Source organism: Melanerpes formicivorus, unplaced genomic scaffold (genome assembly GCF_026170545.1).
Source record: "Melanerpes formicivorus ecotype bairdi unplaced genomic scaffold, bMelFor1.0.p_v2 SCAF_1257, whole genome shotgun sequence".
Taxonomy (NCBI): Eukaryota; Metazoa; Chordata; class Aves; order Piciformes; family Picidae; genus Melanerpes; species Melanerpes formicivorus.
Window position 1 is genome coordinate 1 of NW_027143609.1, and position 53,391 is coordinate 53,391.

The following is a 53,391-nucleotide window of genomic DNA, read 5'->3' on the forward strand; positions in this document are numbered from 1 at the left end:
ACTGGCCTTGATGAACCTCATCTGCTGAACCTTATCCTATTGGCCTTGATGAATGTCATCTGCTGAACCTTATCCTATTGGCCTTGCTGAATCTCATCTGCTGAACCTTATCCTATTGGCCTTGATGAACCTCATCTGCTGAACCTCATCCTATTGGCTTTGCTGAATCTCATCTGCTGAACCTCATCTGCTGAACCTCATCTGCTGAACCTTGTCCTATTGGCCTTGATGAACCTCATCTGCTGACCCTCATCTGCTGATCCTCATCTGCTGAACCTATTGGCCTTGCTGAACCTCATCTGCTGATCCTTATCCCATTGGCCTTGCTGAACCTCATCTGCTGATCCTCATCCCATTGGCTTTGCTGAACCTCATCTGCTGAACCTCATCTGCTGATCCTCATCCCATTGGCTTTGCTGAACCTCATCTGCTGAACCTCATCTGCTGATCCTCATCCCATTGGCCTTGCTGAACCTCATCTGCTGAACCTCATCTGCTGAACCTCATCTGCTGATCCTCATCCCATTGGCCTTGCTGAACCTCATCTGCTGATCCTCATCCCATTGGCTTTGCTGAACCTCATCTGCTGAACCTCATCTGCTGATCCTCATCCCATTGGCTTTGCTGAACCTCATCTGCTGAACCTCATCTGCTGATCCTCATCCCATTGGCCTTGCTGAACCTCATCTGCTGAACCTCATCTGCTGATCCTCATCCCATTGGCTTTGCTGAACCTCATCTGCTGAACCTCATCCCATTGGCCTTGCTGAACCTCATCTGCTGAACTTCATCTGCTGAACCTCATCTGCTGAACCTCATCCCATTGGCCTTGCTGAACCTCATCTGCTGGACCTCATCCCATTGGCCTTGCTGAACCTCATCTGCTGAACCTTATCTGCTGAACCTCATCTGCTGAACCTTATCCCATTGGCTTTGCTGAACCTTATCTGCTGAACCTCATCTGCTGATCCTTATCCCATTGGCTTTGCTGAACCTCATCCCATTGGCCTTGCTGAACCTCATCCCATTGGCTTTGCTGAACCTCATCTGCTGATCCTCATCCCATTGGCCTTGCTGAACCTCATCCCATTGGCCTCAGCCCATGGAGCCTCACCTGTGGATTCTCCATCATCCCAGAACAACTCCCCAGCTGCTTCCTTCTTGTCATCCAGCGCCACGATGAGGCCCATGGGGTTCGTACGGCTGAGGAAAGAAAACCAAACCACCACAACAGAGCTTTTTTTGGGGTGCTCCTGGGCAGCCTGGAACCACCACCAAGGTCTCAAAACCTTGAGGATTTGTCTTGCATTCAGTCCCTGGTTGAAGAAGGGTTTTGGTCATCAAAGCTTTCAGCACGGTCCTGTACCACATCCTGGGCTCCAAGCTGGTGCAGGATGGGTCCCATGGATGGACCACTCAGTGGGTAAAGAGCTGGCTTGATGGCAGCACCCAAAGGTGGCTGAGTATGGGTCCATGGCCAGGTGGAGGCCAGTGACAAGTGGAGTCCCTGAGGGATCAGGACTGGGGCCAGGCTTGTTCAACATCTTTGTTGGAGACAGGGACAGGGGCATTGAATGCACCCTCAGCAGGTTTGCTGATGACACCAAGCTGTGTGGTGAGGCTGACAGGCTGGAGGGAAGGGATCCATCCAGAGGGACCTGGACAGACTGCAGAGCTGGGCCCATGACAATCCCTTCCCCCCAACTCCCTTTCCCCCTAACCCCCTTCCCCCCAACCCCTTTCCCCCGAGTGTGCTGCAGGCCAGGCTGAGGCTGCTGAAGGTTTCACCTGGCCACGGTGGTGGTGGCTGGCTGCTGGGTAGGGAGGATGTAGCCTCCTCGCAGGTGCACTCCCATCTTGTCTGCAGGAAGGTGCAGTGCCACCCACTGCTTCCTCTGGCCCAGGCTTGCTCCCTGATTCACAGGGGGAAGAAGGAGGAAGGAGGAAGGAGGAGGAAGGAGGAAGGGGGAGGAAGGAGGAAGGGGGGAGGAAGGAGGAAGGGGGGAGGAAGGAGGAAGGAGGAGGAAGGAGGAAGGAGGAGGAAGGAGGAGGATTAGGAGGAAGGAAGAGAAGGAAGGAGGAGGAGGTGGTTACATTACTGGCTCCTGAGATTTTCTCTCAGTCCTTCCTCTTGCCTTCTTTCCACAGGACCCCAGCATCCCAGCATGGTGCAGCTGGGAAGGGACCTCTGGAGCTCACTCAGTCCAAGCCCCCCTGCTCCAGCAGGGCCAACCCCAGCAGCTTGCCCAGAAGCACTGCTCTGGAGGTGGGGGGGAGGTGGACTGAATGATCTTTGGAGGTCCCTTCCAAACTCTAACATCCTCTGCTCCTGTGACCAAAAAGCCCCCCCCAGCCCCTCCCCTCCCCCCTCTCCCCCCGAAGTTGATTTCTTTACTCACTGAATCATAGTCGTACCAGACAGCATCAGGGATATAGGCCTGGATGACCTCCACCCCCTGCAAGGTAACACAGAATCAATTAACCATTCACCACCCCCTGGCCACCATTCATCACCCCTCCCTGGGCACCATTCATTCACCACCCTTTGGCACCATTCATTCACCACCCTCTGGCACCATTCATTCACCATCCTCTGGCACCATTCATTCACCACCCCCTGGACACCATTCATTCACCACCCCTCCCTGGGCAGGGAACCACCCAGGAGTCACTCCAGCTCCCTAGGTAATCTCTTCCAGCATTCCATGAGGTTATACAATGAACAGAGGCTCACAGGATGTTAAGGCTTGGAAGAGACCTCTGAAGATCTTCAAGTCCACCCCCACCCTGCCAGAGCAGGACCCTGGGAGGAGCAGGGTTCATCACAGAGTACATCAGGCTGGAAGGGAGCCTCCAAGATCATCTTGTCCAGCCCCCACCCCTGCAGGCAGCAGGGACATCTCCAACCAGAGCAGGCTGCCCAGGGACATTGCAAGGCAGATCTTGAATATCTCCAGGGGGTGGAGCCTCAACCACAGCCCTGGGCAACCTCTTCCAGCATCTCACCACCCTCAATGTGCAGAACTTCCTCCTTGATGTCCAACCTAAACCTCCTCTGCTCCAGTTTCAGACCATTGCTCTTCGTCCTGTCACCACAGGTCCTCCTGAGCAGTCCCTCCTCAGCCTTCCTCTAGGTCCTCCTCAGAGGACCTAGACTGGGGGAGGCTGTTCTAAGGTCTCCCTGGAGCCTTCTCCTCTCTGCAGGCCAAACAGCCCCAATTGCCCTCAACTGTCTCCCACAGAAGAGCTTCCCCAGCCCTTTGATCATCTTGGTGGCCTCCACTGGGCCCACTCCAGCAGGTCCACATCCCCCCAGGAGGCAGTTTGAAGCCAAGGGAATAAAAGGAAGTGGCCTCAAGCTCACAAAATTCAGCTCCTTGGGGGTCTTTTTTCCTGCAGAAAAAGTGAGTCTGGGGTCTCCAGGAGGCCTCATTAGAAGGCATCAGGAAAGAGATTAGACCTACTGGATCGAGGACAGGGCTGATGAGGAGCCCAGGACCCCACAGGAACTGCCTGTCCACGCTCCAGGTGGTGTTTTCAGTGTAGAACCTAAGGGAGAAGGGAACCAAAGGCATTAATTGTGCTGGCTAATTAATGAGCTACTCATTAACACCATGGGAAGCAACCCTAATGGCCCAAGGGCTATTAATTAATATCATCACAATCAACCCTAATGGCCCAAGGGCCTTGCTTGTCTAGGATCAACTCCTGGAGAGCATCAGGTGGTGATCACCATGGGGAGGGTCTGGAGCTCACCCAGTCCAATACCCACCCTGCTCCAGCAGGGCTCCCACAGCAGCTTGTCCAGTTGCACCATGCCCAGGGGGGGTTGGAAGCTGTGCAGAGAAGGAGACTCCACAGCCTCTGTGGGCAGCCTGCTCCAGGCCTCCAGCAGCCTCACACCAAAGAAGTTTCTCCTCCTCTTCAAATGGAACCTCCTGGGTGCCAGTTTGTGCCCCTGGCCCCTTGGCCTGGCCCTGGGCACCACTGAGCAGAGCCTGGCCCCAGCCTCTTGCCCCCCACAGCTCCTTTAGCTCCTGCTGAGCATTGCTCAGATCCCCTCTGGGGCTGCTCTGCTCCAGGCTCTCAGCCTCAGGGACTCCCCACAGAGCTGCTCCAAACTAAACCAATCCAAACCTAAACTAAACCTAAACTAAACCCAAACCAAACCAAACCAAACTAAGCTAAACTAAACCAAACCACACCTAAACCAAAGTAAACATAAACCAGACCTAAACTCAAACCAGACCTAAACTCAAACCAAACCAAAACTAAACCCAAACCAAAACCAAACCAAAGCAAACTAAACCAAACCACACCTAAACCAGACTAAAGTAAACATAAACCCGAACTAAATGCAAACCAAACACAAACTAAACCCAAACCAAACCCAAACTAAACCCAAGCAAACTAAACCAAACTAAGCTAAACTAAACCAAACCAAGCTAAACTAAACCAAACCACACCTAAACCACACTAAAGAAAACATAAACCAGACCTAAACCAAACCTAATCCAGACCAAACCCAAACCAAACCCAAACTAAACCCAAACCAAAACCAAACTAAACTAAAGCAAACTAAACCAGACCTAAACCAACGCAAAACCTAAACTAAACCCAAACCAAACTAAACCAAACTAAGCTAAGCTAAACTAAACCAAACTGAATCAAACTAAACCAAACCAAACCCTAAACTAAAACCAATCCAAACCCAAACTAAACCAAACTAAACTAAACCAAACTAAATCAAACTAAACCAGACCTAAACCAAACCACACCTAAACCACACTAAAGAAAACATAAACCAGACCTCAATCAAACCTAATCCAGACCAAACCCAAACCAAACCCAAACTAAACCCAAACCAAAACCAAACCAAACTAAAGCAAATTAAACCAGACCTAAACCAAAGCAAAACCTAAACTAAACCCAAACCAAACTAAACCAAACTAAGCTAAGCTAAACTAAACCAAACCTAAACCAAACCAAAATCCAAACTAAATGCAAATTAAACCTAAACAAAACCCAAACTAAATCCAAACCAAATCAAACTAAACCAAACCTAATCCAGACCTAAACCAAACCAAAACCTAAACTAAACCCAAACCAAAATCCAAACAAAACCACACTAAAACCAAACTAAACCAACCAAACCAAGCTAAGCTAAACTAAACCAAACTAAATCAAACTAAACCAGACCTAAACCGAACCAAAACCAAACTAAACCAAACTAAATTCAAACCAAATCCAAACTAAGCTAAACTAAACCAAACCAAATCAAACTAAACCAAACCTAAACCAAACCAAACCAAAATCCAAACTAAACCCAAACTAAACCTAAACTAAACCCAAACCAAATCCAAACAAAACCATGCTAAATCCAAACTAAACCAAGCTAAGCTAAGGTCAACTAAACCAAACTAAACCAAGCCAAACCGAAGCAAACCGAAGCAGACTAACTAAAGCAAAGCCAACTTAAAGCATGCTCGATGCAAACCAAAGCCAAGCAACTGCTTTGGAGCAGGAAGCCCTGGGGAGGGTGCACTCACTCGTGGAGGAGAGGCCTCAGCACCGTGTCCCCCCGCGTGTGAGCTCGGTAGAAGAGTGTGTAGAGGTAGGGCAGCAGGGTGTAGCGGATGTTCAGGTAGTGCCTGGAGCTGTTCACCAAGAGGGAGTTGGCTCCAAAGACAGCGGGGTCCTGGGGCTGGGAAGAAATCATTCAGGCTTCTTGGTGGTGGTGTTAGGAGTATTAGTACTCAGCATCATTGTTACCCAGCAGTAGCAGTAGCAGGATTTAGTGTTAGTATTCAGTGTGAGCGTTAGTACCCAGTAGTGTTATTCAGTAGTAGTAGCATTTGTCATAGTGTCATAGTGTCAGTCAGGGTTGGAAGGGACCACAAAGATCAGCTAGTTCCAACCCCCCTGCCATGGGCAGGGACACCCCACACTAGATCAGGCTGCCCAGAGCCTCATCCAGCCTGGGCTTAAACACCTCCAGGGACAGGGCCCCAACCACCTCCCTGGACAACCCATTCCAGGGCTTCACCACTCTCATGGGGAAGAACTTCCTCCTCACCTCCAGCCTGAATCTCCCCACCTCCAGCTTCATTCCATTCCCCCTAATCCTATCACTACCTGAGATCCTGAGCAGTCCCTCCCCAGCCTTCCTGTAGCCCCCTTCAGATACTGGAAGGCCACAATGAGGTCACCTGGGAGCCTTCTCTTCTCCAGACTGAACAGCCCCAACTCCTTCAGTCTGTCCTCACAGGAGAGGTGCTCCAGCCCTCTGCTCACCCTCCTGGCCCTTCTCTGGACACCTTCCAGCACCTCCACATCCCTCTTGTAATAGGGGCTCCAGAACTGGACGCAGTACTCCAGGTGGGGTCTCACCACGGCTGAGCAGAGGGGGAGGATCACCTCCCTTGCCCTCCTGGCCACACTTCTCCTGATGCAGCCCAGGATCTGATTGGCTTTGCAGGCTGCAAGTGCACACTGAGAGCTCCTGTTGAGCTTTTTGTCCACCAGCCCCCCCAAGGCTCTCTCCTCAGGGCTGCTTTCCAGCCAGTCACTGCCCAGCCTGTATTTGTGCCTGGGATTGCCTCGACCCAGCTGCAGGACCCTGCTCTTGGTCTTGTTGAACCTCATAAGGTTGGCTTGTGCCCACCTGTCCAGCCTGTCCAGGTCCCTCTGGATGGATCCCTTCCCTCCAGCGTGTCTGCTGCACCACACAGCTTGGTGTCATCAGCAAACCTGCTGAGGGTGCACTCAGTGCCACTGTCCATGTCCCCCACAAAGATGTTGAACAAGACAGGTCCCAGGACTGATCCCTGAGGGACTCTGCTTGTCCCTGGCCTCCACTGGGACATGGACCCTTGGACAGCCACATTTAGTATTAGTAGTCAGTAGTATTATTCAGTAGTAGTAGCAGCAGCATTTAGTATTAGTACTCAGCATTAGCATTAGTGTTCAGTATTATTATTCAGTTGTAGTAGTAATGGTATTTAGTATTAGTATTATTAATTGTTGTACTGTTACTACTACTACTATTACTGTTACTATCACTATTACTGCTGCTATTGATTTGTTGGTGTCAGTGTGTTGGTACTGATTTAGTGGTAGTAGTATTGATGTAGTTGTATTAGTGTTAGTAGTAGCAGTAGTAGTATTTAATATTAGTGTTCAGTATTATTATTAGTAGTAGGAGTATTTAGTATTGGTGTATATATATATATGTATTGGCCACAACAACCCCAAGCAGAGCTACAGGCTGGGGTCAGAGTGGCTGAGAGCTGCCAAACTCCTGAGGGTGCTGATTGACAGCTGCCGAAACATGAGCCTGCAGTGTGCCCAGGGGGCCAAGAAGGCCAATGGCATCCTGGCCTGCATTAGGAATAGTGTGGCCAGCAGGAGCAGGGAAGTCATTGTGCCCCTGGACTCTGCTTTGGTTAGGCCACACCTTGAGTCCTGTGTCCAGTTCTGGGCCCTCAGTTTAAGAAGGACATCGAAACACTTGAAGGTGTCCAGAGAAGGGCAACAAGGCTGGGGAGAGGCCTTGAGCACAGCCCTGGGAGGAGAGGCTGAGGGAGCTGGGATTGTTTAGCCTGGAGAAGAGGAGGCTCAGGGGTGACCTTATTGCTCTCCACAACTCCCTGAAGGGAGGTTGTAGCCAGGAGGGAGTTGGTCTCTTCTCCCAGGCAACCAGCACCAGAACAAGAGGACACAGTCTCAAGCTGTGCTAGGGAAAGTTTAGGCTGGAGGTGAGGAGAAAGTTCTTCCCAGAGAGAGTTGTTAGCCATTGGGATGTGCTGCCCAGGATGGTGGTGGAGTCACCATCCCTGGAGGTGTTCAAGAGGGGACTGGATGTGGCACTTGGTGCTGCGGTCTGGTCATGAGTTCTATGGTGACAGGTTGGCCTCGATGATCCTCGAGGTCTCTTCCAACCTTGGTGATACTGTGATATTAATTGTTGCTACTGTTACTATTCCTGCTACTATTGATTTGTTGGTGTTAGTGTGTTAGCACTGATTTAGTGGTAGTAGTATTGATGTAGTTGTATTAGTGTTAGTAGTACCAGTAGTAGTATTTAGCATTAGTATCACAGTATAGCTAAGGCAGAGACCTCGAGGATCATTGAAGGCCAAGCTGTCACCACAGACCTCATGACTAGACCACGGCACCAAGTGCCACATCCAATCCCCTCTTGAACACCTCCAGGGATGGTGACTCCACCACCTCCCTGGGCAGCACATTCCAATGATGAATGACTTTGTGAAGAACTTGCTCCTCACCTCCAGCCTAAACTTCCCCTGGAGCAGCTTGAGACTGTGTCCTCTTGTTCTGCTGCTGGTTGCCTGGGAGAAGAGACCAACTCCTTCCTGGTTACACACACCCTTCAGGTAGTCGTAGAGGGCAATGAGGTCACCCCTGAGCCTCCAGGCTAAGCAACCCCAGCTCCCTCAGCCTCTCCTCACAGGGCTGTGCTCAAGGCCTCTCCCCAGCCTTGTTGCCCTTCTCTGGACACGTTCAAGTGTTTCAATTTCCTTCTTAAACTGAGGGGCCCAGAACTGGACACAGTACTCAAGGTGTGGCCTAACCAAAGCAGAGTACAGGGGCACAATGACTTCCCTGCTCCTGCTGGCCACACTATTCCTAATGCAGGCCAGGATGCCATTGGCCTTCTTGGCCCCCTGGGCACACTGCTGGCTCATGTTTCAGCAGCTGTCAATCAGCACCCCTAGGTCCCTCTCTGGCTGCTCTCAGCCACTCTGACCCCAGCCTGTAGCTCTGCATGGGGTTGTTGTGGCCAAAGTGCAGCACCTGGCACTTGGACTTGTTGAATGCCATCCCATTGGACTCTGCCCATCTGTCTAGTTGGTCAAGGTCCCTCTGCAGAGCCCTTCTGCCCTCTAACTGTCCAACATCTGCCCCTAACTTGGTGTCATCTGCAAATTTACTGATGACTGACTCAATCCCTTCATCCAGATCATCAATGAAGATGTTAAAGAGGATGGAGCCCAGCACTGATCCCTGGGGCACACCACTGGTGACTGGCTGCCAGCTGGCTGTAGCACCATTCACCACCACTCTCTGGGCTCGGCCCTCCAGCCAGGTCCTAACCCAGCACAGAGTGCTGCTGTCCAATCCACGGGCGGACAGCTTAGCCAGCAGTTTGCTGTGGGGGACGGTGTCAAAGGCCTTGCTGAAGTCCAGGTAGACCACATCCACAGGCCTCCCCACGCCCACCAGACGGGTCACCTGATCATAGAAGGAGATCAGGTTGGTCAGGCAGGACCTGCCCTTCCTAACTCCATGCTGGCTGGACCTGAGCCCTTGGCCATCCTTCAGGTGCAGTTATTGCCCCCAGGATAATCTGCTCCATCACTTTCCCTGGCACTGAGGTCAGGCTGACCGGCCTGGAGTTTCCAGGTTCCTCCATCCAACCCTTCTTGTGGATGGGGACCACGTTGGCCAGTTTCCAGTCACCTGGGACCTCTCCAGTGAGCCAGGACTGGAAGTATTACTGTTCAGCATTATTAGTAGTACTAGGAGGAGCAGTATTTAGTATTGGTATATTAATTGTTGCTACTGTTACTATTCCTGCTACTATTGATTTGTTGGTGTTAGTGTCTTAGCACTGATTTAGAGGTGGTAGTAGTATTGGTGTAGTAGTAGTAATAGAATTGATTTGTTAGTGTTAGGTATTCATTATCATTAGTAGTAGTAGTAGCAGCATTTAATGTGAGTATTAATTGTTGCTGCTGGGACTATTAGTGCTACTATTGATTTGTTGGTGTTGGTGTGTTGGCATTGATTTAGGGGTAGTAGTATTGATGATGTAGTATTGATATTGATGATTGTTATTGTTATTGTTCTCTGATTCATCCAACCTGGCCTTGAACACCTCCAGGCAGGAGGCAGCCACAGCCTCCCTGGGCAGCCTCTTCCTGTGTCTCATCCTGAAGAACTTCTTCCTCAGCCCCATTCTCATCCTCCTCTCCCTCAGCTTCAAACCATTCCCTCCCCCTGGTCCTGTCCTCTCATGGGAAGTCCTTCTGCAGCCTTCCTAGAGGATGCCTTCAGCTATTGGAGGGCAGCTCTGAGGTCCTCCTGGGGGCCTTCTCTTCTCCAGGCTGGACAACCCCCCAGCTCCCTCAGCCTGGCCTCACAGCAGAGCTGCTCCAGCCCTTGGATCACCTTTGTGGCCTCCTCAGAGGTTCATCAGTGGAGCCCTGAGCCAGCACTTACAGCGCACTCCTCTGAGTTGTGGTTCCTGGAGAAAGGGTAGAAGGCTCCAACCTGCATCCAGCGCCGGCAGAGCTCCTCCGTGGTGTCCACAAAGAAGCCACAGATGTCTGCTCCAATCTTCAAACAAAAGGAGAGGAGGAGAAGGAGGAAGAGGAGAAGGAGGGGGAGGAAGAGAGAGAGAGAGGGGGAAGGGGAGTGGGCTTTGAAACAACTCCAGGTCGCAGACTCCAACCATCAACCCGATCCCACCATGGCCTCCAAACCCTGTTCCCAAGTGCCATGGCCACAGGTTCTTTGAATCCCTCCCGGGATGGGGACTCCACCACCTCCTTGGCCAGCCTGTGACAGCCTTTGAGAAACCTTTTGGTCAGGAAGTTTCTTCTCGTCTTCAACCTAAACCTCCCCTGGCACAACTTGAGGTCATTTCTTCATTGCCTGTGGAGTACAAACCAACCCCAACCTGTCTCCGACCTCCTCTCAGGGACTTGTAGAGCTCCTCTCAGCCTCCTCTTCTCCAGGCTGAACGCCCCCAGCTCCCTCAGCTGCTTCTCCCCAGCCCTCTTCTCCAGACCCTTCCCCATCTTTGTTGCCCTTCTCTGGACCTTTTGCACCCCCTCAATGTCATTCTTGGGGGTGAGGAGCCCAAAATTCAGCCCAGGACTCAAGCTGTGGCCTCACCAGTGCCCAGTCCAGGGACACCATCACTTCCCTGTGACAGCTGGACTGGTTTTGATCCAGGCCAGGCTGCCCTTTCCTTCTTGGCCACCTGGGCACACCTCGGCTACCCTCCAGCTGCTGTCACCCAGGACCCCCAGGTCCTTTCTCTGCTGGGCAGTTTCCAGCCACTGTGCTCCCAGCCTGGAGCCTTCCAGGGGATGTTGTGACCCAAAGAGCAGGATCCAGCACTTGGCCTTGTTGAGCCTCATCCCATTGACCTCAACTCATGGATCCAACCTGTCCAGGTCCTTCTGCAGAGCCTCCAACCAGCACCCCCAGATCCTTTTTCCACCAGGCTGCTTCCCAGGCACTCTGTCCCCAGCCTGGAGCCTTCATGGGGTGGTTGAGAACCAAGTGTAGGAACCAGGACTTGGCCTCTCTGACCCTCATCCCACTGACCTCAACCCATGGATCCAACTTGTCCAGGTCCCTCTGCAGAGCCCTCCCCCTGCTCTCCTGTCCATATGGACCCCCTGCTCCCACCCCATGCTGGGAAGGTTCCAAACCAGCTGGTTTCATACATAGGGGATTCCAAAGAGGCCAAATTCCATCATTCCAGGTATGGCCCACTTGAGGTCGTCCCAGGAGGCGGTGTTGTCCCCCAGCCAGTGTCCTGTGAACTTCCCTGAGCCTGCAAAAGTGGACCTGGAGAGGAGGAAGCTGCGCTTGCCCGGGAACAAAACTTCGATGGCTCTGGAAGTGGAAAGAGGAAAAAAAAGAGAGAAGGGAAAAAAAGCTTGGAATTGGGCAAAAAAAGAGTGAAAAATCTGTGAGCAGGGAAGGTCCTGAGGAGGCTCAGAGCCTGATCACAGCCTGGCGGTGCTCAGAGCTGATAACGGCCTGGCAGTGCTTAGAGGGTGATCATGACCTGGCACTGCTCAGAGGGTGAACACAACCTGGCACTGCTCAGAGCTGATAACGGCCTGGCGCTGCTCAGAGCTGATCACAACCCGGCGCTGCTCAGAGGGTGATCACAACCTGGCGCTGCTCAGAGCTGATCACAGCCTGGCGCTGCTCAGAGGGTGATCACAACCTGGCACTGCTGAGAGGGTGATCACAACCTGGTGGTGCTCACAGAGTGATCACAACCCGGCGGTGCTCACAGCTGATCACAACCCGGCGGTGCTCAGAGGCTGATCACAACCCGGCGGTGCTCAGAGGCTGATCACAACCTGGCGCTGCTCAGAGGCTGATCACAACCCGGCGCTGCTCAGAGGCTGATCACAACCCGGCGCTGCTCAGAGGCTGATCACAACCCGGCGCTGCTCAGAGGCTGATCACAACCTGGCGGTGCTCAGAGGCTGATCACATACTGGCAGTGCTCAGAGCTGATCACTACCCGGCGCTGCTCAGAGCTGATCACAACCTGGCACTGCTCAGAGCTGATCACAACCTGGCACTGCTCAGAGGGGGATCACAGCCTGGCACTGCTCAGAGCGTGATCACAACCTGGTGCTGCTCAGAGGGGGATCACAACCTGGCACTGCTCAGAGGCTGATCACAACCTGGCACTGCTCAGAGGCTGATCACAACCTGGCACTGCTCAGAGGCTGATCACAGCCTGGCACTGCTCAGAGGCTGATCACAGCCTGGCACTGCTCAGAGGCTGATCACAACCCGGCACTGCTCAGAGCTGATCGCAACCTGGCGGTGCTCAGAGGCTGATCACAACCTGGCGGTGCTCAGAGGCTGATCACAACCTGGTGGTGCTCAGAGGGTGATCACAACCTGGCGGTGCTCAGAGAGTGATCACAACCTGGCGGTGCTCACAGAGTGATCACAACCTGGTGGTGCTCAGAGCTGATCACAACCTGGCACTGCTCAGAGCTGATCACAACCTGGCGGTGCTCAGAGAGTGATCACAACCTGGTGGTGCTGAGGCTGATCACAGCCTGTCGGTGCTCAGAGCTGATCACAACCTGGCGGTGCTCAGAGAGTGATCACAACCTGGCGGTGCTCAGAGAGTGATCACTGCCTGGCGGTGCTCAGAGAGTGATCACTGCCTGGCGGTGCTCAGAGCTGATCACAACCTGGCGCTGCTCAGAGCTGATCACAACCTGGCGCTGCTCAGAGAGTGATCACAACCTGGCGGTGCTCAGAGGCTGATCACAACCTGGCGGTGCTCAGAGGCTGATCACAACCTGGCACTGCTCAGAGCTGATCACAACCTGGCACTGCTCAGAGCGTGATCACAACCTGGCGCTGCTCAGAGAGTGATCACAACCTGGTGGTGCTCAGAGGGTGATCACAACCTGTCGGTGCTCAGAGCGTGATCACAGCCTGGCGCTGCTCAGAGCTGATCACAACCCGGCGGTGCTCAGAGAGTGATCACAACCTGGCGGTGCTCAGAGGGTGATCACAGCCTGGCGCTGCTCAGAGGGTGATCACAGCCTGGCGCTGCTCAGAGGGTGATCACAGCCTGGCGCTGCTCAGAGGGTGATCACAACCTGGCGATGCTCAGAGGCTGATCTCAGCCTGGCGATGCTCAGAAGTCCATCACAAGCATCAAGCAGCTCCATCATTGTGAGGAATAAATGATCAGCCATGGATCAGGATCAACCACCAATCCTCATCAACCATGGATCCTGATCAATCATGGAATCTCATCAACCCCCAGGATGCTCTCTTGGCCACCAGGGCACATTGCTGGCCCATGGGGAACTTGCTGCCCACCAGCACTCCAAGGTCCTTCCCTATGGAGCTGCTTTCCAGCAGGACCACCCCTGGTGGTCTGTCCTGGTGCCTGGGGTTGTCCTCCCCAGATGCAGAACTCTACTCTTGTCCTTCTTGGACTTCCTGAGGTTCCTCTCCCAGCTCTCCAACCCCTGCCCAGGGATAGGACAAGGAGCAGTGGGCACAAGCTGGAACCCAGGAGGTTCCACCTCAACAGGAGGAACTTCTTCACTCTGAGGGTGCAGGAGGCCTGCAGCAGGCTGCCCAGAGGGGTTGTGGAGTATCATAGCATCATAGTATCATTCAGGGTTGGAAGGGACCACAAGGATCATCTAGTTCCAACCCCCCTGCCATGGGCAGGGACATCCCACACTAGATAAGCCTGGCCAGAGCCTCATCCAGCCTGGGCTTAAACACCTCCAGGGACGGGGCCTCGACGACCTCCCTGGACAACCCATTCCAGGGTTTCACCACTCTCATCCTTCTCTGGAGAAGGCTTTACAGCCCCATCTGGATGTGGCAGGGGTAGGGTTGGACTGGATGACCTCTGAAGGCTTTCCAAACCCCACCTGGATGACCTGTGCTGGATTCTGGGGTCCTGCTCTGGCAGAGGGTGGGGGGTTGGACTGCTCTGGAAGATCTCCAGAGGTCCCTTCTCTAGAGAAGACTTTCCAGCCCCACCTGGATGTGTTCCTGGGTGAGCTGGCTGGGCAGCAGAGCCCAATGAGGCTTCCAGCCACCACCTCCACCCCTTTGGTGCCATCAGCAAACCTGCTGAGGGTCCACCCCAAACCTCCTCCTTTCCCCCCAGGGCCACCTGATGACGATCTTGTGGCCCCCAGGCCCAGCCCTCACCTCCGTGTGGAGATGGCCATGGAGTAGCCGTAGAGGTTGTGGACATCATAGCGAATGCCAAGGTACTGCCTGGCATCCATGCAGGTGGTCATGGAGTAGAGCAGCCTGTTGACGACATCTGGAAGGGAGACAAAAGGAAGCTGAGGAAGAAGATGGAGGTGGGGAGATTCAGGCTAGATGTGAGGAGGAGGTTCTTCACTATGAGAGTGGTGAAGCCCTGGAATGGATTGTCCAGGGAGGTGGTTGAGGCCCTGTCCCTGGAGGTGTTTAAGCCCAGGCTGGATGAGGCTCTGGCCAGCCTGATCTAGTGTGGGCTGTCCCTGCCCATGGCAGGGGGGTTGGAACTAGATGATCTACGTGGTCCCTTCCAACCCTGACTGACACTATGATAAGATTGGAAACAAAGGCCAGGATGCCATTGGCCTTCTTGGCCACCTGGGCACACTGCTGGCTCATGTTTAGGCAGCTGTCAATCAGCACCCCCAGGTCCCTCTCTGTTTGGCTGCTCTCAGCCACTCTGACCCCAGCCTGTAGCTCTGCCTGGGGTTGCTGTGGCCAAAGTGCAGCCCCTGGCACTTGGACTTGTTGAATGCCATCCTGTTGGCCTCTGCCCACCTGTCCAGTCGGTCGAGGTCCCTCTGCAGACCCCTTCTGCCCTCTCACTGACCAACATCTGCTCCTAACTTGGTGTCATCTGCAAATGTGCTGATGACTGACTCGACCCCCTCATCCAGATCACCAATGAAGATGTTAAAGAGGGTGGGGCCCAGCACTTGTCTGAATTTCATTTAAAATGTAATTTTTTTCCATTTATTGTTTCTTTTTTTAATTTCATTTTCAATTTGATTTTGGAAATGTCCTTTTCAAATTTACTTTGAAAACTTTCATTTTCAATTTCATTTTTTTGAGGGTCTTTTTTTGTTTTTTACATTCCCTCGTTTGAATTTTCCTTGCTCATTTATTTTCTATCTTATTTTTCACGGGGCAGTGGTTTGAGCCTTAATGTATTTTAATGTATTTTTAAATCTACTTTTTCCCTTTCATTTTCAATTTCATTGTTTTGATGTATTCTGACTGTTTGAGGCTGTCCCTTTAAGAAAGGGGACATTCAGAGAAGGGCCACGAGGATGAGCAGAGGGCTGGAGCACCTCTCCTGTGAGGACAGACTGAAGGAGTTGGGGCTGTTCAGTCTGCAGAAGAGAAGGCTCCCAGGTGACCTCATTGTGGCCTTCCAGTATCTGAAGGGGGCTACAGGAAGGCTGGGGAGGGACTGCTCAGGATCTCAGGTAGTGATAGGATTAGGGGGAATGGAATGAAGCTGGAGGTGGGGAGATTCAGGCTAGATGTGAGGAGGAGGTTGTTGAGGGTTGGAAGGGTAAGGCCCAAAAGCCTCCTCCCTCCCCCCTGTAAAGTAAAGGGAAAGAAAATTGAAGGGAAGGGGAAAAAAAAACTCACAGCTGAATTAGCAAAGCAGTGGAGCTGTATATTTACAAAGCAATGTAGGGGATGCAGGGGAATATATACAAATTTACAATATTTACAATATATACAAAGATATACAATAAAGTAACACAGAAATGAGAGTTCCCCCCCTCCTGCTGAGGGGGTTCCCCACCTCCGCTCTCCCCCTCTCTCCCCCCTCTTCCCCAGAGCAGGTTAGAAAAGAGAGAGAAAGGGAAAAAAAGGTTAGAAGCAGTTTGTGTTAATTGGAAAGGAGTTAGTACAGGCCTTTATCAGTTTTTCAAGGCCAAAGCCTTGGCCGAAAGCCCAGGAGCTGCAAGCTGCTGCCCAAAGGAGAAGCGGAAGCAAGACTGCAGAAAAGTGCTGGAAAGCCCAGTATACCTTCCTGCACTCCCAGTTCAGAAGGTGCTTCCTCCCACTTCACCAATGAAATTAGTTTAGATAATTCTTTTCATTTACCAACTTCCGTCCACCATATTCCCTTTCTTAAGGGGACAGCCCCAACCGGTGACAGAGGTTCTTCACCATGAGAGTGGTGAAGCCCTGGTATGAGTTGTCCAGGGAGGTGGTCGAGGCCCCATTCCTGGAGGTGTTTAAACCCAGGCTGGATGAGGCTCTGGGCAGCCTGATCTAGTGTGGGGTGTCCCTGCCCATGGCAGGGGGGTTGGAACTGGATGATCCTTGTGGTCCCTTCCAACCCTGACTGATACTATGATACTATGCTACATTGTGGCTGAATGTTTATAAACCAAAGACAGATCTAAACTCATTTCATTGGTAGATTGGAGAGTGCTGGAAGTTACATTCCTGTATCTCACTGGCCCAAGGAAATCCACGCCTTTTCCATACCATAGTCTAACTCTATACATAAACCACAAACAAACTGTCCGCACCAAATATTTACCCAAGTAATCCAGAATCAAACCCAAACATGTACTTTTTCATTCACTTGTTTGAATTTCCTTTTTAATTTCTTTTCTAACTTATTTTTTATTTCCTATTTAATTTTAAAATGTATTTTTCATTTCCTTTTCCATTTCATTTGTTTAATGTATTTTTAAATTGCCTTTTTCCATTTCCTTCTCCATTTCATTTTTTGGATGTATTTTTTTCATTCACCTGTTTAAATTTCCTCTTCAAATTTCTTTTCTAGTTGATTTTTTAATTGCATTTTTAATTTAACTTTCAAATGGATTTTTCATTTAAATTTTTTATTTCATTTTTAAGGTAATTTTTTAATGTATTTTTTACATTTACTTGCTTAAATTTCATTTTTTATGCCTTTTTAAGATATATTTTTAAATTTACTGTTTGACTTTCCTTTTCAATCCCATTTTTAATGTATTCTTTCAATTTACTTGTTTTAACGTTTAAATGTCCTCTTTAATTTCACATTTAAATTTCCTCTTTAATTTCACTTTTAAATTTCCTTTTAAAATTCCTTTTAAATTTCCTTTTAAATTTCCTTTAAAATTCCTTTTCAATTTCCTTTTTAATTTTCTTTTTAATTTCCTTTTTAATTTCATTTTTAATTTAATTTTTAAATTTACTTGTTTAAATTTCACATTTAAATTTCCTCTTTAATTTCACGTTTAAATTTCCTCTTTAATTTCACTTTTAAATTTCCTCTTTAATTTCACTTTTAAATTTCCTTTTAAATTTCATTTTTTATTTCATTTTTAATTTAATTTTTAATTTCATTTTTAATTTACTTGTTTAAATTTAATTTTTAAATTTACTTGTTTAAATTTCCTCTTTAATTTCACTTTTAAATTTCCTCTTTAATTTCACTTTTAAATTTCTTTTTTAATTTCACTTTTAAATTTCCTTTAAAATTTCCTTTTAAATTTCGTTTTTAATTTACTTGTTTAAATTTAATTTTTAAATTTACTTGTTTAAATTTCACTTTTAAATTTCCTCTTTAATTTCACTTTTAAATTTCCTCTTTAATTTCACTTTTAAATTTCTTCTTTAATTTAATTTTTAATTTGATTTTTATTTACTTTTTAATTTAATTTTTAATTTCATTTTTAATTTCATTTTAATGTATTTTAAATTTACTTGCTTAAAATTATTTTTTTAATTTTTAAATGCATTTTAAAATTTACTTTTTAAATTTCATTTTCTATTTAATTTTTAATGTATTTTTAAAATTTACTTGTTTAAATTTAATGTTTAATTTCTTTTCTAATTTTTTATTTCACTTTAAATTTCATTTAAAATCTATTTTTCATTTCATTTTTAAATTTCACTTTGTATTTCATTTTTTAATGCCATTTTTTTAATGTACCTGCTTAAACTTCATCTTTAATTTCATTTTTAAATGTATTTTTAAATTTACTTTTAAAAATCTAATTTTCAATTTATTTTTGGAATGTATTTTTAAATTTACTTTTTAGAATTCCATTTTAAATTTCATTTTTCTTAATCTTCAATTTTTTTGTTTGTTTTTTGTGTCTCACATCTAAAGGCAGCCAGGACTTACGTGGTGTGAAGGGAGGGTAGTTGTATTCATTATCCTCACAACCTTTAGTTGAGCCTTCCAGTAAATTAGTAGGTTCATTCATATCCTGAAAAAAGTGCCACAAATTCCAATTTAGCAAATTCCAATTTCATACAAATTCTAATTTCACAAATTTGGACTTCTGTGGTTTGGATTTTTTTCCTTCAACCAACATTTCCTGGGCTTTCAGCCAAATACCTCCTTACACACTTACTTAACAGGAAGGAACCAGTTCAGTGCAGCTCAATGCAACTCAACTCATTGCAACGCAACTCAATGCAACTCAATTCAATTCAACTCAAGTCAACGCAACTCAATGCAGCTCAGCTCAACACAGCTCAATTCAACTCAACTCAACATAGCTCAATTCAACTCAAGTCAATGCAATGCAACTCAATTCAACACAATTCAATTCAACTCAATGCAATGCAACTCAACTCTATATAGCTCAATTCAACTCAACGCAACACAACTCAATGCAACACAATGCAACTCAACTCAACACAGTTCAATTCAACTCAAGTCAATGCAATGCAACTCAACTCAATTCAATTCAACACAGTTCAATGCAACTCAATGCAACTCAACTCAACGCAACTCAAGGCAGCTCAACGCAGCTCAAGTCAACTCAATTCAAGTCAACTCAATTCAAGGCAGCTCAACGCAGCTCAAGTCAGCTCAAGGCAGCTCAACTCAAGGCAGCTCGAGTCAGTTCAGCTCAGCTCAAGGCAGCTCAACGCAGCTCAACTCAAGGCAGCTCAACACAGCTCAAGTCAGCTCAACTCAAGGCAACTCAACACAGCTCAAGTCAGCTCAACTCAAGGCAGCTCAACTCAACTCAACCCAACACAGCCCAACTCAACGCAGCTCAACTCAAGTCAACGCAACACAACTCAACACAACTCAACTCCATGCAGCTCAAGTCAACACAACTCAGTGCAACTCAATTCAATGCAGCTCAACTGAACTCAAGTCAACTCAATGCAATGCAGCACAGTTCAACGTAACTCAACTCAATTTCATCCTAACATGCAATCTGAATCTCCTCACTTCTAGTGCTGCTCCACCCCCCCCAGTCCTATCACTCCCTCACACCCTCAAAAGTCCCTCCCCAGCTTTCTTGGAGCCCCCTGCAGATCCTGGAAGGCCACAATGAGGTCTCCTGGGAGCCTTCTCCTCTCCAGACTGCACAACCCCAACTCTCTCAGTCTGTCTCCAGAGCAGAGCAGCTCCAGCCCTCTGCTCCTCCACATGGCCCTTCTCTGGACACCTTCCAGCCCCTCCAGATCCTTCCTGGCACAGATGCTCCAGAGCTGGACCCAGAGCTCCAGCTGTGGTCTCAGCAGAGTGGAGCAGAGGGGCAGAATCCCCTCCCTGGCCCTGCTGGCCACACTTCTGCTGCTGCAGCTCTGCTTGGCTCTCTGGGCTGCAAGTGCTCCCTGCTGGCTCCTGTTGAGCTTCTCCTCCCCCAGCACCCCCAAGGCCCTTCCTGTAGGCCCCCTTCAGATACTGGGAGGCCAGTTCTGGGATGAAAGTGAATGAAATACAATCAGATGATGAATTCAATCTCATTTCTTCTGGCCAGAGCACATCAGCTGAAGGCAATTCCTATCTAAATTCCACTGAGACAGGCCAAAAATCCCCAAACCAAAGCCTACAAATTTCACCCCAGTGCAGCAAAAACTCTGCTCAAAAAAAACCAAGCAAGGCCCAAGCCAGGCTCTACTCACGATCCAGAGCCCGTCAAAGGGAACTTGGTCGTAGAAGAGTCTGCATTCCTCCACCCACCAGGCAGAGCACTCAGGGTTGGTGAAGTCTGGGAAGACTGTGAGGCCTGGCCACACCTGGGGGGGGAGGAAGAAGGAAGGGGGAGGAAGAGGGAAGGGGGAGGAAGAGGGAAGGGGGAGGAAGAGGGAAGGGGGAGGAAGAGGGAAGGGGGAGGAAGAGGGAAGGGGGAGGAAGAGGGAAGGGGGAGGAAAACCAAATCCAATTCATTTCAATTAAGTTACAATAAATTAAGTTGAATAAAATTAAGTTAAATTAGATTTTTATTCAATTAAATTCCTGAAATTAAATCAAATTAAGTCAAAATAAATGAAGTTGAATTAGATTTAAATGAAATTAGTTACATTAGAATTAATCAAATTAATTAAAATAAAAGGAAAATAAGTTGAAATAAATAACATTAAGTTAAATTAGATTCAAATTAAAGTAAATCAAAGCAAATTAGGTTGGATTTAAAGCAAATTAAAGCAATTTTTAAGCAAATTCAATTGGATTTAAGTGAAATTCAAGCAAATTCAAGCAAATTTGCCCTTTTTTGGGTCTCATCCCCTTGGCCCTCAGCCAATGCTCTAAACCTCTCTATTGTTCCCCTTTTGGATCCCGTCCCTTAGGACTGGTCTCTGGCTTCCAACCAGAGCAGGGCAGATGGAGATTGGAGCTCAGGAGGAGGAAGTTCTTCCCCAGGGGGGTGGTGGAACCCTGCCACAGGCTGCCCAGGGAGTTCCTTCCCTGCAGATATTCAAGGTGAGGCTGGACGAGGCCCCTGGGCAGGGGTTTGGTTGAGGTCCATTTGGTGTCCCCTAGGTCCATTTGGAAGTGCCCAGGGCTCATTAGAGTCCCCCAGGTCCATTTCATCCTCTCCAAGTCTATTTGGTGGCCCCCAAGTCTATTTGGTGGTTCCTAGGTCCACTTGGTGGTTCCCCAGGTCTATCTGGTGGCCCCCAGGTCCATTGTGTGGTCTCAAGTCTATTTGGTGGCCCCCAGGTCCACTTGGTGAGGCTGGACAAGGCCCCTGGGCAGGGCTTGGTTGAGGTCAACTTTGTGGAGCAGGCTTAGGACCTGCCCAAGATGTGCCCAGGAGATGTTTTGTCTACCTGCAGCATCATCATAAAGGACACTGAAGCTGATGGAGAGAGAGAGGCCAGAGGAGGGCACAAAGGGCTTGGAGCAGCTCTGCTCTGAGGCCAGGCTGAGTGAGCTGGGGGGGGGGGAAGTTGGTTGAGCCTGGAGAAGACCCCCAGGACAACTTCAGAGCCACCTGCCAGGACTTTAAGGGATCCTCCAGGAATCTCATATCATTGGCCTCAGCCCATTGACTCAACCTGTCCAGGCATCCTCTGCAGCATCCTCCTCCCTGTTCAGGAGATCCTCTCTCCCTCCCAGCCCCCCAGCCCCCAGCAAATTAGCCTGAAAGGAGGGAAAACGTCCCCAAAACCACCTGGGGAAATTGGCTGAAAGGAGGAAAACCTTCCCCAAACCCCAGGGAGCAGCCCCGGGGCTTGGCCCAGCCCCAGCCCCAGGCTGTTACCTTGCCAACCAAGGGCGTGTGGCCGTCGGACTCGTTCAGCCAGACCCCCCTGCTCTGCCCCCTCTCGTAGGCCAGGTACGGGGAGCCGTCGGCCATGGGAGATATGCCCACGGCGGCGTCCTGGCGGGGAGAGAGCAGTGCAGGAGAAGGTTAACCTGGGCACCGCGGCGGCACCCCAGCGGTGGGGAAGGGGAAGGGGAAGGGGAAGGGGAAGGGGAAGGGGAAGGGGAAGGGGAAGGGGAAGGGGAAGGGGAAGGGGAAGGGGAAGGGGAAGGGGAAGGGGAAGGGGAAGGGGAAGGGGAAGGGGAAGGGGAAGGGGAAGGGGAAGGGGAAGGGGAAGGGGAAGGGAAAAGGCAAAAGGGGAGGGGAAAAGGAGGAGAAAGTGAGAAGAAAAAAGGGAGGAGCAGGAGGAAGGGAGCAGGAGGAGCGGCAGAGGTGCTCACCAGGATGACGACGTACTTCTGCCCCTGCTGGTTCAGGAAGGCTCGGAAGCTGGGGAGGTCTGTGAACCGCTCTTTGTCGTAGGTGAAATCTTTCCAGTCCTCCATGTAGTCAATGTCTATGTACTGCACGTCCTGGGGAAGGACATCAGGCAGGACCTCAGCTGGCACTTGAGAGGGTCCAGCCGCCTAGGAGCCTCTCAACACACCGCCCAGAGAGGCAGCTGGCACCACCCCCTCCCCCTCTCCCCCACCCGTCGGCCCTTTAGCTGGATGTGGGCACCCGAGGTAGATTCAAACCTCTCCAAATGGACCCTTCTTGTGGCCACAAGAGGACGCTGCTGGCCCACGGACAGCGTCTGCTCCGCCACGGCCTCCAGCTCCTTCTCCACGGAGCTGCTTGGATGCCAAAAAAAACCCCAAACCGACCCAAAAGCTTCTTCAGAGGGAAAAAATTAAACAAATAAAAAAGAGAGAAACTTCTTGGGATGCAGATTTGGAGCCAAAAAGCTTCCTGAGGTGGAAATTTGGAGCCAAAAAGCTTCCTGAGGTGGAAATTTGGAGCCAAAAAGCTTCTTGAGGTGGAAAATTGGAGCCAAAAAGCTTCTTGAGGTGGAAAATTGGAGCCAAAAAGCTTCAAGAGGTGGAAAATTGGAGCCAAAAAGCTTCTTGAGGTGGAAATTTGGAGTCAAAAGTTTCAGGAGGTGAACATTTTTAAGCCAGAAAAATATTCAAGAGAGGAAAATTTTGATCCAAAAGTAGTTCATGAGATGGAAATTTTACACCAAAAACCTTCTGGAAGTGGAAAGGTGAAGCTCAAACCCTTGTGGAGGTGGAAAGGTGAAGCTCAAACCCTTGTGGAGGTGGAAAGGTGAAGCTCAAACCCTTCTGGAGGTGAAAAGGTGAAGCCCTAAACCATCTTGAGGTGGAAACCTGAAGCTGAAAGCCTTCTGGAGACAGAAACTAGAAGCTGAAAACCTGAAGCTCAGACCCTTCTTGAGATGGAAGTTTCCAGCTAGAACCCTTCTGGAGGAGCAACCTCACAGCCAACCCAAACAGCCCCAGGTGAGGAGGAGCAAACCCTGAGGTGCTGTTTACTCACATAAGGGAGGTTGAGGGCTCTGTTCTGCTCCACCACAGCCTTCACTTCATCCAGGGAGGTGTAATTGTAGCGGCTCAGCTGGAAGCCCAGGCTCCAGTAGGAAGGCAACATTGGCAGCCCAATGAACTAGGAGGGGAGAGGGGGATCAGACAGAGTGGTGTCAGCCTCCCTCCTTTGGAGCTGATTCCCTAAAGCCTCACAGCTTCAGAGCACATCAGAGGTTGGAAGCGACCTCCAGAGATCATCCAGTCCAGTGCATCCCCCATGCCCCACCAAAGCAGGACCACCCAGGGTAGTCTGCAGAGGAATGCATCCAGGAGGGTTTGGAAAGTCTCCAGAGGCTCCATAACCTCTCTGGGCAGCCTGCCCCAGGGCTCTGCCACCCTCACACCAAAGAAGTTTCTCCACATGTTGAGCTAAAGTCTTCTCTGTTCCAGTTTGTCTCCATTGGTCCTTGGCCTATTGCTGTGCACCACCCAAAAGAGCTTGGCCCCCTCCCCTTGCCCCCCAGCCCTCAGCTATTGATAGATATTGATCAGATCTCTCTCAGCATTCTCTTCTCCAGACTAAACAGCCCCAGGGCTCTCAGTCTCTCTTTGCAGGGGAGATGCTCAAGTCCCCTAAGCATCCTCCTGGCTCTCCCTTGGACTCTCTCCAGCAGCTCTCTGTCACTCTGTCACTGGACACAGGATTGCAGCTGTGGTCTGAGCAGGGCAGAGCAGAGGGGGAGCAGAACCTCCCCAGCCCTGCTGGCCACACTTTGGTCACTGCACCCCAGGATCCCACTCTCTTGACCACCAGGGCACATTGCTGCCTATGCAGAACTTGCTGCCCACCAGCACTCCAAGGTCTTTCTCCATGGAGCTGCTCTCCAGCAGGGCGGCCTCTCCCCTGTCCTGGTGCCTGCTGTTACTCCTCCCCAGGTGCAGGACCCTGCACTTGTCTTTATTGACCTTCATGAGGTTTGCCTGCACCCAGCTCTCAGCCTGTCCTGCTGTCATTGGATGCAGCACAGCCTGAGGGGGGGGTGTGGGGTGTGTGTCAGCCACCCCTCCCCCTCCCTCAGTTTTGTATCATCAGAGAACTTGCTGAGAGTCCTCTCCCTCCTCTGAGCCAGGCTGTTGGTAAAGATACCGAACAAAACTGGAGCCAGGATTGATCCCTGGGGAACAGCACTGGCCACAGGCCTCCACAGAATGTCAGGGGTTGGAAGGGACCTCCAGAGATCATCAAGCCCCAACCTCCCCCCTTGCCAAAAGCAGGACCCCCCAGGGCAGGCCACACAGGAGCACATCCAGGTGGGGCTGGAGAGCCTCCAGAGAAGGAGGCTCTCCGGGCAGCCTGCTCCAGGGCTCTGTCAGCCAGGCCTGCCCTTGGGTGTCTCCAAAGCTGGAGGATGCCTTGGGCTGGTGTCCCCCAACCTACCTGGACGTACTCCTGCACCACCTGCTCGGGGGTGTCCCCAAGGAAGACATAAAAGTCCAGCACTCCCCCAGTGACTCTGTAGGTGACGGCCGGCGCCGGCTGCATGGTGACGTCTGAGAGGAGAAACACAATCAGCTGGGGGCAGGACAGCCCCAGGTGGCAGCCCCAGAGAGGTGAGAAGGAAAGAATCAGAGAGCCATGGAACCATGGGAACGTCACAGAGGCATGGAAGCAGAGAATCAGAGAGAATCAAAGGGAGTCAAAGGGAATCAAAAGGAATCAGAGAGAATCAGGAATCAAAAGGAATCAGAAGGAATCAAAGAGAATCAAAGGGAATCAAAATCAAAGGGAATCAGAATGAAAGGGAATAAAAGAATCAAATAGAATCAGGGAATCAAAGAGAGTCAAAGGGAGTCAAAGGGAATCAAAGGGAATCAAAGGGAATCAAAGGGAATCAGGGAACAAGAGAGAACCAGAGAGAACCAGAGAATCACAGAGAATCAGAGAATCATAGGGTTACAGAATCATTGTCAGGGTTGGAAGGGACCTCAAGGCTCATCCAGTCCCAACCCCCCTGCCATGGGCAGGGACACCTCACACCAGGGCAGGTTGCCCAGAGCCACATCCAGCCTGGCCTTCAACACCTCCAGGGATGAGGATGAGACTTCCACCACCTCCCTGGGCAGCCTGTGCCAGTCTCTCACCGCCCTCATGGGGAAGAACTTCTTCCTAACATGCAATGTGAATCTCCTCACTTCTAGTTTTGCTCCATCCCCCCCAGTCCTATCACTCCCTCACACCCTCAGAAGTCCCTCCCCAGCTTTCTTGGAGCCCCCTGCAGATCCTGGAAGGCCACAATGAGGTCTCCTGGGAGCCTTCTCCTCTCCAGACTGCACAACCCCAACTCTCTCAGTCTGTCTCCAGAGCAGAGCAGCTCCAGCCCTCTGCTCATCCTCTTGGCCCTTCCCTGGACACCTTCCAGCCCCTCCAGATCCTTCCTGGCACAGAGGCTCCAGAGCTGGCCCCAGAGCTCCAGCTGTGGTCTCAGCAGAGTGGAGCAGAGGGGCAGAATCCCCTCCCTGCCCTGCTGGCCACACTTCTCTTGCTGCAGCCCAGGCTCTGCTTGGCTCTCTGGGCTGCAAGTGCTCCCTGATGGCTCCTATTGAGCTTCTCCTCCCCCAGCACCCCCAAGGCTGCTTCAGGGCTGCTCTCCAGCCAGTCCCTGCCTGGCCTATAGCCATGCCTGGGCTTGCCCTGCTCCAGCTGCAGGACCTTGCCCTTGGTCTGGTTGAAGCTCCTGAGAAAGCAACCAACCAACCAAGCAAAAAGCAGTCAAGGAAACCCCAAAGCCCTCCCTGGAGCTTGCAGCACTTCTTTGGCCTTCAAATGTCTATTTCCACCCCCCCACACACACACCCTGCAGTGTTTTCCAACCCAAACCTCCTCTGGGGCTTTTTGTTTGTTTCCCTTACCCATGGCATTGCTGTTCATCAAGAAGACCCCGAGAGAGGCTCCACTTTCGTCCTCCAAGCACAAGAAGAAGGTATGAGCTCCATATAAATTCTCTACATTCTTCAAGGGGAAAGAAAAAAACAACCAAAACCCAAAGGAGAGAATTTGGATTAAAAACCAAAACAAAATCACCAAGCATCATAATAAAAATAAATCACTAAATAGATTAAACAAAAACTAACAGCAAAGGAGAAAAAAGCATCAAAATTCCTCCAGTGTGGTCAGAAGGACCCTGGGTGAGCTCAGGGGACTGAGTCTCTCCTTGAGGGGAAAGACTTCAAGCTGCTAAAATTCGGTGGCAGGCTGAAATCTGGGGGAATTGAGGCCAGATCTGGGGACTCTGTGTGAAAATTTGGAGCAATTTACCTCAAGTCTAACAAAATCCACCTGAAAATTTGGGGGGGAGTTTACCTCCAAACTGACAAAAATCCACCTGAATAAACTGGGGGAATTTACCTCAAATCTGCAGAAATTCAGCTGAAGTTTTTGGAGGGTGTTTACCTCAAATCTAACAAAATCCACCTGAAATTTTGGGGGCAATTTACCTCAAATCTGAGGAAATCCACCTGAAAATTTGGAAGGCTTGGGCCCAAATCTGAGGAATCCACCTGAAAATTTGGGGCAGTTTCCCTCAAATCTGCAGAAATTCAGCTGACTTTTTTTTTGGGGGGGGAGATTTACCTCAAAACTGACAAAAATCCACCTGAAAATTTGTGGACATTTACCTCAAGTCTAACAAAATCCACCTGAAAAATTTTGGGGGAATTTACCTCAAAACTGACAGAAATCAACTAGAAAATTTGGAAGAATTGAGCCCAAATTTGGGGAATCCATCAAAATTCCTCCAGTGTGGTCAGAAGGACCTTGGGTGAGCTCAGGGGACTGAGTCTCTCCTCGAGGGGAAAGACTTCAAGCTGCTAAAATTTGGTGGCAGGCTGAAATCTGGGGGAATTGAGGCCAGATCTGGGGACTCTGTGTGAAAATTTGGAGCAATTTACCTCAAGTCTAACAAAATCCACCTGAAAATTTGGGGGGGAGTTTGCCTCCAAACTGACAAAAATCCACCTGAATAAATTGGGGGAATTTACCTCAAATCTGCAGAAATTCAGCTGAATTTTTTGGAGGGTGTTTACCTCAAATCTAACAAAATCCACCTGAAATTTTGGGGGCAATTTACCTTAAATCTGAGGAAATCCACCTGAAAATTTGGAAGGCTTGGGCCCAAATCTGAGGAATCCACCTGAAAATCTGGGGCAGTTTCCCTCAAATCTGCAGAAATTCAGCTGGCTTTTTTTTTTGGGGGGGGGAGATTTACCTCAAAACTGACAAAAATCCACCTGAAAATTTGGGGACATTTACCTCAAGTCTAACAAAATCCACCTGAAAAATTTTGGGGGAATTTACCTCAAAATTGACAGAAATCAACTAGAAAATTTGGAAGAATTGAGCCCAAATTTGGGGAATCCATCAAAATTCCTCCAGTGTGGTCAGAAGGACCCTGGGTGAGCTCAGGGGACGGAGTCTCTCCTCAAGGGGAAAGACTTCAAGCTGCGAAAATTCGGTGGCAGGCTGAAATTTGGGGGAATTGAGGCCAAATCTGGGGACTCTGTGTGAAAATTTGGAGCAATTTACCTCAAATCTGACAAAAATCCGCCTGAAAAATTGGGAAGAGTTGAGCCCAAATTTGGGGAAGCCACCTGAAAAATTTAGGGGGAAATTTCCCTGAAATCTGAAGAAATGCAGCTGAAAATTTTGAGGGGAGTTTCCCTCAAATCTAACAAAATCCACCTGAAAAATCTGGGGCAATTTCCCTCAAATCTGCAGAAATGCACCTGAAATTTTGGGGGAGAAATTTACCTCAAAACTGACAAAAATCCACCTGAAAAAAAGCAGGGAATTTACATCAAATCCAACAAAATCCACCTGAAAAATGTGGGGGAATTTACCTCAAATCTGAGGAAATCCACCTGAAAATTTTGGAAGACTTGGGCTCAAATCTGGGGAATCCACCTGAAAATTTGGGGGCAAGTTCCTTCAAATCTGCAGAAATTCAGCTGACATATTTTTGGGGGAAATTTACCTCAAAACTGATCAAAATCCACCTGAAAAAAAATCAGGGAATTTACCTCAAATCTAACAAAATCTACCTGAAAAAATTGGTAGAATTGACCTCAAAACTGACAAAAATCAACTAGAAAATTTGGAAGACTTGGGCCCAAATTTGGGGCAATTTCCCTCAATTCTGAAGAAATTCAGCTGATATTTTGGGGGAGAAATTTACCTCAAAACTGACAAAATGTACCTGAAAAAAAAAAATCAAGGAATTTACCTCAAATCTAACAAAATCCACCTGAAAAATGTGGGGGAATTTAGCTCAAATATGAAGAAATGCAGCTGAAATTTTTTGGGGGAATTTACCTCAAGTCTAACAAAATCCACCTGAAAATTTGGGGCAATTTACCTTAAATCTGAGGGAATCCACCTGGAAAATTTGGTAGAATTTACCTCAAAACTGACAAAAATCAACTAGAAAAATTGGAAGAATTGATCCCAAATTTGGGGAATCCACCTCAAAAATTTGGTGGCAATTTACCTCAAATCTGCAGAAATTCAGCTGAAAATTTTGGGGGGGAGTTTACCTCAAATCTAACAACATCCACCTGAAAAAATTGGTGGAATTTACCTCAAAGCTGACAAAAATCCACATGAATAAATTGGAAGACTTGACCCCAAATTTGGGGAAGCCACCTGAAAAAACTGGGGCAATTTCCCTCAAATCTGAAGAAATTCAGCTGAAATTTTTGGGGGGAGTTTACCTCAAACCTAACAAAATCCAACTGAAAAAATTTTGGGGCAATTTCCCTCAAATCTGAAGAAATGCAGCTGAATTTTTTTGGGGGGGGGAAATTTACTTCAAAACTGACAAAAATCCACCTGAAAAAAAAAAAAATTCAGGGAATTTGCCTCAAATCTAACAAAATCCACCTGAAATTTTGGGGGGAAAATTACCTCCAAAAAAATCCACCTGAAAATTTGGAAGACTTGGGCCCAAATTTGGGGAATCCCCCTGAAAATTTGGGGCAATTTACCTCAAATCTGAAAAAATTCAGCTGAAATTTTTTGGGGGGGAAAATTTACCTCAAAACTGACAAAAATCCACCTGGAAAATTTGGGGGAATTTAGCTCAAATCTGTGGAAATCCAGCTGGGGAAAAAAAAAAACCACCAAATCTGGGAGGACTGAGTCCAAATTTTGGGGACTCCACCTGGGGGAATTTGCATCAGATTTGAGGAAACCTCCAAATCTGAAGGAATTGACCTAAATGTTTTGGGGGGGAAACATTTCAGAGCACCCCAGAAGAGCTCTGAGCTCCCTCCCAGCCTGAGCCAATCTCCTCCAACCTCCCTGCTGTCCCAGGGACACCTCTCAACGAGACTCAGCTGCTCCAGGCTTCATCCCTGGAGGTGTTCAAGGCCAGGCTGGGGGTGGCTGTGAGCAGCCTGCTCTGCTGTGAGGAGTCCCTGCCCACAGCAGGGGGCTTGGAGCTGGATGAGCCTTGAGGTCTCTTCCAGCCCTGACAATTCTGTGATCCATCCAGCCTGGCCTTGAGCACCCCCAGGCAGGAGGCATCCACAGCCTCCCAGGGCAGCCTGTTCCAGAGTCTCACCACTCCCACTGCTTCCTCAGCTCCATTCTCACCCTCCTCTTCCTCAGCTTCAAACCATTCCCCCTTGGCCTGTCTCCAGATACCCTCAGCAAAAGTCCCTCCACAGCCTTCCTGCAGGATCCCTTCAGCCATTGGGAAGGCAGCTCTGAGGTCCCCCCCCACCCGGAGCCTTCTCTTCTCCAGACCTCAGCAGATCATAGAACTGTTAGGGTTGGAAGGGACCTCGAGGATCCTCCAGTCCCAACCCCCCTGCCATGGACAGGGACCCCTCCCACTGGAGCAGGCTGCCCAGAGCCACCTCCAGCCTGGCCTCCTTAAAGCTCCAACCATGGCCAGAGTCCCCAATTCCCCTGGCTACAAAAGGGGGGAAAGAGCTCAGCTGGAGGAGTTACCGCAGAGGGATTTGTGCCCCTGTTGAATATGGGCCAGACCCTCCAGTTGAGGTCGTGCTGGTACTGCTTGTGGATCTGCTCTCCCACCCCATAGATGTTGCCGCTGGGCAGCCTGATGGAGAGCTGCAGGAACTGGTTGGCGTAGACCAGAGGACCAATGGTGGTGTCAAAGCTGGAGAAACACCAGAAGGGGGCAGAAAGAAAGTGGATCAGGAAGGTTAGGTCCTTTGGGTAGCACCAAAACCCCCAGCCCCCCAGGCCTTTACACCAGCAGGGTTGGACACCGCTGGGTGCTGTCTGTTTGGGCACTTGGCCAAAACAGGTCAGTAGAGGTTGAGGGGAATTGAGTTCAGGTCACTTCACTTCACCTGAATTCAGTTCAGTTCAATTCAATTCAACTGAATTCAAATCACTTCAATTCAGTTTAACTGAATTCAATTCAGTTCACTTCAGTTCAATTCAACTCAATTCAATTCAACTGAATTCAAATCACTTCAGTTCACTTCAGTTCAATTCAGTTTAACTGAATTCAATTCAGTTCACTTCAGTTCACCTCAATTCAATTCAGTTCAACTCAATTCAGTTCACTTCAGTTCAATTCAACTCAACTCAATTCAATTCAACTGAATCCAAATCACTTCAATTCAGTTCACTTCAATTAATTTTAACTGAATTCAATTTAGTTCACCTCAATTCATTTCAATTCACCCCAATTCAATTCAGTTCACCTCAATTCAACTCAATTCAGTTCACTTCAGTTCAGCTCAATTCAGTTCAGCTCAATTCAAGCCAATCCAATTCAGTTTAGTTCAGTTCAGTTCACCTGAATTCAATTCAGTTCACTTCAATTCAAGACAATCCAATTCAGTTTAGTTCAGTTCAATTCAGTTCACCTGAATTCAATTCAGTTCACTTCAGTTCACCTCAATTCAGTTCACTTCAATTCACTTCAAGCCAATCCAATGCAGTTTAGTTCAGTTCAATTCAGTTCAACTGAATCCAATCCAATTTGGTTCCATTCCATTCCATTTATTGAATCCAACTCAATAGACTCAAATCTAAATCAATTCCATGCTATTTATTGATTGATTCCATTCAGTCAATGTCATTCACAGCCTGAGGAGGTGCCACCACTCCTCCCAGCTTGGTGCCAGCAGCCAAGTGGCTGTCAGTGCCCTCTGTGCCCTCATCCAGGTCCTTGATGAGTCCTGGTCCCAGTAATGACCCTTGAGGGACTACACTGAATATAGCTCTCCAACTACACCCTGCCCCCTTGGCCACCACTCTCTGACTGCCTTCCTTCAACCATTTGGCCTCCAACTAGACCCTTTCTCAAGTAGACCCTCTCCCATTGGCCACCACTCTCTAACTTCTTTCATTCAAGCTCTTGACCTCCAACTAGACCCTGTCCCATCTAGACCCTGTCCCATTGGCCACCTCTCTCTGACTTCTTTCCTTCAACCACTTGGCCTCCACCTCACTCCCCAATCATCCAGGCCACACTTCCTATGTCCAAGAAGATACCTTCTGAGCTAACAACCATCATGAGGGTGGAGTCCACCACACTTGGAGATGAAGAAACTCCCCAGATGTACTCACACAACTTTTTCAGTGCTGGCTCTGATCACCTTGATGCCAAAAGGGTTCTGTTGGACTTCAACTTTATAGTTGAGGTTGGAGGCTGCTGGATCAGTGAAGGATCCCACATGCTCATGGGGGACTTCATACCTTTGGTTGTTGGGGTCAGTGATCTAGGTGGGGTGGGGTTGAAAGGCCAAAGTGAGGTCAAAGGACAAAGTGGTTAAAAGGCTAAAAGAAGATATTTAGTCCTTGATGCCTCTTCCCAGCAGGAGCATCCAAATTGCACCTGGGGAGCTAAAAAAACCCATCCCCACCTGCTGTCCAGATAGCAGCACCCCAAGAAGTGACCAACAGCAGCCAAGGGCAACATGTAGCCTGTGCAGACCTGCTCAGCCTCTCTCCTTGGGTGGCTGAAGAGAGCATTTCCCACTTCTGCCTGACCTGAGCAGGATTTTCCCATGGGAAAGAGGCAGGAGGTGGAAAAGGAGAGGAAGGGGAAGGGGAGGGGAGAGGAAGGGGAGGGGAGAGGGCGGGGAGAGGAAGGGGAGGGGAAGGGGAGGGGAGAGGGAGGGGAAGGGGAGAGGGAGGGGGAGGGGAGAGGGAGAGGGAGAGGGAGAGGAAGGGGAGGGGAGAGGGAGAGGGAGGGGGAGAGGGAGGGGGAGGGGGAGGGGGAGGAGGAGAGGAAGAGGGAGAGGGAGAGGGAGAGGGAGAGGGAGAGGGAGAGGGAGAGGGAGAGGGAGAGGGAGAGGGAGAGGGAGAGGGAGAGGGAGAGGGAGAGGGAGAGGGAGAGGGAGAGGGAGAGGGAGAGGGAGAGGGAGAGGGAGAGGGAGAGGGAGAGGGAGGGGAGGGGGAGACAAAAAAGATGATGACTAAAAAGAAAGAATAGAAAAAGAAATTGAAAAAGGAAAATAGAAAGAAAAAGAGGGGAAAATGAAAAGGCAAAAAGAAAAAGAGAAAAAGAAAAAGAGAAAAAGAGAAGAGCAGAGACCCTGAAAGTGGCAGAAGCAATCCTGAAGCTTTTTAAGGTTTTGGGTTTGGAGCTCCTCAAGCCTGAGCCCTGCTGGAAGGGGCTTGGGTCCAAACAAAGGCTCTTTCAGTCAGAGATCCTGGGAGGGCCACAGCTGGGTGGGGGTCAGAGGGTGGGAAGGAGAAGGGAGGCACCTGTGGAACATCTCCTGATGGAGCAGCGAGGTCCAAACCCTTCCAAGGAGGGGTGGGGAGAAGCTCACCTTGAAGCGGAGGCGGTTGGGGGTCTGGTGCTGGGTGGTGAGCAGAAGGTTGTCGATGTCCTGGCCAAAGAGCGACGGCGAGGGGAGCCTGGCCAGCGCGGCCTGCAGGCCTGGCGGGGAAGGACACCGAGAAGGGGTTGGGTGGGAAGGGACCTTCGAAAGGCAAAGCAGGGGGAGAGCTGGGATGGAGAAATGATCAGCCATGAAGGATGGTCAACAATGAGAGATGGTCAGCCATGAGTGTGGGTCTACCATGAGTGCTGGTCTACCATGAGTGCTGGTCCACTAGGAGTGATGGTCAACCAGTAGTATTGGTCAACCAGGAGTTATGGTCAGACATGAGTGATGGTCAACCATGAGTGACGGTCAACCATGAGTGTGGGTCTAACATGAGTGACGGCCAACCATGAGTGACGGTCTGCCATGAGTGATGGCCAACAATGAATGATGGTCAGCCATGACTGTGGGTCTACCATGAGTGATGGTCCACCATGAGTGATCAGCCATGAATGATGGTTAAAAATGAGTGAAGGTCAATCATGAGTGATGGCCAACAATGAATGATGGTCAGCCATGAGTGATGGTCAGCCATGACTGTGGGTCTACCATGAGTGATGGTCAGCCATGAGTGATGGTCAGCCATGAGTGATGGCCAACCATGAGTGAGGGTCAACACTGAATGATGGCCAACCATGGGAGGGGAGAGAGAGAGGGGGAGAGAGAGGGGGAGAGAGAGGGGGAGAGAGAGGGGGAGAGAGAGGGGGAGAGAGAGGGGGAGAGAGAGGGGGAGAGAGAGGGGGAGAGAGAGGGGGAGAGAGAGGGGGAGAGAGAGGGGGAGAGAGAGGGGGAGAGAGAGGGGGAGAGAGAGGGGGAGAGAGAGGGGGAGAGAGAGGGGGAGAGAGAGGGGGAGAGGTGAGGCCAACTCACCCTGCTCTGTGGTCACCAGGTCCCCATCCACTGTGTAGCCATGGTCTGAGGAGAAGTAGCACCAGGGCACGTTGGGGTCGCTCAGGGGGCTCCAGCAGCAGCCGCGGAGCGAGCAGAGGCTCTGGCCCCAGAGAGGAGATTTGAGGAGAGCTGAACCCCACCCTGGAGCCCTCCCCCATTATCAACTCACATTAACTAATTATTAACTAATTATTAACTAATTATTAATTCACATTAACTAATTCCATGCCATCATTAACGAATATTACCAAACTCCTCACCATTATTAACTAATACTAATTAATTCCTCACCATTATTGACTAATATTAACTAATTCCACACCCTTATTCACTCACATTAACTAATTCTTCACCATTATTAGCAAGGATTAACAGATTCCACGCCATTATTAACCCACATTAACTAATTCCATGCCATTATTAACTCACATTAATGAACTCCTCACCATAATTAGCTAGTATTAACCAATTCCACGCCATGAACAACTAATATTAACACACTCCTCACCATCATTACCTAATATTAACTAATTTCACATCATTATTGACTAATATTAACTAACTCCTGGCCATTATTAACAAATATTAACTAACTCCTCACCATTATTAACTTATATTAACTAACTCCTCACCCTTATTAACTCACATTAACTAATTGCTCACCACTATTGACTAATGTTAACTAACTCCTCGCCATTATTAACTAACATTAACATACTCTTTACCATTATTGACTGATATTAACTAACTGCTGGCCATTATTAACTAATATTAACACACTCCTCACCATTATTAACTAATATTAACTAACTGTTGGCCATTATTAACTAATATTAACGCACTCCTCACCATTATTAACTGATATTAACTAACTGCTGGCCATTATTAACTAATATAAATACACTCCTCACCATTATTAACTGATATTAACTAACTGCTGGCCATTATTAACTAATATTAACACACTCCTCATCATTATTAACTAATATTAACTCCTGGCCATTATTAATGAATATTAACTAACTCCTGGCCATTATTAACTAACATTAACACACTCCTCACCATTATTGACTAATATTAACTAACTCCTCACCATTAACTAATATTAACACACTCCTTACCATTATTGAGTGTTATTAACTAACTTACCATTATTAACTAATGTTAACACACTCCTCACCATGATTGACCAATATTAACTAGCTGCTCACCATTATTAACTAACATTAACACACTCCTCACCATTATTAACTAATATTAACTAACTCCTGGCCATTATTAACTGACACTAACACACTCCTCACCATTGTTAACTAATATTAACTAACTCCTCACCATTATTAACTAACATTAACACACTCCTCACCACTATTAACTAATACTAACAAATCCCACGCCATTTTTAAGTCACATTAACTAATTTCACACCACTATTAACAGCTAATAACTAATTATTGGGGGTGGGGGGGAAGAGGGGGCTCCCCCTCATTCCAGACCTTGGTGGCGATCTGGTCCGGGATGCAGTCGACCCTCTGGGCTGTGTCCAGGGCCGGGCAGGAAGGGGAAAACTCTGGGAGGGGATGAGGAGGGAAGGAGAGGAGAGGAAGGAAGCGGTTAATGCAAATAATTAGATGATTAGCTCATTAATAACGATAATAGCAATAATAAAGACGATGGGCAGGGGGCCTAATAGCCTCGGGGCTGGGAGGCCATTCTGGGGTGGATGGGTCCGTGGGTCAGGCGCCTGTGGCATTGATTGAATTAGTAATGGGTGATCAGTTGGAGACACTCAGTGATGATGATGATGATGATGGTGGTGATGATGAGGATGATAATAATAGCATGATATAACAATAATAACAATAATAATAATAATAATAATAATAATAATAATAATAATAATAATAATAATAATAATAATAATAATAATAATAAGCTATTATTTATATTAATTATTACTATATTAGTGTTAATAATTATTAATATAACAGACAGTCATCATACAATAACCTAATATTAATAACACTATGGATAACAACGTGGTTAATAATAAATTAATAATATTAATGATACAATCATCAATCCTATTATTAAGCATAACCTAATACTAATATTAATAATGCTACTACTACTACTAATAATAATACCAATAAATTACCACAATAATATTACTATTCTTATCACTAATACAATAGGATCATGACTGCTATAAGGACTATCCCCAGCAGTATTTATTACCTTTTAATATTAATATTACATAATGATTATTCCTCCTGCTGGTGCTATGGCAGGATTGCTCTTGCTATTATAATTATCATTACTACTGCTATTAGTCCCTCCTCGAACCTTTGACCTTTCCGAGTCCCTCCTCGACCCTCCTGAGTCCTTCCTTGATCCCTTCTCAGTCCCTCCTCGACCTTTCCAAGCCCCTCCTTGACCCCTTCCAAGCCCCTCCTCGACCCCTTCTGATTCCCTCCTCAACCCTTCTCAGTCCCTCCTCGACCCCGCCTGAGTCCTTCCTTGATCCCTTCTGAGTCCCTCCTCTACCCCTTCTGATTCCCTCCTCAACCCTTCTCAGTCCCTCCTCGACCCCGCCTGAGTCCTTCCTTGATCCCTTCTCAGTCCCTCCTCAACCCCTTCTGATTCCCTCCTCAACCATCCTGAGTCCTTCCTTGATCCCTTTCGAGACCCTCCTCGACCCCTCCCAAGTCCTTCCTTGATCCCTTCTCAGTCCCTCCTCGACCTTTCCGAGCCCCTCCTCGACCCTTCCAAGTCCCTCCTTGATCCCTTCCAATCCCCTCCTCGACCCCTCCTGAGTCCTTCCTTGACCCCTTCTGAGTCCCTCCTCGACCCTTCTGAGTCCCTCCTCGACCTCTTCTGAGTCCTTTCTTGATCCCTTCTGAGTCCCTCCTTGACCCTTCTGAGTCCCTCCTCCATCCCTTCTGAGCCCCTCCTCCCTCCTTTCCGAGTCCCTCCTTGACCCTCCTGAGTCCTTCCTCCATCCCTTCCAAGCCCCTCCTCCATCCCTTCCAAGCCCCTCCTCCATCCCTTCCGAGTCCCTCCTCAACCCTCCTGAGTCCTTCCTTGATCCCTTCCGAGTCCCTCCTCAACCTTTCCAAGCCCCTCCTTTACCCCTTCCGAGTCCGTCCTCGACCCCTCCTGAGTCCTTTCTTGATCCCTTCTGAGTCCCTCCTCGACCTTTCCGAGTCCCTCCTCGATCCCTGCGGCAAAGATCTCCCCTGCTCTACTTTCAAATCTTTGGCTCTCGTCCTGCCAGAGGATTCCATCCCCCCCATGCGTGTCTTCACTCCTGTCCTGAGGGCTCCACACCCTCCACGTGTGTCCCCATGAGTGGCCAGAGCCTTCCACACACCCCCACGCGTGTCCATGCAGCTCTCCAGAGGCCTCCAGACCCCAGCCAGCTGCTGGTGTGAAGGGGCCACTCACCGACATCCTCAGAGGATGCTGAATCCCTGGTGGCCAAGAGCCCAATGAGGACACACATAACGACCACCACCAGGCAGAAGAGGACAATCAAAGTGATCTCCAACTTGCTGAACTTCCTCTTCGCCATCCTGGGGGAAGGAAAATAAAACCAAAACAAAGGAAAAAGAAATTTTGGTGGTGAGCAGGAAAAAAAACCCTGCCGGGAACGCAGGGAGACTTTCAGCTCTCGGGCGCCGCCCTGTGGAGCCCCGGGGGCAAAGCAGCCTCTGGCCCAGGTCCTGAAGGGATTCCTCTGGGAAGATGTAATTGGCTCTTGAGCGCCTCCCTCTGGAGCTCCGAGGGCAGGCAGCACCCAGGGGCTTCTCAGCTTCCTCAAGCTGAGACAGCCAAACCTCCAGGATTTCCCAGCTCTGCTCTGCCTTGGTGCTGCAGAAACACCTCCCTGGACAACCTCTGCTGCTGCTCCACCACCCCCTGAGCTTCTTCCATTGTTCCACCACCCCCTGAGCCTCTGCCATTGTTCCTCCACCCTCTGAGCCTCTTCCATTGTTCCACCACCCTCAGAGCCTCTTCCATTGTTCCACCACCCTCTGAGCCTCTTCCATTGTTCCACCACCCCCTGAGCCTCTTCCATTGTTCCACCACCCCCTGAGCCTCTTCCAGTGTTCCACCACCCTCTGAGCCTCTTCCATTGTTCCACCACCCTCAGAATCTCTTCCATTGTTCCTCCACCCTCTCAGCTTCTTCCACTGTTCCCCAGCCCTGCTGCAGCCTCAGTCTCTTCTCCACTTTCAGACCTTTCCCCTCCAAGTCTTCCCACTCTAAATTTCAGTTTTCCTCCACCCCTCCATAGGAAAGAAACAAAGAAAAGAGTCCAAAGCCTCCAGAATCCCAGGATCTACTGATGTAGGATTCCAGGATCTACTGATCCACAAGCCCCAGATCTACTGATCTTCAATCCTAGTATCTACTGATTCCCTATCCCAGCATCCACTGATCCCCAGCATCTGCTGCTCCCCAGTCCCAGGACCTACAGATCCACAACCCAGGATCTGCTGCTCCAGAATCCTAGGATCTACTGATCCACGGTCCCAGGATCTGCTGATCCACAACCCCTGGATCTGCTGATCCATAATCCCACAATCTGCTGATCCACACGCAATTCCAGGGTGTACTGATCCAGAATCCCAGAATCTTCTGCTCTATAATCCCAGGATCTTCTAATCTACAATACAAGGATCTAGTGATATACAATCCCAGGATCTGCTGCTCCAGAATCCCAGGATTTACTGATCCAGAATCCCAGGATCTTCTAATCTACAATACAAGGATCTTGTGATCCACAACCCCAGGATCTGCTGATCTACAGTCCCAGGATCTGGTGATCCACAATCCCAGGATCTAGTGATCCACAATCCCAGGCTCTGCTGCTCCCCAGCCCCTGGCTCTGCTGCTCCCCAGTCCCAGGCTCCGCTGCTCCCCTGGCTCTGCTCCTTCCCAGCCCCTGGCTCTGCTGCTCCCCAGCCCCAGGCTCTGCTGCTCCCCAGCCCCAGGCACTGCTGCTCCCCAGTCCCAGGCACTGCTGCTCCCCAGCCCCAGGCTCCGCTGCTCCCCAGCCCCAGGCACTGCTCCTCCCCAGGCCCAGGCTCTGCTGCTCCCCAGCCCCAGGCTCTGCTGCTCCCCAGCCCCAGGCACTGCTGCTCCCCAACCCCAGGCACTGCTCCTCCCCAGCCCCAGGCACTGCTGCTCCCCAGCCCCAGGCACTGCTGCTCCCCAACCCCAGGCACTGCTGCTCCCCAGCCCCAGGCACTGCTGCTCCCCAGCCCCAGGCTCTGCTGCTCCCCAGCCCCAGGCTCCGCTGCTCCCCAGCCCCAGGCACTGCTGCTCCCCAGCCCCAGGCTCTGCTGCTCCCCAGCCCCATGCACTGCTGCTCCCCAGCCCCAGGCTCTGCTGCTCCCCAGGCTCTGCTCCGCCCCAGCCCCAGGCACTGCTGCTGCTCTGGCACTGCTGCTCCCCAGCCCCAGGCACTGCTGCTCCAAAGCCCCAGGCTCTGCTGCTCCCCAGGCTCTGCTGCTCCCCAGCCCCAGGCACTGCTGCTGCTCTGGCACTGCTGCTCCCCAGCCCCAGGCACTGCTGCTCCAAAGCCCCAGGCTCTGCTGCTCCCCAGGCTCTGCTGCTCCCCAGCCCCAGGCACTGCTGCTGCTCTGGCACTGCTGCTCCCCAGCCCCAGGCACTGCTGCTCCAAAGCCCCAGGCTCTGCTGCTCCCCAGGCTCTGCTGCTCCCCAGCCCCAGGCTCTGCTGCTCCCCAGGCTCCGCTGCTCCCCAGCCCCAGGCTCTGCTGCTCCCCAGGCTCCGCTGCTCCCCAGCCCCAGGCTCTGCTGCTCCCCAGCCCCAGGCTCTGCTGCTCCCCAGGCACTGCTGCTCCCCAGCCCCAGGCACTGCTGCTCCCCAGGCTCTGCTGCTCCCCAGCCCCAGGCTCTGCTGCTCCCCAGGCTCTGCTGCTCCCCAGCCCCTGGCTCTGCTGCTCCCCAGGCACTGCTGCTCCCCAGCCCCAGGCACTGCTGCTCCCCAGCCCCAGGCACTGCTGCTCCCCAGCCCCTGCCCCTCCCCACACCCAGGTTCTGCTGCTCCCCAGCCCCTGGCTCCGCTGCTCCCCAGCCCCTGATGCTCCCCAGCCCCAGGCTCTGCTGCTCCCCAGCCCCTGGCTCCGCTGCTCCCCAGCCCCTGATGCTCCCCAGCCCCTGGCTCCGCTGCTCCCCAGCCCCAGGCTCCGCTGCTCCCCAGCCCCAGGCTCTGCTGCCACCCAGCCCCAGGCTCTGCTGCTCCCCAGCCCCAGGCTCTGCTGCTCCCCAGGCACTGCTGCTCCCCAGCCCCAGGCACTGCTGCTCCCCAGGCTCTGCTGCTCCCCAGCCCCAGGCTCTGCTGCTCCTCACCTACCTTAGAGCTGAGCTGTGTCCTCTTCCGGCCTCGCTGTGGCTGGCAGGTGGCTGCCAGCGTTTATCACCTTCCCTTATCAGCCAGGAGAGGCCAACCCCTCAGCTGGGGCCAGGATCTGCCTGGGGGTTTTTCCCCCCCTTTTATCATTCCTCCCCTTTGGGTTTTTTCGGTTTGTTTTGGTTTTACAGCTTTGTTTTGCTGATTGTGCAGAGCCTGAGTGAGTCACCCGCCAGGGGCACTGCATTGAGCTTTTTGCTGCCCTGCTGGCTCCCAGCCCTGGAAGTTTTCCACCTGAGGGCTTCAAAAGGGAGGGGTGGGGAGAAGATCAGGAGAGGTTTTTCCTGATTTCAGGAGTTTTTATCACCTGGAGGAAAAATAAATAACCCCAAGGCCAAGGTCTCAGACAGGTGATGGAGACAAAGGGCTTGTGGCCAATGGTCTCCTGCAAGGCATGAAGAAGTGTGGGCAGCAGGTCAAGGGAGCTTCTCCTCCCCCCAGCTCTGCCTCTAGGGAGGCCTCACCTGCAGCACTGGGACCAATTCTGGGCTCCCCAGTTCCAGGGGACCAGGGAACTGCTGGAGAGAGTTAAGTGGGGGCTGGGGAGGTACTGGTGGGGGCTAGGGAGGTACTGGGAGGGGCTGGGAAGGTGCTGGAGCAGCTCTGTGAGGAGGCCCTGGGGCTGAGAGCTTGGAGCAGAGCAGCCCCAGGGGGGATCTGAGCAATGCTCAGCAGGAGCTAAAGGAGCTGTGGGGGGCAAGAGGCTGGGGCCAGGCTCTGCTCAGTGGTGCCCAGGGCCAGGCACAAACTGGCACCAGGGAGGTTCCATCAAGAGAAATATTCTTGGCTTAGAGGCTGCTGGAGGCCTGGAGGAGGCTGCCCAGAGAGGTTGTGGAGCCTCCTTCTCTGGTGACCTCCCAACCCCACCTGGGTGCTGAGCTCCTGGGCAAGCTGCTGGGGGGTGGCCCTGGTGGAGCAGGATCAGCTCCCAGAGGTCCCTTCCAAGCCTGTCCCTGCTGGGATGCTGTAAAAGGCCAAGAGGCCAAATTGGTTCCAACTCATCCAAGGCTTCCTTGGCCCTCCCTGGCTCCACCCTCAAGCCCCAGAGCAGCTGCTCAGAGCCTCCTGGGCCACCCCTAAAATCTCTTTCTTTCACCTCAAGAGGATGGAGAAGCCTTTCCCAGGAATTCAGGAGCAAGACTTCTGCAGGGCAACTCCACCCAGGGACAAGGAGAAGCTCTTCCCAGCCCCTCAACCTCCAGCTCCCCTGGATTCATCCCCAGGAAGGGTTGGGTTGGAAGGGACCTCCAAGCTCATCCAGTTCCAACCCCCCCTGCCACGGGCAGGGACACCTCCCACCAGCCCAGGGTGCTCAGGGCCTCTTCCAGCCTGGCCCTGAGCCATCCACGACCTCCCTGGGCAGCCTGCTCCAGGGTCTCCTCAGCCTCATGATGAAGAACTTCTCCTCATGTCCAATCTAAACCTCCCCTGCTCCGGTTTCAAGCCATCCTGGCACCCCTAAGCCCCCTCTCAGAAGTCCCTCCCCAGCTCTCCTGGAGCCTCCTTCAGGTGCTGGGAGGCTGCTCTGAGGTCTCCAGGCTGAACAGCCCCAAACCTCCCACCTTGAACCCACAGCAGAGGTTCTGCAGCCCTCTGAGCATCTTGGGGGCCTCCTCTGGACCCTCTCCAACAGTTCCAAGTCCTTCTTGTGCTGGGGGCCCCCAGAACTTCTGTGTCCCTCCTTGATCCTTTGACCTTTCTGAGTCTCTCCTCAGTCCTTTGACCCTCCTGAGTCCCTCCACAACCCCTTTACCTTTTTGCCCTCCTCCTTGACCCTTCTGAGCCCCTCCTCAAGCTGGGCAGTGCTGGGGACCTCCTTGGCTCACGTGGCTGCCTGTGTGCCCTCTCCAAGTGCCTTTATCTCCACTCAAGGAGTTCTTCCTTTCTCACTTTGACCCTTCCAGACCCTTTCCTTGGTCTCACCAGGCTGGAGCCCGCAGGCAGCTGTGGCTCCTTCGCGGTGCCCAACGTCAAGCTCAAAGGCTTGGAGATAAGGAGAAGCTGGAATGTGCCAGCTCCAGCTTATGGCCCTTGATTAGATAAGCAAGGAGCAGGAAGCTACTGGCTTGGCCATGGGACCTCTGCACCTTGCTCTTGAGGCACCTCCTGGATGCACCCAGCTCCTGCTCCCCCTCTTCTTTGTTGGACCTTTGCCTTCAAGGACCTCCCGGATGCACCCAGCTCCTGCTCCCCCTCTTCTTTCTCTGACCTTTGCCTTCAAGGACCTCCTGGGTGCACCCAGCTCCTGCTCCCCCTCTTCTTTCTTTGTTGGACCTTTACCTTGAAGGACCTCCTGGATGCACCCAGCTCCTGCTCCCAAGTGTCCCCAGGGTCACAAATGTCCCCACAATGCCCCCACAGTGTCCCCACTCTGCTCCCAGGGTCACCAAATGTCCCCACAATGCCCTCACAATGTCCCCACTCTGCTCCCAGGGTCGCCAAATGTCCCCACAATGTCCCCCCAGTGTCCCCACTCTGCTCCCAGAACTGGACACAGTACTCAAGGTGTGGCCTAACCAATGCAGAGTCCAGGACACAATGACCTCCCTGCTCCTGCTGGCCACACTATTCCTAATGCAGGCCAGGATGCCAATGGCCTTCTTGGCCACCTGGGCACACTGGACAGTGTGCTCACTGCACATGTGGGCACATTCCCCATAACCAGGGGTGCCCTGCCTCCCGCCAAGGGGAGGAGAGGGATAACAGAGACAACAGAATATATTGGGATGTGTACATCCAGCGGCCTGGCACTCCACAAATTTGGAAGCACAGGGCCTTGGTTGACACAGGAGCTCAGTGCACCATACTGCCATCAAATTATCAGGGATCAGAGCCTGTAACTATTCTGGGAGTCACTGGTGGATCTCAAGAGTTAAGTAAGGTGGAGGTTCATATAAGTTTAACTGGCAAACAGTGGAAGAAGCATCCTGTGGTGACAGGACCTGAGGCACCTTGTATTGTGGGAATTGACTTTCTGAGAGGAGGGCGTTTCAAAGACCCTAGAGGGTACAAATGGGCTTTTGGAGTAGCTTCTGTAGAAATTGATGGACAAAAACTGAAGCTGTCTGTTAGACCTGAACTTTCTGATGAATCTGCAGTTGTGGGACAACATAAGATACAGGACATTAAGTTGCCGGTTGCTTCTCAGACTGTGCATCACAGACAGTACAGAACCAACCCTGACTCTTTGCTGCTGTCGTAGTTTGGGCTGGGTGCCCTCTGCTACAGGGCTGTTTCCTGTGTCCAGAAGTCCAGCAGTGGGTGGACACAGGAAATTAGGTTATTTCCTACCATGATCCCCTGCACCACTATAAATTTTACAGCGGGGTCTGGCACTTCCTCTTTCCTTTCCTCTCCGCCACCTGGTAACTGGGGGAGAGATCTCCCGGCCATGGGCCTGGCTAGACCCAAGGCCACAGGGGGATGGGCAGTCTCAGATCTGGCCAGCTGAGACTAGCCTAGCAGTGGGGGGGGGAAGGAGGAGCCCTGGGGGTTTTGGGTGCACCCTCAGGTGGGGATGGGATCTTTCTGGGACTGTTTTGGGGTCTCTCTTGTCACTGTGTCTCTAGCTTTCTGCACACACTCACTGTTCTCTATTCAAACTTTCCATCACTTTTGCAATCTGTTTGAGTCGTTATTTCTGCACGGGGGGGGGGGGAGGGGGGTTGCCCATTCAGAATCTGATTCGTCAGTTGGAGAGTCAGAAAGTTGTCAGCAAAACTCATTCACCTTTCAACAGTCCAGTGTGGCCTATGCGGAAGCAGAATGGAGACTGGCGTCTGACGGTCGACTACCGAGCCCTGAATGAAGTAACACCACCTATGAGTGCAGCAGTGCCAGACATGATGGAGCTTCAGTATGAGCTGGAACCCAAAGAGGCCAAATGGTATGCTACCATAGACATTGCTAATGCATTCTTCTCTATTCCCATAGCAGAGGAATGCAGGCCTCAGTTTGCTTTCACCTGGAGAGGAATCCAGTACACTTTCAACAGATTGCCAATGGGCTGGATCCACAGCTCCAGCATCTGTCATGCAGTGATCCACGATGCTCTGGAGAAAGTTTAACAAGCTGAACAAATTTAACAAGTCCAAGTGCCAGGGGCTGCACTTTGGCCATGGCAACGCCATGCAGAGTTACAGGCTGGGGTCAGAGTGGCTGGAGAGCTCCCAAACTGAGAGGGAACTGGGGGTGCTGATTGACAGCCGCCTAAACATGAGCCAGCAGTGTGCCCAGGTGGCCAAGAAGGCCAATGGCATCCTGGCCTGCATTAGGAATAGCGTGGCCAGCAGGAGCAGGGAGGTCATTGTGCCCTGTGCTCTGCACTGGTTAGGCCACACCTAGAGTACTGTGTACAGTTCTGGGCCCCTCAGTTTAGGAAGGAGGTTGACTTGCTGGAATGAGTCCAGAGAAGGGCAACAAAGTTAGTGAGGGGTTTGGAACACAAGCCCTATGAGGAGAGGCTGAGGGAGCTGGGGTTGCTTAGCCTGGAGAAAAGGAGACTCAGGGGTGACCTTATTGCTCTCTACAATTACCTGAAGGGAAGTTGTAGACAGGCAGAGGTTGGTCTCTTCTCCCAGGCAGCCAGCACCAGAACAAGAGGACAGTCTCAGGCGGCACCAGGGGAGGTTTATGCTGGAGGTTAGGAAGAAATTCTATACAGAGAGAGTGACTGCCCATTGGAATGAGCTACCTGGGGAGGTGGTGGAGTCACCATCATTGGAGGTGTTCAGGAGGAGACTTGATGGGGTGCTTGGTACCATGGGTTAGTTGCTTAGGTGGGTTGGATTGGTTGATGGGTTGGACATGATGATCTTGAAGGTCTCTTCCAACCTGGTCTGGTCTATTCCATTCCATTCCATTCCATTCCATTCCATTCCATTCCATTCCATTCCATTCCATTCCATTCCATTCCACTCTACAATTCAAAGAGCACAGCACTGAGTGGATATTCCACATCCCCTGCTAGGCACCAGCTGCAGGGAAGATTGAAGGCTACAACGGTTTGCTGAAGACCACTCTTAAAGCCATGGCGGGGTGGAGCTTTGAAAAACTGGGAGAGGCATCTAGCACAAGCAACCTGGCTGGTGAATAGTAGAGGCTCAGTGAACCGAGCTGAGCCTGCACACTCAGACCTGCTACAGAAAGTAGAAGGTGACAGAGTTCCTGTTGTTAGAGAAAAGAATCTGTTAGGTCAAACTGTTTGGGTGTTTTCTCCCTCAGGAGAGGCTAAACCTGTCCGAGGGGTGGTTTCAGCTGAAGGTCTGGGTCACACTTGTTGGGTAGTGCAAGAGAATGGTGAAATTCAGTGTGTTCCACAAAGAAATTTAACTTAGCGGAAAGAGTTTAATTTCAGACTGCTGCACAGCTACATCGCATCCAAAGGAAGAATCCCTGAGGAATCTACGGTGCACGAGCCCTGAGAGCCCTGAGAGCCATGAGTCAGCTGAGAGTCCCTGTGTCCCTATTGCCTTTTCTATGCTTTGTCTGTGAAGAGACAAACTGTTTTCCATGTTCTTGTTTCCTGATTTTCTTGGACTCCTGAATCATCAACAGCTGAGATTAGCTGGAATGGACTGTGAACTTTACTTGTGAACTGTAGATATCGTTTTAGGTTATACTCCAACAGAGAAAGAGATTCTAGCTGCCTAGGAAGGAGTGAAAGCTGCTTCTGAAGTGACTGGAACTGAATCACAACTTCTCTTACCTCCCAGATTCCAGCCAATGACATAGTTCAGAAGGGGTGGATTGTGACTGTTTCAGGCTGTGCCTTTGAGAACGGGACAGCTGCTGGAACACTCCAGTCTGCTCCCAGGGTCACCAAATGTCCCCACAATGCCCCCACAGTGTCCCCACTCTGCTCCCAGGGTCACCAAATATCCCCACAATGCCCCCACAGTGTCCCCCACTCTGCTCCCAGGGTCACCAAATGTCCCCACAATGCCCCCACAGTGTCCCCACTCTGCTCCCAGGGTCACCAAATGTCCCCACAATGCCCCCACAGTGTCCCCACTCTGCTCCCAGGGTCGCCAAATGTCCTCTCAGTTGGCCCTCCCAAAGCCATCCCTGAGCCTCTGTGACCCTTTCAGAAGGGGTGGATTGTGACCGTTTCAGAAGGGGTGGATTGTGACCGTTTCAGGCTGTGCCTTTGGGAAAGGGACAGCTGCTGGAACACTCTGGCTGAGTGTTGTGGAAACAAAGATACTCTAAACCAATGTCTTTGGTAGATTGGTAGAATGCAACTTTGAAGTTTTAGTTCACTTTGAGTCTCAGTCAGTTCTGTTCTGCCTTTTTCAGCCTGTTTCTGTCTCTGTCTGAGCAACAGCTGCGGGACGGAGTTGACCTTGAACTATCAGATAAGAAACTAAGTCTTGCACAGGCTTTGAGCTAACAGAATCCCCTCCTTCATAATTACCTTTTCTCTCTCTCTAACCCTTTTTGGGGAAAAAAGGGAAGTGAGGGGAGAGAGGGGGTACGGGGGGGGGACCCTCCTGGCTGGAGGAGGGAGTTTTGTTCTGTATTACTTTCTTTGCTGTATATTTCTGTACCTATTGATCAATGGTAGGCTGAACATGAGCCAGCAGTGTGCCCAGGCAGCCAAGAGGGCCAATGGCATCCTGGCCTGCACCAAGAACAGTGTGGCCAGCAGGAGCAGGGAGGTCATTCTGCCCCTGTACACTGCACTGGTTAGGCCACACCTTGAGTCCTGTGTCCAGTTCTGGGCCCCTCAGTTTAGGAAAGATGTTGACTTGCTGGAATGAGTCCAGAGAAGGGCAACAAAGTTGGTGAGGGGTTTGGAACACAGCCCTGTGAGGAGAGGCTGAGGGAGCTGGGGTTGCTTAGCCTGGAGAAGAGGAGTCTCAGGGGTGACCTTATTGCTCTCTACAACTACCTGAAGGGAAGTTGCAGACAGGCAGAGGTTGGTCTCTTCTCCCAGGCAGCCAGTACCAGAACAAGAGGACACAGTCTCAGGCTGTGCCAGGGGAGGTTTAGGTTGGATGTTTGGAAGAAGTTCTATACAGAAAGAGTGATTGCCCATTGGAATGGGCTGCCCAGGGAGGTGGTGGAGTCACCATCATTGGAGGTGTTCAAGAGGAGATTGGATGTGGCACTTGGTGCCATGGTCTAGTCATGGGGTCTGTGGTGACAGGTTGGACTTGATGATCCTCGAGGTCTCTTCCAACCTTAGCGATACTGTGAGACTGTGAAAGGCGGTGCTTCAGAACACATCCAATTCATTGATGACATCATCCTCTGGGGTAAAACTGCTGAGGAAGTCTTCGAGAAAGGTAACAAAATCATTGACATTCTTCTGCATGCAGGTTTTGCCATCAAGCAAGACAAGGTGAAAGGAAGAGATCCAGTTTCTGGGAGTGCGGTGGCAGGATGGACGCCGACACATTCCAGTGGATGTGGTAAATAGAGTCTCTACCATGGCAAATCCCACAAACAAGCAAGAGACCCTACGTTTCTTGGGGCTGGTGGGATTCTGGAGACTGCACATTCCTGGGTACAGTCAGATTGTGAAACCTCTGTATGATGTGACTCAAAAGAGAAACAGTTTCCACTGGGGACCTGAACAACAAGCAGCCTTTGACCAGATAAAGCAAGAGGTGATTCAAGCAATGGGTCTGGGACCTGTCCGAGGTGGTCCAGACATGAAGAACATTTGGTACATGGCTGCAAGTGACAATGGTCCAACCTGGTGCCTGTGGCAAAAAGCTCCAGGTGAGACACATGGACGACCTCTTGGTTTCTGGAGTCGAGGTTACAGAGGTTCAGAGGCAAATTATACTCCAACAGAGAAAGAGATTCTTGTGGCAATGCCAGCAACAAGCAGTGTGAGCAATCTGGCAGTGCAGGCCTAGAGCCTGACATGGGGGCAGGCCATGCTCAGCATTAGTGCAGAGCCAGCTAGCAGTGTAGCAAAACAGTGTAACTAAAACAGGGCACTGGTAGCTATAAACATGGGAAGTTATCTTGGGACAACAGGACATGCACCTGCATCAACAAACCTTGTGTGTCATTAGTAGTTGGACCAATAATCTATACTAGTGCGATGGGAACCAAGGAAGCCGTGCCAACGAGGCACTCCGAGTTGATAAAAGTTGTGGCAGTTCCCTGGCTACGCACTTCTGCTTTTCCTGTCTCTTCTGCTTCTACACTTTACTGTGCTATACTTGCACTACAGGCCTGCACCACAGGCCCGCAACGCTGGAACAATAAAGGAACAACACTCGATCATATCGGTCAGCTGTATTGATTCCAATCTCCGTCGCCCCATAGATTCTAGCTGCCTATGAAGGAGTAAAAGCAGCTTCTGAAGTGATTGGAACTGAATCACAACTTCTCTTAGCTCCCAGATTACCAGTTTTGAATTGGATGTTCCAAGGCAAAGGCTCCACACTACATCATGCCACAGACTCAACCTGGTCTAAGTGGATGGCTCTGATAACACAGAGAGCTCGAATGGGAAATCTTGAGAGACCTGGTCTGGTGGAGGTGATCTCAAGTTGGCCTGAAGGTACCAACTGTGCTAAACATCCAGAGGAGAGAGTAACTCGTGCTGAGGAAGCTCCTCCTTACAATGACCCTTCTGCTGATGAAAAGAAACATGCTTTGTTCACAGAGGGTTCCTGTCGTCTTGTTGGGAACAAGCGAAGGTGGAAGTCTGCAGTGTGGAGTTGTAGTGAAGGCTGCTTATGCTCAGGATTGTGCCCCAAACATTTGTGTAGGATATATTTCTCTGTGTGTTAACCCTCCTTTGTTCCACCTCCTTTCTGGAGGCAGCAGGGGGGATCCTGGCGCCACTGAGTCCAGGTAAACAGCCTACCTGGGCATGGTCTCACCCCTGTAGTACACAAGAGGCAGGCTATGTTTGTTTCCCTGGGTATAGCATATACTTAGGCCATGTTTGGTAGGTGTCAGTTCATTGGTTCATCTTTGCATTAGCAACAGATGCTTATTGGACCAGTATTCACTGGGGCAAATGGTAAATAGGGGTCGTTTGGTAAATGAGCCCCCTGTGGTGGTTTAAGCTGGGTGCTGGCCTGGATGCCACTGCACAGAACACACCTGGGAGGTCCCAAAGGGGTGGGCCCAGCCCAGGGGGTGGTCACAGGCAGGTATTCCATTTCCCATAATGCTCTGCTCCCCTATAAAATGCCCATGCGGGGTCTTCACTTCCCAAGGCTGGGATGGGGGGGAGGAAAGAGCCCTGGGGGGGGGGTTTGGGTGTACCCCCAGGTGGGGATGGGATGTTCTTGGGCATGTTGTGGGATCTCTCTCTGTGTCACGGTGCTTGTGGTGCTCTGTAAAGCTTTCACTGTTGTTTGTTTTTAAATTGTTTTTCTGTTTAAGCTTTCCATCACTTTTGCAATCCCTTTGTCTGAGTTGTTTTCTGCCCTGTGGTGGGGAGGGGGTTTGCCCCAACCCATTACACCCCCCACCTCGGTGTTGGAGCCTGTGTGTGCGTGCGTGCCAGCCAGTGCTTCGGGAGGCCTCGTGGTCCTTTTGCCACCATCGCCCAGCTGCGTGCGGTGCCGTAGACAGCGCTCCGTGGGATCAACCGCTGTCTGATCCCTCGCTGCAGGAGAAAACCTGGTAGCCCATGTGAACCAGTGGTGCTGACCTGCCACTGCCCCCCTCCGAGCGAGGAACCTTTTGTATGCTGGGAGAGAACAGCAGAGCCACGCGGTGCGGCCACGCGGCCGGCACCAGTTCCTGTCTCCTTGTTACAGCACATCCGTGCCACGTTCTCTGGACTACTCGCTCAAAAGAATAGTGAAGAGGTGATTGGGAACAGTCAGCATGGCTTTACCAAGGGCAAATCCTGCCTGACCAACCTGGTGGCCTTCTATGAGCAGATGAGGGGCAAGCAACTGATGTCGTTTGCCTGGGCCTGAGCAAAGCCTTCGACACTGTCCCCACCACATCCTGGTCTCCAAACTGGTGACACATGGGTTTGATGGGTGGACCACTAGATGGATAAGGAACTGGCTTGATGGCCGCACCCAAAGAGTGGCTGTCAATGGCTCCATGTCCCAGTGGAGGCCAGGGACAAGCAGAGTCCCTCAGGGATCAGTCCTGGGACCTGTCTTGTTCAACATCTTTGTGGGTGCCATGGACAGTGGCATTGAGTGCACCCTCAGCAGGGTTGCTGATGACACCAAGCTGTGTGGTGCAGCAGACAGCTGGAGGGAAGGGATCCATCCAGAGGGACCTGGACAGGCTGGAGAGGTGAGCACAAGCCAACCTCATGAAGTTCAATATGAGCAAGTGCAGGGTCCTGCATCTGGGTGGAGGCAATCCCAGGCACAACTCCAGGCTGGGCAGTGACTGGCTGGAAAGCAGCCCTGAGGAGAGAGACTTGGGGGTGCTGGTGGACAAGAAGCTCAACAGGAGCTCTCAGTGTGCACTTGCAGCCTGCAAAGCCAACCAGATCCTGGGCTGCATCAGGAGAAGTGTGGCCAGCAGGTCGAGGGAGGTGATCCTCCCCCTCTACTCAGCCCTGGTGAGACCCCACCTGGAGTACTGTGTCCAGGTCTGGAGCCCCTATTACAAGAGGGATGTGGAGGTGCTGGAGCGTGTCCAGAGCAGGGCCAGCAGGATGATCAGAGGGCTGGAGCACCTCTCCTATGAGGACAGACTGAAGGAGTTGGGGCTGTTCAGTCTGGAGAAGGCTCCAAGGTGACCTAATTGTGGCCTTCCAGTTATCTGAAGGGGTCCTACAGGAAGGCTGGGGAAGGACTTCTCAGGATCTCAGGTAGTGATAGACGAGGGGGAATGGAATGAAGCTGGAGGTGGGGAGACTCAGGCTAGATGTGAGGAGGAAGTTCTTCCCCATGAGAGTGGTGAAGCCCTGGAATAGGTTGTCCAGGGAGGTGGTCGAGGCTCCGTCTCTGGGGGTGTTTAAGCCCAGGCTGGCTGAGGCTCTGGCCAGGCTGATCTAGTGTGGGGTGTCCCTGCCCATGGCAGGGGGGTTGGAACTAGATGATCCTTGTGGTCCCTTCCAACCCCCTGAATGATACTATGGTACTATGACTATAAACATCATTAAGGAAAGACTCCATGAAGCTCTCAGCTTGTGAGTAAGCCAAGCCCTTCTTTACAGAGCTTCAGTTAGGGCAGACGTTTGTATTGCTCCGGGTGGAGGGCTGCCGGTCACTGACCAACCCCTCCCCCGCCACTCTCTGACTCGGTTTCCATTCTAAGTGCTGTGAATCATTTTGATTTGAGTGCCCATACATAACATTCTGTAAAGATAGCTCCACTAACCCAATATTGATACCTGTGAAGGGTGACTGTAAAGACCCCCTTACAGAGTTTGTGTGTATATATATATATATAAAACTAACTTATATTTTCATTGATGGCTCTGCCATGCACTTCTGAGGGCAGATCCACTCCAGGAGTCCAACACGCCGAGTTGTGGAGGTGAAGGATGGAGATCCAGGCAGTTCGCAGAGGTAAAAGCTGTCCAGCTAGCTGTCGACGTGGCTGAACGTGAGAGATGGCCAAAGCTTTATCTCTACACCGACTCATGGATGGTAGCCAATGCTCTGTGGGGTTGGCTAAAGGGCTGGAAGAAGAGTGGTTGGCAGAGCAAAGGAAAACCCATTTGGGCAGCCGATCTGTGGCAGGACATCGCTGATCGAGTCGAGAGGATTCGAAGTGAGGAGGAAGTTCTTCACCGAGCGAGTTGTTGGCCACTGGGATGTGCTGCCAGGGAGGTGGTGGAGTCTGTCCCCTACAGCAACGGACTGTTCCTGATTTTTTTTTTCCTTTCCCTTTCAAAGACAGACTGATTCCTGATTCTTCTCCACATGCCTGCCCAGTTCAAGCACCACCTACAGTGACCATCATCAGAGAGAGAGAGAGACTGCCCTGGGAGAGAGCGAGCCGGGATAGCAAGAGACTTGCACCAAGGATTCAAATACCACGTGTCAAAATCACATGAAGGGGCTGTGGCAGGAGAGAAGTGGAACAGAGGGGTGGATTGTGGTGGGTTAAGGCCTCTTTCTGAAAACAAAAGAAGAAAGCAGGGTGGAGGGGCTTGCGGGTACTTTACACTCCCTGCAGGCGTTTCCCCCCTGGGAAAGCTGAGTCTGTTCCACTCCCCCCTCCCTGCCCAGCTAAGGTATAAAAAGAAGGACATCACTGCCCACTGCAGGCTCGAACCCACAATCTCAACACTCGGAGTCTCATGCCCTACCAACTGAGCCCCATGGTCCTCCTCCGCCACCTGGTAAGTGGGGGAGAGATCTCCCAGCCATGGGCCTGGCTAGGCCCAAGGCCACGGGGGGATGGGCAGTCTCAGATCTGGCCAGCTGAGACTAGCCTAGCAGTTGGCGGGGGGAGGGTAAGGAGGAGCCCTGGGGGGTTTTGGGTGCACCCTCAGGTGGGGATGGGATCTCTCTGGGTCTGTTTTGGGGTTCTTCTCGTCACTGTGTCTCTAGCTCTCTGCACACACTCACTGTTCTATTTAAACTTTCCATCGCTTTTGCAATCCCTTTGTCTGAGTCGTCATTCCTGCGCCTGGTGGGGAGGGGGTCTGCCCCAACCCATTACAAGTCACCATCCCTGGAGGTGTTCAAGAGGAGTCCTTAGCCATTGGGATGTGCTGCCCAGGGAGGTGGTGGAGTCCCCCATCCCTGGAGGTGTTCCAGAGGGGATTGGATGTGGCGCTTGGTGCCGTGCTCTGGTCACGAGGTCTGTGGCGCCAGCTTGGCCTCGATGATCCTCAAGGTCTCTTCCAACCTTGGTGAGACTGTGACATGGGGGTCACTTGGGGGTCTCTGGGGGTCACTTATGTGTCACTGTGGATCACTTGGAGGTCACTTCTGTGTCACTGGAGGGCCACTGGGGGTCACTTGGGGTCCATTGC

The 53,391-nt window shown here is 50.9% G+C and overlaps 1 protein-coding gene across 4 annotated transcripts; it reads right to left on the minus strand.

Annotated features, from left to right (window-relative positions):
• Positions 1-986: 986 nt before the first annotated feature.
• Positions 987-40,557, minus strand: LOC137461166 (sucrase-isomaltase, intestinal-like). 4 transcript variants are annotated; one of them, XM_068171030.1, is made up of 22 exons: positions 40,449-40,557; positions 37,511-37,638; positions 35,560-35,633; positions 34,043-34,163; positions 33,116-33,225; positions 31,905-32,056; positions 30,306-30,477; positions 26,207-26,306; positions 24,735-24,847; positions 23,310-23,435; positions 22,211-22,342; positions 21,768-21,887; positions 20,185-20,298; positions 18,437-18,521; positions 14,491-14,608; positions 11,484-11,655; positions 10,246-10,362; positions 5,550-5,704; positions 3,465-3,549; positions 2,400-2,456; positions 1,789-1,913; positions 987-1,203 (listed from the first exon to the last, which is right to left on the minus strand). In XM_068171030.1, exons 2-22 carry the CDS (start codon positions 37,635-37,637, stop codon positions 1,044-1,046), a joined length of 2,535 nt encoding a protein of 844 aa, XP_068027131.1. In that variant the 5' UTR covers position 37,638; positions 40,449-40,557; the 3' UTR covers positions 987-1,043. The 4 variants fall into 4 exon arrangements, 3 of the variants coding, with proteins under 3 accessions (XP_068027131.1, XP_068027132.1, XP_068027129.1); XM_068171031.1 differs by lacking the exon at positions 40,449-40,557 and adding an exon at positions 38,545-38,955; XM_068171028.1 differs by lacking the exon at positions 40,449-40,557 and having other exon boundaries at positions 37,511-38,956.
• Positions 40,558-53,391: the final 12,834 nt, after the last annotated feature.

Bases quoted from the DNA above. Each gene is read 5' to 3' on its own strand.
- LOC137461166 (XM_068171028.1), bottom strand. From the start codon at position 38,231: ATGGAAGAGATTCTGAGGGTGGTGGAACAATGGAAGAGGCTCAGAGGG. The intron at 35,634-37,510 runs GTGAGTGGCCCC...ATCCCCTCCCAG, and splicing joins AGCATCCTCTGAGGATGTCG to AGTTTTCCCCTTCCTGCCCG. The intron at 21,888-22,210 runs GTGAGCACCTCT...TCTCCCCGCCAG, and splicing joins AGAAGTACGTCGTCATCCTG to GACGCCGCCGTGGGCATATC.